This window comes from Carya illinoinensis, chromosome 10 (assembly GCF_018687715.1).
Source record: "Carya illinoinensis cultivar Pawnee chromosome 10, C.illinoinensisPawnee_v1, whole genome shotgun sequence".
Lineage (NCBI taxonomy): Eukaryota > Viridiplantae > Streptophyta > Magnoliopsida > Fagales > Juglandaceae > Carya > Carya illinoinensis.
In genome coordinates this window covers 2084647-2147022 of record NC_056761.1, presented here as the reverse complement: position 1 = coordinate 2147022, position 62376 = coordinate 2084647, and the positions used below count along the sequence as shown (strand labels likewise).

General features: G+C 34.2%; 7 protein-coding genes and 2 pseudogenes across 7 annotated transcripts; 6 read left to right on the top strand and 3 right to left on the bottom strand.

Annotated features, from left to right (window-relative positions):
• Positions 1-1780: 1780 nt before the first annotated feature.
• LOC122279505 (protein MKS1-like) lies at positions 1781-2149 on the bottom strand. The gene has a single exon (XM_043090189.1). The coding sequence runs from the start codon at positions 2147-2149 to the stop codon at positions 1781-1783; it is 369 nt and encodes a 122-aa protein (XP_042946123.1).
• Positions 2150-4120: 1971 nt separating this feature from the next.
• Positions 4121-6744, bottom strand: LOC122279504 (annotated as a pseudogene).
• On the top strand, positions 6504-12914 carry LOC122278068 (annotated as a pseudogene).
• Positions 12915-20014: 7100 nt separating this feature from the next.
• LOC122279503 lies at positions 20015-20323 on the bottom strand. Its single transcript, XM_043090187.1, has one exon. The coding sequence runs from the start codon at positions 20321-20323 to the stop codon at positions 20015-20017; it is 309 nt and encodes a 102-aa protein (XP_042946121.1).
• Positions 20324-24775: 4452 nt separating this feature from the next.
• LOC122279872 (LRR receptor-like serine/threonine-protein kinase ERECTA) lies at positions 24776-26450 on the top strand. The gene has a single exon (XM_043090759.1). It carries the CDS (start codon positions 24948-24950, stop codon positions 26310-26312), a length of 1365 nt encoding a protein of 454 aa, XP_042946693.1. The 5' UTR covers positions 24776-24947; the 3' UTR covers positions 26313-26450.
• Positions 26451-32436: 5986 nt separating this feature from the next.
• On the top strand, positions 32437-35278 carry LOC122279909 (MDIS1-interacting receptor like kinase 2-like). The gene is made up of 2 exons (XM_043090814.1): positions 32437-34724; positions 34825-35278. The coding sequence occupies exons 1-2, from the start codon at positions 33758-33760 to the stop codon at positions 35163-35165; spliced, it is 1308 nt and encodes a 435-aa protein (XP_042946748.1). The 5' UTR covers positions 32437-33757; the 3' UTR covers positions 35166-35278.
• A 1995-nt stretch (positions 35279-37273) lies between these two features.
• Positions 37274-39721, top strand: LOC122279502 (protein kinase PINOID-like). Its single transcript, XM_043090186.1, has 2 exons — positions 37274-37416; positions 38851-39721. The coding sequence occupies exons 1-2, from the start codon at positions 37274-37276 to the stop codon at positions 39719-39721; spliced, it is 1014 nt and encodes a 337-aa protein (XP_042946120.1).
• A 9317-nt stretch (positions 39722-49038) lies between these two features.
• LOC122279501 lies at positions 49039-52405 on the top strand. The gene is made up of 3 exons (XM_043090185.1): positions 49039-49404; positions 50093-50603; positions 50694-52405. Exons 1-3 carry the CDS (start codon positions 49039-49041, stop codon positions 52403-52405), a joined length of 2589 nt encoding a protein of 862 aa, XP_042946119.1.
• Positions 52406-52474: 69 nt separating this feature from the next.
• On the top strand, positions 52475-54013 carry LOC122279500 (ATP-dependent DNA helicase PIF1-like). The gene has a single exon (XM_043090184.1). The coding sequence runs from the start codon at positions 52475-52477 to the stop codon at positions 54011-54013; it is 1539 nt and encodes a 512-aa protein (XP_042946118.1).
• Positions 54014-62376: the final 8363 nt, after the last annotated feature.

The window sequence follows — 62376 nt, the reverse complement described above, 5'->3', positions numbered from 1 at the left end:
CTGCCACTGGTATAATAGTGGTATACAACCCTATAACGGAAATAATAGTAGTATACAACCCTGCCACAGGTATAATAGTGGTATATGGCCCCGATACTGGTATAATAGTGGTTTATAATCCTAATATGGAAGTTAAATATAGTCTTTGTCCCGATGTGATGCTCTGATATGATATGAAAATAATATCTCAGATTATGATATGTCAGAGAATTTTTAAATAATAATGTTTCTGAAAGTTTCGCTCTAATATTTTGATAACATATTTTGATTTTGCATTCTAAAAGCAAATGTTCTAATTCTCTAAAAGTAAATATTTTCTTTTACATTTTGAACTCTGTAAATGCTCATATTTATATACTAGTATATGTTCTCTACTTACGAAATTGTTGATAACTCACTTCTCATCTCCACAATATTTTTCAGATAATTTGAATATTTAAGCTAAATATCAAGATAATGTAGCATGAGTGAGATGTTTTAAGCATAATGGACTAAGCATAGAATGTTTTTGAGTATTGGCGAATTTTATTAAGTAATTTTGTCATGATTTGATGAGTTGAAAGGTTGACATTAATTATATTAAGACTTTATAGTGTTTTTAATTAATTTTTTTGGAATAGTTAGTTTAAAATATTGATATCTATGTGTAATTGAGAATAATTTTGAGTTTATATCTATTGAGCTATGATTCAAAGTGACAATAAGCAACTGGGACCGTGGCGTTATATCATCCACGACCAATACAAAAGAGGTAGAGGAAGATAGAGAAATGCTCAGCAGCAACACTTGGGGCTTGATTATTCCGGCCGCTAAGCCGTTGCACTATACCCATAAATTCCTCAGGTCTTACGAGAACAACCTTAGGAGATTGCAAATATATTATAACCGGAGAACGACTTCGATCGACTTTGGAGTGGTTTCTTGATCTTGGTGGAACTTTTGCTCACTGTAAGAGCTGCCGGCCTTGGACCTTCCAACTGACAATTCGTATCAAATGATTCATGGGAAATAATTAACAACCAGCACCAAGCACAACTCTTTTATTTTGTTTTGGCATCTAAGCTGCTCACAAATAATTATGTTCTATTGCTGGTCTAGTAGAGTTTGCCGGCTGTCTGCCCAGAAAGAATTAACATTCAAACATTGATATTAAGATAAAATCTGTCAAAGTCAACGGTATTAAGTTAGTAACTTAATTCGTATTGCTGACTTCGCATAAATTATCACAAAGAAAAAACGACGACTTCATACTGTGTGCACATGTTTCTTATATCAATTAACTTCTGCTTTTCTTTCTTCCATTATTATATCAAGTACTTTTAAAATGTTTTTATTCAGTAGGTAAGAATACGGCCATAAAAATGCATCTAGTGTGTAAGAGTTCGCCGGTCGGCCTCCTTCTTCATGCGTGCTTGACGATTGAGTTGGCTGAAAAGCGATTTTTACATCTACAGAGAGAGAGAGAGAGAGAGAGAGAGAGAGAGAGAGAGAGAGAGATCAGAGCTGTCTCTGACTTGGATTTGGATCACATTTGTACTTCCCATTTCAAAGGAGAGGGCATTGCCCCTGAGCTAAAAAATTACAGGAAATACTGCCGATCTCCAATATACACACAGATTCCCTATATAGACTGAGTCAGAATTTTTTAAGCAGTAACAATATTTGGACTAGTACATGATCTGTAATCTTCTTCTACATCACTTAGTGATCTATGTTGACATACAAAGCTATAGAATATGCAGTGAAGTTGGAAGGCCTTGGAGGCATTCCAAGAGCTGCATCAACACCATATCGCTACCCCACCATTATGTTTCTGTACCTTGCCATTGCTTGAGCTTCCCATGCCCGTGGTTTCATCGGCCGGCATCACACAAGAGGTAGAAGAGTAGGAATGCGAAGAAGCAGCAGCAACACTATGCGCTTGATTCCCCGTAAGGCGTTGCACAGTACACATAAACTCCTCAGGTCTAACGTGAATGACCTTGGGAGATTGCAGATATATTATAACTGGAGAACGGCTTTTCCCACTTGGAAATGGCTTTTTGATCTTTATGGAACTTTTGCTCACTGTCACAGGTGCAGGCCTCGGACCCTGCAACTGCTTTCTCATTTGGGAGCTCAAAAGAGGGTTCTCAGCAATCGAATTCATGGGCAATTAATACCAATAGCAAACACTAAGCACAGACGTTATTTCTTGTACACTGTGATGCGGAGCTTTTGTAGAAGTACAGAACTCTGGTTTGGCCTTCAAGCATAGAAGTCCCTTGTATTTATATTGTGAGTGACGTCTGTTTACTGTTTAGGAAGAAGAAAAAAGACAATCTAGGTAGTCTGCTTTGAATTAGTCTTACTGGTTTCCTTTTTTTTTTATTCCATGGATGGCTGTTCTCAGTAGATTTTGCCGGCGGCTAACGTAGCAGTTGAGACTTGAGAGTAATCAAAAGTTTAAAAACAAGACATAGTCAGTCGAACTAGAACATAAGAAAAAGATAAATTCAGTCATAGTCAAAGTCATTCCTCCAATCATATAGTTTTCTTCTCTTTTAGGTTCTTTTAGAATTAGAGATCTGGGATCGACTAACTTCATATGGGTTACCACTAATTACCATTCCAAAATAAAGCCGACCAACTTGGAACGTACATTAAACTCAACATGATAGGTTGGTTCTCAAAAGAGTAGTTAAGTTTACACAGTGTTTGACTTTCTATTCCTCTTGCTATCAAAATTTAATAATCGACGTCAACACAAGTTAGTATTTAGTTTGATTTTCGAGAACAATACCATGAAAATGCACCTCTTTCCGTTTCTTGACTGGGGCAGTTCAGATTATTCAGAAGGTTCTGTCACTTTTGGTTCTTTTAAATGGTCAAAGTCAAACACAAATCAGACATTTTTGGAAGAGTGTGGGCCCTTGTTCAGGTGTGCTTTTGATAATTTCGTTGAAAAGCCACTTTTCAACGTCAGTATTGGTATGGCCTATGGCCGTTTAATTTGGAAACCCGGTCCGAGCCGGCCCCTTCGTCTAAAAAAATAAAAAATTTGTAAGTTGGTATGGTTATTAAATGCACTCACATTGTTGATATTGAAAAAAAAAAAAAATCAAAAATTAAAAATTAATTTTCGTTTTACAAATCATGTCTTATCATGTGTCAATTATGTAATTTTTTTTCTAAACAAACATATTATAAATATATTTAATAGCTACATAATACAATAGGGTGGGAGGCTCCAAAGTCCAAACTAATAAATATAAGATAAGAAACAAAAATAAAAAAAAGCAAGCTATGTGGTCAATGACTTGATTTCATTAGTATAAGGTTGATTTAATTATGGTAGCAATATATAAATATTCTTTAATTAGGTTTATATGGTAGTTAGTTGTTAAGAAGTCTTAGAATTAAAGAATTTCAAGCCATTGGTTCACGCGATATGGCCAATTTCAAAGAGTTTTTATTTGTGATTTAAGAATATCAAGACCAATTTAAAACAAACTTATAAATAAAAACAGAATTGACAGAATGGGTAAGAAGTTCCTTCTGCATTGGAAAATGTATAGTAAAAAGGTTATAATTTTGTTAAATCAAGACATGAAAATTCCTTTGTGCCCAACCAAATTAATTTTAAGTTGACATTATTTCAAAATCTATATATTAAAAACTAAACTATATACAAATGCATTTAGAAATTTTCCAAACCAATAATTATAAATAAAATTTAAGTTTATTATTTTGGAATCAGTGTTATTTACTGTGTCATATATACATTATATTATGAATTTTGTTAAATATAAATAAAGTCATGTATTAATTTATATATCAATACTTTAAAATTTAAATTAATATTATTTTTAATAAAATTTATTTTTTCATTAATTATAATAAATTAATACATATATTAATACACATACGCTTGTAATTAAACTTTTACGGTTAGACAATTTCATTGGGTACAACTACGCAAAACCACAGTGCAGTTAGCTGTTTTCTTTTCTGTTTGTTTATTCCATTTGTTAGATTGAGAAAAAGGGAGACCCACCAAAAGAGTGGGGTTGCTTCCCCTCTCTTTATCTTTTGGTACGTGTACAACGCCATGGTAGGACAAGTCTTAGGCAGGCGCTGCTCAGACTCTGAGCAAGTAGATACTAAGCTTAGGAGCTCCATTGCTATCAGGGTTCATCATGTAGAAAGTTTCAGAATCCCAAGACCCTAAAATTCTCTTAAACTTAAACTTGGCCCTCATGTACATGAGCTCTCCATTGGACCCAGCTTCAGCTTCATTCCCAGGTGAAACAGTAGCACCATTGAAATTGGCTCCACAACCTTCAAGACCTGCAACTCCTTGGCTCCATATTCTCTTCTTGTTGAAAACCCGCACTTCTTCCCATGCAATCAGTCCTCCATGCTAGCTCTTCAAGTAGTCTCACAACCTTCTTTTCTTATTCATTTTCCCTATCACACTCCAACGCAATTCGAACCAACCCAGATGCCATTTCTTGAACCAGGACACTAATTGGCGTAGCAAGCTCAATAAAGAAGGCATGTTGAGAACTGGGGTCCCTTTGGAAGGAAATATGAACGCGACCACGCCGATGCCTAAAGAGGGTATCAACCACTTGAGAACCGAGACCCAGAGGTAGATTCAAGCAGTTCCTTCCAAAAGTGGAAACCGATTGAACCCTTGAAACCACCACAGCTTGAAGTTTTCTCCTTTGTGCTTGGGCAGCAGCTACATGTCCCGGCCCAGCAACCTATCATCTTCTTTTTTCTCTTCCTCAACGGCTTAGTCGACCAGTGGAAGTGCCTCTTGGGGGGTGGCTATGGCCTCGTGGAGAGACGAAGGGGTGAGTGGCTTTTTGTGGCTTCATGGAGAAGAAGATGAAATTTCGCTAGTGGTAGCTTGATTTTCTTCTTCCTACTTACTACAAAGCAAAAATGAAACATCAGAAACGCTACTAAGCGGTCTATCCGCTTTTCTTTAAAAAGCAATCATCTATTTAGAAGTTGCCACCTCAGCAATTATACTAAACTCACGCTACACTCATGTGCATGGGATAGCTTTCTTTTTGTTTGATTTCTCTTAGACAAACTTGATGATAAAACAGTCGGTAAACAAAAAAGAAACACTGAACAAAACCAACAATCAATTGACCTCCACCACCAATATACACTGCCACCAGTCCACCATCGGGTGATGTTGGAGCCGGGCTACACGTCCTTGGGGACTTGAGAGTTGCACTGCCACTGCCTTCGAATATAGAGGAGCTAGAAGCGGCTGTCGATTGCTTATTCTCAAGAAAACACTTCCAATTTCACCTCAGCCATCTCATCCTTCTACAAACATAATCATCTCTAAAACCCAAAATCCTAATGAACAAAAGTAGTAGTCCAAAAATAGCAGTTCAAAAATAGAAAGTGAAGGGTTGCGAGCTGTGAAGGGGTGGGTTGCGAAAGGCTATGTCCCATTTGGCTTTGGGGCTGTGAAGAGGTGGGTTACGAGGGGTTGTCTCTGGACGGGGCTTTGTCACTTAGCAAGGGATATTTTTCCATGTAAGTGCTGGTTCATATTAAGTGTGATGGAAAGCTTACGTGGCAATATATTATTCGCAGGTTGTTAAATGAAGATACTTGGACCGACCGGCTTGTAGGATTTCTCATGAAATATTGTGTTTCATTAATGACATGGAGATTCCCCATCGGTTGTACAAGCCGGTTGCAAGAAGCATTTTTCATAGTTAGAAACAAGAAAAAAACAAAATTTAAATTGTACTATTATGTTAATGACTCTTGGAATGGCCTTTAGAATTCAATTCATGACAATATTATTTTCAAAAAACACCTGAAAGTGATAACATTTATTAATACCAGTAAATGTTTTAATCGTTTCATTTATAATCTATTTTTTCTTTTATGAAATTCATTATTCTTTGATAACTATCTTTATTCTAACATTAACCAAGGTTTTGATTAATTGCTAATAAAAATTATCTTAAAAGGAACATAAGGAAAATAGAGTATATTGAAGACGAATAATATTACACACCACACTACTATCTCATTATATATGATATGATGTATTTATCATCATTTGATAATAAAAAATATGTAATAAATGATTATTTAATGATAGTAAATGTGCCATATCTTACTCAGTGGGATGCAAGTAGGATGATATTATAGTGTATAGAATTTTTTATTGAAGACTTTTTTCAATCATTAGTAGATAAAAAATTTTATATACCATACTACCATCCTACTTGCATCTCACTAAATATGATGTAGCACATTTGTCACCATTGAAAAATTATTTATTGTATATTTTTTTATTAAATAATGATAAATGAGTCATATCTTATTTAATATGATAAAAATAAGATAACAGTATAGTCTATAGCATTAGTCTTAATAGATAACTGTACCGTCCAATGCTTGACGACGTCGTTAAAACCACCGGTTCGAATAAAACTTGCATGCATGTATTTGCATGTAGTGCATCGCGGCCATAATGCGCCTACATTTATCCTTCGCTTTAATCCATGGTTTTCTCGCGTCTCTCTCTCTCTCTCTGACTCTCAGCGTTAGCTAAACAACCTGGACATGGCGTCTTCTCCATTTTCGAATAAAGATAATTCCGGGGTATCGGATATTTTGGTCAGCGTCTTCTTCTTCTTCAGAACGACTCTGCTCCCCACTCTCAATCTCAATAGGTCCATCTCCTGTACTTGTTCTCTTTTTCCTCCATTTCATTTCACTCCTTGAAGATGTTTTCTTATCCCAAACTCATCTATCTCTGTTGAACTATTCTTTTAATTAATTTATTGCCGTTTTTCTGTCGCATCATTTTGTTGTAATTATTTGGACTTATTTATTAGATTTTCTTTAGTTTTCGAATTTTGAGATCTAAGACACCTTCCTGACATTTCATTTCGTCATCGAAAGTAATTCTTCTGATCATTGTACAGATTGTAGTAATTTTTTTGAAAATTTCGGTGATCTACGAGTTTGATTCCTATGGAGGATAGCTTAGGGGGCAATTAGGCATTAGCGTTCCCAAACGTACGTTTTTAGGAACCAAAAAAAGCGTTGTTGGGTAATGGTTTATGAATTTGTTCAAGGTCTCTGATCTGGTCACACAGCTGGACCTTGAATGTCTTTATAGTTTAGGGGATTAAGGAAGATCAATTAGGATGTTGGGGATTCCAGAGAGGGATCTGATAAGGACTTGAGAGGTTGGTATATTTTCATGGGGAACACATGTGTAGGTCCAAATCTTGGTGCTAATGGATTCTTGCAATCTGTGTCGGCTGCGGTCTGGCGAACCCAGCCCCCAGAGGACGGGCTTCCCCCACCGAGCGCTGAAGCCAGCAGCAAAACTCCGGCAAGTCCGGATTCCTCTAGAAGTGCCGAGGCCCGGACAGGTCTCGATACTTCTGCTAAAGGCTCCGATGCTCCAATGCCAGTTCAGAGCACGCCACCTGAGATGGTTAAAATTGCCAACGAGCAAGCTGAAGCAAAAGAATCTGAAAAACCCGTAAAACCAGAGGCAGCAGAAAAACCCGTTAAGCAAAACGTACAGGACAAACCCGTAAAGCCAGAGGCAGCAGAGAAATCCGTTAAGCAAAACGTACAGGAAAAACCCGTTAAGCCAGAGGTAGCAGAAAAACCCGTTAAGCAAGACGTGCAGGAAAAACCCGCTAAGCAAGGCGTACAGGAAAAGCCCGTTAAGCAAGAGGTCAAAGAGGAGGGGAATAATGCTGCGGATGCCGGGAAACCAAAGAAACCCAGTCATACGAAGAGGGCGTCGAGTGTGGGACTTCAAATGGAATCCGTGTTGGGGAGGAAAACGGAGAATTTAAAGGAGAAATACACTTTGGGTCGGAAGCTCGGACAAGGGCAGTTTGGGACAACGTTTCTGTGCTTAGAGAAAGGAACAAATAAAGAGTTTGCCTGCAAGTCTATCGCAAAAAGGAAACTGACGACGGAGGAGGATGTGGAGGATGTTAGAAGGGAGATTCAGATAATGCACCACTTGGCTGGTCACCCCAATGTGATACAAATTGTGGGTGCTTACGAGGATGTTGTGGCTGTCCATGTTGTTATGGAACTTTGTGCAGGTGGGGAGCTTTTTGATAGAATTATACAGAAGGGGCATTATACAGAGAGAAAAGCAGCTGAGCTTGCAAGGATAATAGTTGGTGTTGTGGAAGCGTGCCATTCTTTGGGTGTTATGCATCGGGACTTGAAGCCAGAGAATTTTCTCCTTATCAACCAGGAAGAGGAGTCGCCACTTAAAACAATAGACTTTGGGCTTTCGGTGTTCTTTCGGCCAGGTATATTCATTCTTGAATGGTAATATGCTGTTTATGTTAGTAGTTTATATCATAGAGTTCAGGATTCAGAGCTAGAGCTTTCTACTACTGCCGGTTGTTTGAGCATACATTATCATGCATATAGGCAACACAGATCTACTCCCTAACATATAAAAAAATTATGTTTTTTTTTTCATGTTTGTATGAATTTGGATAATTATCCCTTGAATGACAGAAGTCCTCATATTGGTACACAAACATTTGATAACAAAAGTACACACTGCAAACCATCAAAATCTAATTAATGAACGGACCTAGCAATTCAAACCCTTATACATAATAAATGCTAAGGTGAAAATTGTTGGCTTGATTGGCAGATTAGCGTTTCTATTCCATGCCCATATAGTTAGCCATTGCATGTCTCTACAACTAACAGCTCCGATATTCTATTTTGGAAGCGATATATATTCTCGTAGCTAACATACAGTCTCACTATTAGTTGTGCTTAATTTGTACTTGTTGACATATTCATTACTTTCCTGCTAACTCCTTTAGATAGTCCCCTTCCATGTCTGATCTTGAGAATGTAATTCATCCACTCAGGTGAAACTTTCACTGATGTGGTTGGAAGCCCTTATTATGTGGCCCCGGAAGTGTTGCGGAAGCATTATGGTCAAGAATGTGATGTTTGGAGTGCCGGGGTGATCATTTACATCTTACTAAGTGGTGTCCCTCCATTCTGGGATGGTGAGAATCTCATGGTTCATAGCTTTCCATATTTTATATGCATTTAGCCGGCATAGATAAAATATTGTGTCTAATTTTCTTAGTATTCTATGCTATGTTAAATGCCAGAAACAGAGCAAGGAATTTTTGAGCAAGTCCTGAAGGGGGAACTTGACTTTATATCAGAACCATGGCCTACTATATCAGAAAGTGCAAAGGATCTGGTTCGAAGAATGCTTGTAAGAGATCCCAAGAAGCGGCTGACAGCCCATGAAGTTCTTTGTGAGTATGCATATATCAACGACTTGATCTTTAACATAATGGCAGGACTTTACCGTTGAACTGTTTATCATTTTGTTCAAGATGCATAATTGGTAGTTCTTCATATCTAAGAAAATGGTGAGTTATGCTGTATGGTACTATTTTGAATTTGCTATTTGAGTTCTTTGGATGGGTTATATTGTTTTGTTGCAAAGTACAAGCAAACGTGCATCTGTCTTTCACCAATCATGCTTGATCTTGATGCTTGAGGACAATCTACATCAAACTGGTGGAATGTTTGGGGTACAGGTCATTGTCCTTTGGGAGTCGAATAAATTTATAGATGGAAAAATGGGAAATGCAAAATAATTCTGTATTGCATTCATCAATACAGAATTGAAACCGTGAGAGTGACAAAATGTCTTTCGGTCTAAAGACTGATGGAAAATCTTTTAAATTAGTGAATATTGAGTAGATAAAAACTAGATCTGATCATGCTTACGAACTTCTTTCAATATGATTTTGTAAGACAGCCATAACAGTGGGCAGCCCAAACATCAACCATTCCTCTCTTCCAATATCCTTCTATTCCCCAGTTCCTACCCTAATATATTGCAGAAACAAAGTCTTTTAATACCTTCAGGCTATCTTTTGAAATTTAAGAGAAGGCATGGTGAAGCAAGTGGTAACAGTCTCACCACATTTCCCTGCGGTTCGTGTCTTTGTGTGACTAAGAGGTAGTGTGACATGAAGAATTAAACAAACCATTGTCATTTGAGCCATCATCTTTAGTCTTCCTCAGGCATGGTGAAACAAGTGATAGCGGTCTCGCTACATTCCCCCGTGGTACGTATGTTTTTGTGACTAAGAGGTAGCGTGGCATGATGAATGAAGCCATCAGCATTTGACCCATATCCCTTAGTCTTACAAATAGGAGAGTTATGAGCCACCTTCCTACCACCAGCTACCAAGTAGAAAGGAAATTATTTTAGAAAACAGGGATTCTTCACAGTAAATGGGACAGAGGAAAATCAAAAGGCCATCCTAACATAATCTAAATACATTATCAGAAGATTTATGAATATTGTACTTTTCAAGCAGTAAATAATATTTTAAAAGAAAATCTAAGTCAAAAGACTGTCGATCTCTGCATCAGATAAGTATTTAAACTATCTCATTATCTCAGACCAATTTTCTTTCTGTTTTCTGTAATCCTAGGGATTTAAAGCCCATTAGCTTATGCTTTGTTCTTCTTCAGGTCACCCTTGGGTTCAGGTTGATGGTGTTGCTCCGGATAAGCCTCTTGATTCTGCAGTTCTAACTCGCTTGAAGCAATTCTCTGCCATGAACAAGTTAAAGAAAATGGCTATCAGAGTGAGTGCTTTTCATTTTCGACACTAAAGGTCAGGGATAGCCCATGCCAGCACAGATTAGTTTCCATTCCGAATATATTTTGCATCACAAAACACAAGCGCATGATGGTACTCATGATTAAGACATCATTTGGTTTTCATGAAATTATGCGTTGCGGAAAGTGCAAGAAGATACTTTTGTTGAATATCTAGTAGTCTAGGGGTGGCAATTTGTGTTTGCGGGTCATGTTCGTGTCGTGTTAAGACATGGACATTCGACTATTTGGGTCAACCTCAGACGACCCATTTAATTAACGAGTCGTGTCGCGTTACCATTTTTGACCCGTTTAATAATTAATTAGAAATGAGTCAACACGCATGACTAATTTTTCAACCCGTTTCATGTAAATGGGCTGAAATAACTAGCATAACCCATTTGACTTGATTAACATAATTTAATATAAAAGTCAAAAATCTATATTATTAGTAGCCATAATATCTCTAAAAAAAATATTAAGACTACCTATTAACAAAAAATATCAATATTTTTTAGATTTTAATCTATAATAAAACTAATATTACAAACTTGACAAAAAACAACTATGAGCATAGATTGTGCATTACAATTTCAATCATAAAAACATAAGCATATTGAGAAACACCAATATTATAATCCAACAATAATATAATTGTAATTCTGAAATAAAATTTAACGGGTTATTATATATTGATTTCGGATTAAGCAGGTTGACTTGTTATTGACATATTTATTAATCATGTTTTACGGGTCAATTCGTTTTGACCCGAACCCATTTATATCAAATACAAACTTTCTAATTTCATGTCGTGTTGGGTTTATAGGTCGTATTACATATTGCTACTCCTAATATCTACATTTTCTTGGTATCATGAGACATCTTGGTTTTTGTATATAGTCGAGAACTAAAAAGGAAACGATTATATAAATATTTATGGCTCTTTTAAGTATCATTGCATCTGAAGATTTGTGCTGGCGGTCTTTCCAATCTCAGGATTGATATCTACTTAAGCTTTGACTTGTGACGTATGCTAATTTTTTAGGTCATTGCCGAAAGCTTGTCTGAAGAGGAAATTGCAGGTCTGAAAGAAATGTTCAAGATGATAGACACAGATAACAGCGGACAGCTCACCCTTGAGGAACTGAAAAACAGTTTGGATAGAGTGGGATGCGTTCTCAAGGATTCTGAAATTAGTGGATTGATGCAAGCAGTAAGTGCTATTTTAGCATGCACATTGAGAGTTTTACTTGTGCATGTGGCTTTTGGTCCCTAAAAAGCATTCCCTCCTTCTTTTGGTGCCTTATCTCCGGGGTTGGAAAGCATCACAGTACTCTGTTCAAGTTGAGTAGTTCTAGTTGACTTTGACCATGATTAGGGTCTGTTTGAGTGATTATCTGCAGTAATAAGAATAAGTGCCTGATTATTCGTACAAAAAGATACATAGAATGCCTCGTGTTTGCTTTGTGTTACAGAAGTTCTCAATGGTTCAAGTATCCTGTGCTCTATTTTGTTTGAACAATCTTTCCCTTTCTTATAAAATTTCAGGCAGATATTGACAACAGTGGTACCATAGACTATGGGGAGTTCATAGCAGCAATGCTCCATCTAAATAAGATCCAGAGGGAGGATCATTTGTATGCAGCCTTCTCATACTTCGACAAAGATGGGAGTGGATACATCACTCAAGATGAACTCCAACAAGCCTGTGAACGGTTTGGCTTAGAAGACACTCAGCTAGAAGATATAATTCGTGAAGTTGACCAGGATAACGTAAATGACTTCTACCAAATGCTTGTTCAAATTCTTTTGGGCACAAAGATAGTTCATCATATTTTGTTGAGATTTACTCTTTGTGTTCTTTACAGGATGGGCGCATTGATTATAACGAATTTGTGGCAATGATGCAAGGCAGTGTCTTGGAAAGAAGGGCTTACAAAATAACATAAGCATCAACCAGCATTAATACCTAATCTTGGAATGATAAAGCTACAACAGAATCGGCAGTCAATACTTGATCCATCATAGGGTAACAGAATTTGAAGTGCATACAGTTGTAAAGATTAGTCAGGCAGTCAAGTGGGAGAGATTGTCGTCTCTGTCTACTTTTAAGTGTGTTCTTGTCATATGTGCATATATATTTTGGTCCGTATCTGCCTCTATTTATTTTCACTTTTCTGTTGATAATATCATATTGGAATGGTTGAAAATATTAATTTTGTTTCATTCAATTAGATCATTGGATGGTCCGCTCATAACTTAATGGAACCTAAAAAATACTGCCATTCATAACTTAACTCAACATCTAAATAATGTAGTCTTTCTAAAAATATTTTTTTAAAAAATTAGCATTTAATTTGAATTAAATAATAAAAAAAAACTTTTAAAAGACCTTCGTAGAATCGCAGGCCATGTCAATACAGAAATTTCTTTATAAGAAAAACATAGTTATTAATTTTAAATTGAGATCTGTTTTTAATAGCTTTTTTAATTTTAGATGACGTTTTTTCTAATATCATTTCTATATATTTCTAATTTCTAAAACATGATATGCATACATGTCAAATATTTATTAATTGATGCAGAACACCTGGTGCGATTAACAATTGACTAGTGGAATAATGACGGAAGATTTAATTAATTTAATCAAAATTAAAAGTATAAAGAGTAAATAGTTCAAAATAATTATAAAATAAATAAATAAATTTGTCAAATTTTAAACAAACAAAAAGAGCGAGTTAAAAGAGGATGTTTGATGCAATTACGAAGTCAAATAAATACTTGAAATTTTAAAGATGATGATATAGCTCATGTGTGGCGTGGTTCATTCAAATAATCAAGAAATTTCTCTCATTTTGCGGGTCTCGAGTTTTATTTATTTATTCATTACGTCGAAGCATCGCTATTGTTTCCATCATCCTAACCAATGTTTGCTGGGCAGCTAATTATGGTATAGATGATTTAAATTGAATACTATTTTCAAGGCTAATTATAAAAGAAAAAATGGTTTGAAATCAAAAACGAAAACAACATCTTTTTTTTTTTTTAATTATTTCTTTTGGGGGAGGTTTTGAGGCCTTATTCAAACTGAAGAAAGATGATGCTTTACAGCATAAGTCCACGAGCCACAGGGCTGCCCCTAGCCCCAAGCAAACGAAACCCAATGGTGCTATCCCTCATCATTTGATGCCCAGTAGTCTTAAATGTTTTAGTTCAACCTTGCCTTCTCAAATAAGTTTATATTATCACTACCAATATTTATTTATTTACTATGCGGTTCTCGGCTGAGTGGTTTTTAGAATCAAACCTAAAGCTTTAAAGGCCATCATCACATACACTTCCAATGCCACTTTAATAATTCCTACCAGATAAGACTTAAGTGGCGAAGACTTTAACAAGAAACTAGATTGGGTGGAAAGGGCCCATCTTCAAAATGAGCGTTTTGATCTTCCCAAGTTTTTATATTTTTATTTATTTATTTTTGAGATAAATTTGTTCCACGAGACGGGTCTCGACAAGAGCAAAACTTTTATGTTTTATTTTTTTTAATTATTTTTTATATTCTTAAACATTTTTAAAAAAAATTTACAATATCATTAAAAACAATTCCTTAATTACTAAATAATTTTTTTTTTTGGAATCCAATCGAAAACCAGCCAACCGTCCGTGAGAGTAGCATTTTTCAAAAAATAAATAAATCTTTCTATTTTTAAACTAACAAACTGAGCGAGCTGTTATCATCTCACTTTTATTCTACAGTTTAATATGTGATATATTTACTACTATTAGATAATAAAAATCATTCAATAATAATAAATATGCTATATCTTACATAATGAGACGAAAGTGTAATAAGGGTATAGTGTATAACATTATAACATTTTATTTATTTATTCATTTTCTACATCCAAGCATCATTCCAAAGCATGCATAGCTAGCTGCTATTTCTGGGGATCCTATCCAATGTTTACTGGGCATGCAGCTAATTATAGTATAGCAAATTTAAACTCATGAATAATATATTCAAGGCTGTTGAGGGAAAAATGAGTGTATTGGCATATTCTTGTGAAAACCTGTGTAAAATAGTGTTGTAACAAGTGTTGTTGCGGAAAGGCTTGAAGATTGGTCAAAGAAGGCGACTTTGCTCGACCCTCGCTCGACGGAGCGCTCGAGCGAACTTGGGCAGATTGCACCGCTCGACCTTCGCTCGACATACAGCTCGAGCGAACTCAGGAAGATTCAACCGCTCGACCTTCGCTCGACATACAGCTCGAGCGAACTCAGGCAGAGTCAATCGCTCAACCCTCGCTCGACAGTGAGCTCGAACGAATCCAGGCAGAGTGTGTCGCTCGACCCTCGCTTGAGCGAACTCAGGCAGAGTCGACCGCTCGATACTCGCTCGACAGGTCGCTCGAGCGAACTTTGGCAGATTGTGGCGCTCGACCTTCGCTCGACACTTCGCTCGAGCCAATGTTCCAGATCACTTACAATGTAGGGTTTTGAACGCCTCATTTGATGGGAACTATAAATAGAACATGTTAACTTCTGTTCTATGGGTGGAGAATCAGAACAAAAACCCTAAGGGTCTCCAAGAACTTCTTAGAGCAAACTCTCCCTCATTTGTTTGATTCTCTCTTGGATAAACATTTCTCCACCACAATTCATTCAAAATCAACTCTTACTTGAGTCCATTAAAGTGGGCATTTTTGTTGGCCGGAAGAGTCCGGAACTGCCGTTGATGCAGAGATCGAGAGGTTCTCGTGGGAAGCTATAGGAAGGTCGGAGTTTCGACACTACATGCGTGTAGAGATCGAGTGGGTCACTCGTGGTGTTGCAAGCCAAGTTTAGCTACTACAAAGGTTTTGTGAGTGTCTCTAAATTGGTTGTAACAAACTAAAATTTCTATAGTGGATTTGAGGTGGTGCCTTACACCCGGAGTGGTTTTAGATTTTGAAGATATTCTTCAAATGAGTTTCCACTCCATGATCAAAATCATGTGTTGATTATTTATGTTATTTGATTCATTTATTAATTGCTTGTTTGTCTAATTTTCAAAAGGCCATAAAAATTAGATTACACCTATTCACCCCCCTCTAGGTGTAGTGTTGGGTAGAACCACTGCTTTTTCAATTGGTATCAGAGTGGGTTCACTCCGCTAGGATTTAGTTCCTGAGTGTGATCTGCTGTAGTGGTTTAAATGGATAGGTCTCAATCACTCACATCTCCACCATATTTTGATGGAAATAACTATGCTTATTGAAAAGTGAGAATGAGAGCATTCTTGAAATCTGTAGATGAACGAGTATGGGTTTCCATAACAAATGGTTGGACAGAACCAGAGGTTCTTGTTGATGGAGTTTGAACTCCCAAAAGTGTTGAAAATTACTCTAGAGATGAAATAAGTGAGTGCGGTTGGAATAGCAAAGGGCTTAATGCAATCTTTATGGCTGTATCCCAGGAAGAATTCAAACGGATATCAATGTGTCAAAATTGCAAGGAAGTTTGGGATATTCTTGAGATTACCCATGAAGGTACCAAGGCTGTAAAGAATTCTAAGCTTCAAATGTTGACTACTAGTTTTGAAGAGTTGAGAATGAAGGATGATGAAACATTTGATGCTTTCTATGCCAAACTAAATGATATCGTCAACTCTCGCTTTAATTTAGGGGATAAAATTCCTGAAAATAGAGTTGTGAGAAAAGTTCTCAGATCTCTTCCTGAGAGATTTCGTTCTAAGGTTACGGCTATTGAGGAAAGCAAAGATGTGGATACTATGAGAATTGAAGAATTGGTGGGCTCCCTCCAAACATATGAACATACTCTTCCAATGGACAAGAAGCATAAGTCCATAGCACTCAATACTGTTAGAGATGAGTCAGATGAGTCATTCGATGATTTGGCTATGAGTGACAAAGAAATAGCATTTTATGCTAAGAAATTCAAGAAAATGTTTGTGGCTAGAAATAAAAAGAATCAGAGCCTAGAGAAGAAAAAGTTTGAAAGATACAACAGAGGCTCAAGTTCAGGGAACAAGGATTGAAACTCTGAGAAGCACACTAGAACAAATAGAGATAAGGTTCAGTCCAGTGTGCAGTGTCATGAATGCCATGGTTTTGGACACATTCGCCTGGAATGTCCAAACTACAAAAAGGCAAAAGAAAGAGCAAAAATTGCATCCCTAAGTGAGAGTGAATCAGAGTCAAGTGATTCATCAGGGAACTCTTCCCCAAAAAGAAATCTGAATTACATGGCATTCACTATCTCGGTAGATAGTAAGAGTCAACACAGTGAAAATGTGTCGGATGATAAGAGCAAATCTGGAAATGAATCTGAATATGAAGATGAGCTGCAAGAAGTTTATGAGAAGTTATACAAGGAATGTGTTAAATTAAGGAAACTCAACAAAGTGCACATTGAAGAGATAGACTTCATTAAAAGAGAAAATGAAGAGTTTCAAGGCAAATTAACTGAGGCCATTGTTCTAGCTGATCAGTTTAAAATGAAGAAGGTGTTTCTGGAAGATGAGTTAAAAACTCATGAAAGTGAAATAACCTTGCTGAAAGAAAAGCTGAAATCCTTCTCCAGCGGGAAACAAAAGTTGGATGAAATCCTAAGTTTTGGAAAGTCCCCTAGTGACAAGAGTGGACTAGGATATGATGCAGTAAACTCTGAAACTGCAACCACCTCAAAGGTCTCCCACAAAAAAGAGAAAAAGACTGTGTTTGTTTGTGAATCAGCAGTCAATGGAAAGACTAACCCATCTGACAAGGGCAAGAAATCATCTCATGTCCAAATGGGTGTTCTGTCTCATGTGAAATCAAAAACTAGAAATGCAAGACCCATTTGTCATTACTGTGGTAAAACATGTCATGTTGTAACGGAGTATTTTAAGCTGAAAAGATACATCGCGTATGAACAAGCACCCTCTCAAAGCAAAAGTATGCACCCTCCAAACATGGGTAAAAGTCTCATGACTGCTCCTAAGTATACCTCTTCATTCAGGAGACAAAGAGATAGCAAAGAAAACTATGTGTGTCATAATTGTGGTAGGGCTGGCCACATCCGACCAAATTGCTATGAGCTTAGGAAGAATCACATGAAAAATGGAGACAGACAACCAAGAAGAGGACATCTGAATCTTTGGAGTCAAGTCATGGCCTTAACTAGGCAGAATGAGATGCTGAATGTCAAGTTAGACCAACTGTCAACTACCAAAAAGGGTGGTTCTCCAAAAGTTAGAAAGACGTGGGTCAGAACTGGAGAAAGAAACACATGTCATGTGGCACACATTGCTCTAAAGACTAGAGACACATATGTGTAGTACCTTGATAGCGGATGCTCACGCCACATGTTAGGTGATAGAAGTTTGTTTAAAACTGTTAATGAATACAAGTGTGGAACAGTAACTTTTAGAGATGGTGGAAAAGCTGATATAACTAGAAAATGTGAAATTGATATACCTGGACTACCCGTCTTGAGGGAAGTACTGTTTGTTGATGGATTAAAAGCAAATCTCCTTAGCATAAGTCAAATGTGTGACAATGGTGCTGAGGTTCACTTTTCAAGAGAAAAATGCATTGTTTCAGATAATGATGGAAACTGCATGATGTAGGGAACGAGGACATCTGACAATTGTTATGGCATCACTCATAATTTTCAATGTAGTTGCAACAGTGCTAAGAGTGAGGCAACAGACCTGTGGCACCAAAGACTTGGACATGTGAATCATAAAAATCTGTCCAAGATTGCCAAGAAAGATATAGTGATAGGGTTGCCTGAGTTAGGTAAAGTGGAGACTCCTGTGTGTGGGTCATGTCAATTGGGAAAACAAGTCAGAACAGCTCACAAGAAAACTACGGCTATCCTAACTGAACAACCTTTGGAGTTATTGCACATAGATCTTATGGGACCCTCTAGAACTGAAAGCCTGGGAGGAAAGAGATACATACTGGTAATGGTGGATGACTTCACCAGATATTCATGGGTAGAATTTCTGAGAGAGAAAGCTGAAGCTCCTAATGTGATTAAAATCTTGTGCAAGAAGCTTCAAAATGAGCAAGGAAAGGTAATAGTCAGAATTAGGAGCGATCATGGAAGAGAATTTGACAATTCAAATCTTGAGAGTTTCTATAATGAAGAGGGTATCAGTCAAGAATTTTCTCCCCCTATCACTCCACAGCAAAATGGAGTGGTCGAAAGAAAGAATAAGGTGATTCAAGAAATGGCTCGAGTCATGATACGCAGTAAGAATGTTCCTACCCATTTCTGGGGAGAAGCTGTGAACACAGCATGTCATATTGTGAATAAAGTTTATCCGAGACCAAACACTTCCAAAACACCATATGAACTGTGGAAAGGAAAGAAACCAAATGTGAAGTACTTCAAGGTGTTTGGAAGCCAATGCTACATTTTGAGAGACAGGAAAAACTTAGCTAAATTTGACCCCAAAAGTGATGAAGGGATTTTTCTTGGATACTCTAGAAACAGTCGTGCGTATAGATGCTACAATATGCACACCAAAACTGTAATAGAATCCATAAATGTGGTAGTGAATGATGCTCCTGAAGAGAAATTGAATAAAGATGAGCCATCTCACTTACCAAGTGGAACTGAAAGAGAAGATGGTGATGTAGTAAGGGAAAACTTGGAGTCCGCATCAAATGAAAAGATAAGAAGCCAAAAGGAGCTTTCTTCAAGAGTAAAGTTGAATCATCCCCAAGAAAATATTATAGGAAACATAGATGAAGGGATGAGACTAAGAAGGAAAGTGATAAATCAATTGGCTCACTCAAGTTACATCTCACAAATTGAGCCAAAAAGGGTCGAAGAAGCTTTAAGTGACGAGAATTGGTTAAATGCGATGCATGATGAAATAAATCAATTTGTGAGGAACAATGTGTGGTATTTGGTGCCAAGACCAGAAAGTCACAATGTGGTAGGCACAAAATGGTTTTCAAGAATAAGTCTGATGAGAATGGAATCATTGTGCGAAATAAAGTAGGGGTGGGCAGCGGGGCCCCGTTACCCGTTGCCCCGCCCCGTTCGCCCCGTCCCCGCATAGTGCGGGGCGGGGCATCCGCACCGTCAGGGCCGGGGCGGGGCCCCCCGGCCCGTAAGCTGTAACCCATGCGGGGGCGGGGGACGGGGACGGACCCCCCCCGGTCCGTTTTTCCCCCGCCCCGTATCATATATAATATATATATAAGTTTAAGCTGGGAAGCCCCGAGCAAAGGAGAGGCCGTTGATTTCCCCGTAGGACGGCGTCGCAGAACCGTGGCGTGGGCGTTGGTGGAAGGACGGCGTCGCAGAACCGTGGCGTGGGCGTTGGTTGCTGTTATGGCCTCTCGACGCAAGGGCGTGGCTGTGGGCTACGGTGGCTGTTATGGCTCGCGGGCTCGCGGGCTTCTTCTCGTTCTCGCTCCTCTATCATGAGCCTTCTCAGAGGAAGACGACGAAGCTTCGAGGTGTTTGAAGAATCAGTGCTTGTACGGGAATCGTTAACGAGTAGGCTCTGGTCGAAGATCGGGTAGATGGGTCTGATCTGGCCGTTGCAGAAAATCTCATCGGCTGAGATGGGAGACGAATCTGGCTCTCTGCAAACAAACGCGAACTCAAAATCGTCGTCTTCGTCCTCGTATCTCATCGGCTGAGATGGGCGGCCCACACCACTGCGGGGGGCCGGACGGACTGCCCCCCCACCCCGTACCCCGTCATGCGGGACGGGGTACCCCGCCCCCGCACACCAGAGGCGGGGGACGGGGGGGATTTTCCCCATCCGCCCCATGCGGGGGCTGGGGGCGGGGGGGTGCCTACCCCGCACCGTATGGTGCGGGTAGCACCCCTAAAATAAAGTAAGACTGGTTGCTCAAGTGTATGCCCAGATGGAGGGTATAGACTTCGATGAGACTTTCGCTCCGGTTGCCAGACTTGAGTCAATTCGAATTTTGTTGAGCATCGCTTGTCATATGTGCTTCAAGCTCTATCAAATGGATGTCAAGAGTGCTTTTCTGAATGGAGTTCTCCAAGAAGAAGTATATGTTGAACAACCAAAGGGTTTCAAGGATCCAAAATATCCTAGTCATGTTTACAGGCTGAAGAAAGCTCTTTATGGCCTAAAACAGGCTCCCAGAGCTTGGTATGAAAGACTAACTTCCTATTTGGAGAACCACAAATTTTTGAGAGGAAGTGTTGATAGGACATTATTCATCAGAAAAGCTGGAGAAGACATAATAATTGCTCAAATCTATGTGGATGACATTGTCGGTTGGCATTGTTGTGTCAGCATGCATGCATTCATCACGTCTTTACATTGCCTTAGCCTTGTCTAACATCTTTGACTCTGTCTACAGCCGAAACCATGTCTCGACCTGTTCGTCCTCGCCAAAACCCCCCTGCACCCACTCAAGCTCACTTCCATAGTGCCTGAGCCCAGGAGTTGTTTTCTCAGAACTTCTCGCATCGTACTCTCATAGTCGAGCGTGAAATGGCCTTAGGTGAGCTTACCGAGACTATCATTCCCCGCATTTTTGAGTCTCGTTAGTGGCAGGCATTGACCACTGGTCATCCCACTCCTTCTGTGGGGTTGGTTAGGGAGTTTTACTCCAATATTCATGACGTGTCTGTTGATGACTTGTTTGAAGTCAGTCTCAGGAACGTTATTTTTCGAGTAACTCCGTGCATGATAGCGACTCTGCTAAATGCCCCTCGTGTGTCCTGTCCCGAGTTTCCTTACTCACGGACATCTCCTCCCAGTCCACAAGTCATTGCTAGTTGTCTTTGTGGTCGACCTAGTAGTTGGGAAGGGACAACCCCTATTTCAACTGCTCGTTTTACCCCTGATCACCTCATTCTCAGTAGGATTGTTCTTACAAACTTAGATCCTACTGGTCATAATAGTGATGTGGGTCTTGACCGTGCCATTCTGCTGTATGCCTTGATCAATGGTGTCTCCATTGATCTAGGAAGTCTTTTGTGTCGGGTTATTGTTGAGGCGTATCGGTCCTCCAAAACACGGACTGGTTTGCCCTTACCGTGTTTAATCACCCGACTAGCTCTCTCCCAATCTGTTGCTTTCCATCCTCAGGAGCCTAGAATTGCACTTAAGGCTCCTATTGGTCGTAGGACGGTCCAGCTGAGTCGTGCTCATACAACTACACACCCTCTCCGTGTTGAGCACCCTCCCGCTCCCTCATCTCAGCCTTCGAGCTTCCGACCATTTAGTTCTCAGCCGTCTACCTCGGCCCCATCCAGTTCTCAGCCATCTTCCTCAGCCCTCGGTTCGTCGGAGCCCAGTCTTCAGCAGGTACTTGAGTATCTAGCTCGCCTTGACGCCCGGTTCGACAGGCTTGAGGTGAAAGTTGATAACCTGCAACAACTTGTGACTCAACGCTTCAACGACATCGAGAGACAGCTCAATGAGGATGATGAGGATGCCGATGGTGATGATTGAGACCCTTGGCCTCTTGTGACAAAAAGGGGGAGATATTGTTGAGGGGGAATAGTACAGTAGTATTAACTCAGGGGGAGTGTTACTTGTACTAACATTTTTTTGGGGGAACAACAGTTTTTGGTTATGTCTGTTAAATTATATCTCTTGTTAGCTGCTGTTGTTTGACTAATGTTTCTTGAACTCAATCTATGATTTGTTGCTTAATGAAATATTTCTTTTCTAAAACCTGTACTTGACATGACTGTTCATGAATTATGATTTGAGAATTGCAAATATGTTTTTGTGCATATGTGAATGGGTATGTTTAACCGTTTGCTAAGCGTGTGCAGAAATATTTCAACATGTTCAAGAATATGGATCTAGTTGGGTGTGCTAGGATTAAGTCATATGTATAGGATAGAGGTTTTGTCACAGAAATGCCAAATGGGGAGATTGTTGAGGGAAAAATGAGCGTATTGGCATATTCTTGTGAAAACCTGTGTAAAATAGTGTTGTAACAAGTATTGTTGCGGAAAGGCTTAAAGATTGGTCAAAGAAGGCGACTTCGCTCGACCCTCGCTCGACGGAGCGCTCGAGCGAACTTGGACAGATTGCACCGCTCGACCTTCGCTTGACATACAGCTCGAGCGAACTCAAGCAGATTCAACCGCTCGACCTTCGCTCGACATACAGCTCGAGCGAACTCAGGCAGAGTCAACCGCTCAACCCTCGCTCGACACTGAGCTCGAGTGAACCCAGGCAGAGTGTGTCGCTCGACCCTCGCTCGACACCGAGCTCGAGGGAACTCAGGCAGAGTCGACTACTCGATACTCGCTCGACAGGTCGCTCGAGCGAACTTTGGCAGATTGTGACGCTCGACCTTCGCTCGAGCCAATGTTCCAGATCACTTACAATGTAGGGTTTTGAACGCCTCATTTGATGGGAACTATAAATAGAACAGGTTAACTTCTGTTCTATGGGTGGAGAATCAGAGCAAAAACCCTAAGGGCCTCCAAGAACTTCTTAGAGCAAACTCTCCCTCATTTGTTTGATTCTCTCTTGGATAAACATTTCTTCACCACAACTCATTCAAAATCAACTCTTACTTGAGTCCATTGAATTGGACATTTTTGTTGGCCGGAAGAGTCCGGAGCTGCCGTTGATGCAGAGATTGAGAGGTTCTCGTGGGAAGCTATAGGAAGGTCAGAGTTCCGACACTACATGCGTGTAGAGATCGAGTGGGTCACTCGTGGTGTTGCAAGCCAAGTTTAGCTACTACAAAAATTTTGTGAGTGTCTCTAAATTGGTTGTAACAAACTAAAATTTCTATAGTGGATTTGAGGTGGTGCCTTACACCCGGAGTGGTTTTAGATTTTGAAGATGTTCTTCAAATGAGTTTTCACTCCGTGATCAAAATCATGTGTTGATTATTTATGTTATTTGATTCATTTATTAACTGCTTGTTTGTCTAATTTTCAAAAGGCCATAAAAATTAGATTACACCTATTCACCCCCCCTCTAGGTGTAGTGTTGGGTAGAACCACTGCTTTTTCAAAGGCTAATCTAGCGTAAATGTGCTTTCCATATTGATCACCTTCATGCCTTAATATGATATCTCCTTCTTCAAAATTGATTATGAACTAGATTTTGGATTACTCCCACGTGATTTAGCATTAATACCAAGTTCTGGGTTGGAATTAGAATATGAATTCATTGTAGATTATTGGTATTAGCCGCCTAAAGATTTATTAAATTTGGTTAGGTCATTTTTGTCCAATTCTAAACCGGTAGGTAGCAACTATATATGACCACATTTAGATAGGAAAGTCATCTCTAATTATCTCCTCATATCATTTAGTTATAAAAGAAAGAATGGCTTGAAAGCAAAAAGGAAAGCACCATCATTTTTTTAATTATTATTATTTTGAGAGTTTTGTTACGTACAAATGAATCTGCGTACCAATACTGATGCCTTTATATTCAAAATTCAAATTGTCATTATTTTTACTAAAATTTATTTTCTGACCAATCACATTGAATGGATACACGTATTGGTGCGCAGAATCGCTTACAACTAAATTTTTTCTTTTGATGGGTTTGAGTCCTTATTCAAACCTAAGAAATGCTTTACAGAAGAAGTCTTTAAACGTTTACCCTTGCCTTCTCAAACAAATTTATATAAGATAAGATAATACCACTACCATTTATTTATTATGTGGTTCTCAGCTTAGTGGTTTTTGTCATCATACCTAAATTAAGCTTTGTTAACGTTTCTTTAAAGGCCATCTGCATCATATGCACTTCGAATGCCACTAATTAATATCTACCAGAGAAGACTTCAGTAGCGAAGACTTTGACATGAAAGAGTGCGTGTAAAATGGAGTACCCATTTTCCAAAAGTGCGTTTTGATTTTCCCAAGTATTCTTTTTTGGTGTGATTTTGTTTCTCTTGTTTCTGCTCCTCATGTGATCCTAAACAATGTTTTTTTAGGCATACGGCTAATTATAGATAATTTGAATTAAAGAAGATCATATTCTCGGCTGCATAGTGCATGGTATGCAAGCTTTTGATTAATTTTGATGATTCATCTGTCTAATTGTATATTCATGTGTCGTTGGAAAGTTTGTTGCTGAAATTTGTTGCTCTTGTTTCGGTGTTAATTTATGCTTTTTAGATGGCTCATCTGTCTTGTATGTTCTGTCCCTCGAAATTGATTGAAAAAAGAAAGGTAGGTTGAAATCTGAACTGCTTAAAAACTAAACCAAAGCAAGATGCATTTTAGAAACATGCCAATGCAAAATACCCCAAACCCAATGGTCATGATCTTGGCATGAGCACATGAATTACTTGGAAACAAATATTTCTGTGCAGCCAATGGCCATTCCATGCATCACGCCGAGATTCAAGGCCAATTATAAGAAGCATTTTGAGAAACCAGACATACCAACAATCCCTGAACTCATGGCCGCCGCTACATTAATCCTGCATTTCATCTCCTTCCTTAGTCTCCATTATATTGTTGCCACCACATTATTTTTAAGTTTCATTCCAATGCTTATTCATTCTTCAACCCTAGACTCCGACATCGAAGTCCTTCGAACTGTGAAGCACTCCGTTGATTCTAGGTCTATCTCTTCGGACTCTTTCCTTGATACTTGGGATTTCAGGGTGGATCCCTGCGGAAGTACAGGCCGACACTTCCTTGGAGTCTTATGTAGTATTCCTCTCGACCATAGTCCCAGCAGGATCATAGCTATTGATCTCGATGATGTTGGATATGATGGGTTTTTGACACCATCGATCGGGAACCTAACCGAGCTCACCATTCTTAATCTGAGCAAGAACAAGTTTAGAAGAACCATACCGGAATCCATCTCCAATCTTACAAAACTCACCAAACTATCTCTCGCCGACAATTGCCTCGCCGGCACCATTCCTACAGAAATCACTTTGCTCAAGAATCTGGAATATCTAGACATGTCGGGAAACACTCTTTCTGGCTCAATTCCAACAAATATTTCTAGACTACGAAATCTCAGCTACTTACGTATGGCAAGAAACGCACTCACCGGCACAATCCCGGACCTTACCGGATTATGGCAACTAGAAACTCTAGATCTTTCTTACAACCAGCTTTATGGAAATCTGCCATATTTTCCTCTCAGATTGACAACTCTGTCTCTGAACGATAATATACTTACAGGCCACATTTCTCCGGTTAATATGCTCAGCAACCTTAGTCGGCTAGATCTAAGCCACAACCTCCTTTCAGGTATCATTGGCAAGGAAATTCTTTCATTTCCTAGGCTGGTTTACCTTAACGTTTCAAACAACCAGTTCAATGCAATAGAGGCGGCCAACTTTTCCATGGAAGAGAGACAACTTCACTTTCTTGATGCAGAAAATAACAATCTTCATGGTCTTCTGCCTGTCAATTTGACCACGATTCAGAACTTAACCGCGATTAATCTATCACGTAATGAGTTTGCTGGGCCCATACCAAGAGAATTTGGAAACAAAATAGAGCAATCATGGAGAATCCTGTACTTGGATAACAACTTTCTGTCAGGAGATCTTCCAACAGAGTTCATCACTCACTCGAAAAGGATCACGGGCAGCCTCGCAAATAACTGCCTAAAGTGTCCAGTGCACATAAAATTATGCCGTGGAGGGCAAAGGCCTGCTTCAGAATGCATTAGGTAGAGTAATGCACGGAAGCACACACGGGAAATCGTCAGATCGAAATCGTATGGGAGCATCATGAGGGAGAAGCAGGAAAGCTTGTTTCAGTTCCAACAATTAAAATAAAATCCTTGTGAATGTGGAAACCAAGCAGGAATCTTTTTTACATCCTTTCATAAATGAGGTTGAGTTATGTTAAGTACAGTAAGTTTTGTATACTCCATTGATATTATTGGTTAAATTAATTATTTTGTATTAAAAAAGAGTGATGCAAAATGACTACAAATAGAATTTTTCAATGAGGTTTTGGTATGTGGCTGATTAATTTCCGATGTTTAAATCTTACATTCCCTTCAACACAGCAAGCAAACGCTAATACATTGATGAGTTTTCTGGGAGCAAAGAACAGTCAGGCAATCCAAAATCAAGGAAATTACTATGCCTAATACCACTACTTATTACTAAAAACAGTACTGCTAATGATCAACAGGAATTATTTCTGACAACATCATGAAACGAAGCAAATCATACGAGGCAAATCCAATTAACACTAGTGTTGTCAATATGACAAATAGGAAGTGAGCGTGAGCGACAGATAGTGGTGCTTGCTCGTTGCATATATAATTCCTTACCTCTGCAGAGAGGACGACTCCCTTCATCTTCTTCACCAAGAAGATCATACGCATAATCAGGTCCAGGGCATGCATAGAAAATGTTCAGGGCGAGAAAAGAAAAAGGAGACGGGAAGGAGATGATCAGAGGGTCGATGTAGCATGAAAATGTTCAGCATTGTAAGTAAAAATGAACTAACTCAATGGATACTCCAAAATGACCATGACCAGGAAATTCAAGCAGGTATACGGGATCGATATTGAAGCAACACAATGGAAATAAATGTTGGGAATTTGGACCTCCCCAATTCACCTCCCTAAGATCTATCATTTGCAGGAATAACAAGAAAAATAGAGAAATAATAACAATACAATAAATTTACGTGGAAATTCCAAAACAAGAGAAAAACCACCATACCCAGAGAAAAAAATTCACTATGTGAAAAATTGTTACAATCACACAATTTTTTTTCTCACCATATCCACAAATCTACCTTACTAGTAAAACTTTAACTTTATATATCTTCCCCTTTTACAAAAGGTTAATAGATGAATTTAACTAAAGTCAAAAGTTATTAGATAAGCTTTCAACTGGTGCATTTAAACTAAGAGGCTAAGCCTCTTATTTATAACCTTAAAAATTTGCTCCTTCATTATTTCCCACCGGTGTGGGACTAAACAAAGGAGCAATTTAGTCAACAATTTCCACCTTGCGACTTTGACTGGTCCTATAGCCAAGCTCCACTTCGATGAAGATCTTCATAGTTTCCGCTATCATGCTTCACCATAAAAGCATACACACTCAGAATAAACCAATTCCAAGCATTTCACTTCGGCCCATGTCGAAAACAATCTTGCTAAAAATTATGATATAACTTCCACGTTTGACTTTCTTGGAAGTTCATCAGTCATCGATATGAATTTCTATCGCACCCTACATCAATACCAAACTAATGCCTGTGTGCAAACTTGTGGATCCGCTAACATTAACACATCCTCTATCACGACAATTTTGAAAATTAGCAGCATGTCATGAGGATGTACATGTCTCTTTTTAAATATCAAAATCTTCCATGGAGAGAGACATGATAACATTATCATTATTTCCAATATCTCCATTTACTGACTTGGAGCCACTTGCCGAACCTGCTCTAACTCTTAGACAATTTTTCTTGACGTGCCCAGATTGTCCACACTCCTAGCAGACTACTTTCTTTTTCATGGAGTTCTTCATCTTCCCATTTCTAACTGCTACCATCACTAAGTTCTCAAGTGGAATATTACTTCCACTATTTAGTCTTCCCTCTTCAGAAAAGATTTTACTGATAACCTCTGAAAAAATTATTTTCTCCTTCCCATGTATCAAAATAGGTTTCATGTGCTCATAGGAAGGTGGAAGAGACCAGATGAGTCTTAAGGCTTGATCCTCATCATCAATTTTAACTCCAATAGCATCTAGCTCAACAACAATGACATTGAGAACGCTTAAATGATTTGAAATAGTTGTACCTTCACTCATCCGCAATGTATGAAACTGCTCCTTCAGGTACACACGATTTGAGACTCCCTTCATCTGATACAACTTTTCAAGTTTTTCCAAAAGTTCTTTTGCCGTAGATATTCTATGCACATTTGCAAAAACATTTTTGGCCAGGCACATACGTATCGCACTTACTATTCTCAAATCCAGATTCTCCCAATCTTCATCGCTCATTTTAGATCTGCTCATTTCACCAGTCACACTAGTACTAGTGTTGACTTCAGGTATTGGTCTGCCCTTCAACGTCTTATGTAATCCTGATTGAATCAAGACATTCTTGACTTGTACTTGCCACAAGTCAAAATTGATTCTCCCATCAAATTTCTTCACCTCAAATTTGAAAAGATTTGAAATCCTACTTCTTGACATTACTTTGATGAATTTATTGTAGAAATGAATAGTACCTCACTAAATCAGTTCCCAGGAAAGATTGGAGGGTCACAATGGACACACTTGAAATTTTCAATCTCCTAGACAGAACCTCCTTAGACTGTATGTATCAACACTACCACACCAAAACTCCACTCCACAAAAAGAACCTAGTGGCTTTGATACCAATTGTTGGAAATTTGGACCTCCCAAATTCACCCCCCCTAAGATCTACCATTTGCAAGAATAACAAGAAAAATTGAGAAATAATAACAATACAAGAAATTTACGTGGAAACTCCAAAACAGGAGAAAAACCACAGACCCAAAGAAGAAAATTCACTATAGAAAAAATTATTACAATCACACAATTTTTCTCGTCACCACACCTACAAAGTTACCCCACTAGTAAAACTTTAACTTTACACCTCTTCACCTTTTACAAAAGGTTAATAGAGAAATTTAATTAAAGTCAAAAGTAACTAGATAAGTTTTCAACTGGTGCACTTAAACTAAGAGGTTAAGCCTCTTATTTATAACCTTAAAAATTTGCTCCTTCATTATTTCTCACCGGTGTGGGATTAAACAAAGGAGCAATTTAGTCAACAATAAATCCCTACATGATTAGAGAAGAAATTACCATAATCCTTTTGGTTTCTCTAATTGGCGTTGTAAATAAGAAATGTTCATTAATTAATGCATTAATGCCCAGTTATACTTGTCCTAGAATATATTTCATAGCCAGAAAAAAATCTATTTATAAATTTTATTTTTTAGATACTCAGTACACCACTGAATATGTTAAAAAATTATTGATATTTTAATTTTTTTAAAATTATAATGACTTCTACTATAAATGGTGTGTTATATATGAATACCAGCTAGTTATATATAGCAAAACTCTTCCATGTATTTGAGGGAAAAACAACTCCTTTCGTAAATAGCAAAAGTACTCTTTCATCAAAAGTCTTTATTAACTCTTTGACAGTGCAAGGTGAAACTGAGGCCGTGATCTCCCATTAATTACGAATTAACAGAAAAAGGAAATAATATATGAATTTCTTACCATTTAATTTTATCCTTAAGCTGTATTAACCGTATTATCAAAGAAAATTTTATATACTATATTACCCTCTAACTTTTATTTATTATTTATTATGATGACATTAGTAAACATCAACTTTTCACTTTTTTGAAAGAAAATTGAAAAAAATGGAAAGGTATCACGTTTAATTGTAGGGATCGACAAATCTCCTAATTAAATGCAAATTCGGAGTGTCATTTTTCCTACCAAAAAATGTAATTTTACTCTAATTTAGTATCTCAACCTAATCTTTTGGAGTGGGTTTTTAAGTGAAATGTTGTCTACCTTTCAACTCAAGTGTTCAATCGAAAAATGTTAAAAAAAAATTGTGTTCCTTTGAAAAGATAAAAAAAAGAAAAAATTGAAAAAAAAAGAGATCCGCCCAACAGCTTGTGCTTGCCGCGAAACCCAAAAATAAATGGCGAAGTTTTTGGATCGAGGACTCAGGAAGCTTTTCTTTGTGCCGGGCTGCCAACTTCAAATTGAACGGTGGTTGTGCTGTTCCCTGAAAAAAAAAAAAAAAAAACAAGGGCATTCTCAAATGGTGATGTTTTCTTTTTTTTCTCCCTCTCTCTCTCTCTCTCTCAATTTAATATGAAAAAAAACGAAATTAAAGCATTAAAATAAAAATATAAGAATGCTTAAAGGATACCTTTACTGAGTTTACGCATCCCAGCTCCCACGGCACGACTTCCGACCCCATCTTTTTCATTACATCTTTTATATATATAAGTTTTGCTATATATAAACACAGTCGTACACTAATCTGTATACTAATATTGATTTATTCATACTTAAAATTTAAATTAATATTATTTTTAATAAAATTTACTTTTTGACCAATCACATCACATTAATACACAGATTAATACATAATTATATTTATAATTATATTTTTCCTATATATACACCTTCTTTTTAAACTTTCCGAAAACCCCACATCACACTGTTGGAAGTTTTGCATTCATACCAGTGTTTTTGGTACCGTACCGTACCGGTCGGTACATTCCGTACTGGTCACCAGGCCGGTACAGGTAAGGTACATGTTTCGTACCGGCTGAAATATCGACCGTACCGGCCTGTATTTCGGCCTGCATACAGGCCTGTACCGGCCGGTATTTCGGTATTTCGGCCTTCATGTTTTTTTTTTTCATTTTTTTAAGTTATAATCTTATTTTTTTACCCCAATTCATATTAGACTATTTATAATTTATATATACATATGTATTCATGTATAATTTATTCATATATAGATTATTATTTTGAAATATAATTTATATATATATTTATATATATAATTTATTTATATATCGACTATCCCGAGACAGTACACGAAACAGTACCGGTATCGAAATATTTCGTTCCAGTGTCTTGACCGGTACGCCATCCAGTACGGTATTCAAAACATTGATTCATACCTCATTTTCAATCCACCTTTTTCCGAGCCAGACTGATGGTAAGAGAGGAAAAAGGAAATTTAAAAAAAATAAAAAAAGGTGTTAGTCCCTGCACCATTAACAGCTTTCCCTTGTCAGTTATTTTATATGTTACTTTTTTTTATTTAAATAAAAATTTTATGTGTAGTTATTTTTATATATTCTTTCATACAATATTTTAATTGATATGATTAATTATGTATTAAAAAATATATAAAAATGATTATATATATAATTATTTTTTTACTAATAGACGACCTCAAGTAGGATTAAGCAAGTCAATTTGCTATTACATTGTTAATTGCTTTCAGAGAATATTTTATAGCCGGTCTTATCAATTAGGAATCTAGGATCAGATAACATTAGCATATAAATATCAATATTTGTTTAAGTGCACCGAAAGATCACCCCCTAATATCATTTAACCAAAAGAAATTGGGCGAAGATTACGATGACCGACAAAATAAAGACAAAGCTTGACTGGTGTTAGGAAAGTAGAAGTGTAGAACTGGTACACACGGAAGAGGGAGTAATACATACGTAAATAAAGGTCCTTGCTTATAACGAGGGAGATCCTAACCTAACATGAGAATCCAAAAGACATTTCAAGTTTGATTCAGTTGCATAAAGTCCTATAGAAAATAGAATAAAAAGGAAAGAGTTAGGCAAAGTGCATGTGGTGGTTATAAATAATGCTATTAACTAATAAACCCCAAATGACGTAAGAATGGCAACATCAACCTTCAAGAAACTATGCACCCTACTCTCTTTGTTCCTGTTTGTTCATCATGTGGTTTTATCATCAAATGCTGATTCGGCTTCTGCTGAAGAAGTTATTGCTCTTCTCAAATGGAAAAATACCCTTTCAAACCAAACTCAATCTCGCCTACGTTTATGGACTTCTCTTCCCAATGCTTCTGCAAATTTAAACTACAGAATGGATCTTTGTACTTGGTTTGATATTTCTTGCAATCCTGCTGGAAGTGTTGTCAGAATGAACCTTACTAGCTCTGGCTTACAAGGTACACTTCATGGATTTTCTTTTTTTTTTTTTTCTTTTCCAAATCTCGAGTATCTTGATCTCTCTGTAAACACTTTATTTGGGAACATTCCGTGTCAAATTAGCTACCTGTCTAAACTCATTTATCTTGATTTTTCCGTTAACCTATTGTTGGGAAAAATCCCACCTGAAATTGGGCTTCTAACAAATCTAAACTGCCTCTATTTTGGTGAAAACCAGTTAAATGGATTTATTCCTGAAGAAATAGGTCACCTAAGTTCTCTAACCGAGCTTGATCTTTCCGAAAATCATTTAGAAGGTCACATCCTAGCTTCTTTAGGAAATTTGAGACATCTTACCATTCTATTTCTTTGGAAAAATAGACTTTCTGGCTCCATTCCTGAAGAAATAGGCCGCCTAAGTTCTCTAACCAGGCTTGATCTTTCCGAAAATTGTTTAGAAGGTCACATCCCAATTTCTTTACGAAATTTGAGACATCTGACCCTTTTGTGTATTTGGGAAAATAAACTTTCTGGCTCCATTCCTGAAGAAATAGGCCACCTAAATTCTCTAACAGTTCTTAGCCTTGCCGAAAACCATCTTCAAGGTCCTATTCCACATTCGTTTGCTAATTTGAGTAATTTACAAAAATTTTTTGTTCGTAATAATTGACTTTCTGGTCCCATTCCACAAGGAATCGGAGGTTCCAAGAACATGGTAAGTTTGTACCTTAACGGAAATCAATTTACTGGCTCCTTGCCAGAAAGTATTTGTCATGGTGGTTTACTTTAGAATTTTTCAATATTCAACAATGGTTTCAGAGGTCAAGTTCCGCAAAGCCTAAAAAATTGCACGAGCTTAAAGAGAGTCTTCTTGAATGGAAACCAACTCACTGGAGATATATCTCAAGTCTTTGGTGCCTATCCAAACCTGACCATCATAGATCTAAGCCACAATAACTTTTATGGAAAGATCTCAAGTAATTGGGGGCAATGTCTAAAACTAGAGACTCTGAAAATGAGTGGGAACAACAGCAGTGGTAGCATACCACTTGAGATTGGAAACTGGTTTCAACTAAATTTGCTTGATCTTTCTTTAAATCATATAGTTGGGCAAATTCCAAAGGAACTCAGAAAGTTGACTTCTCTAGAGAAGTTGTGGTTGAATGGAAATCATATCTTTGGTGCTATACCTGTCGAATTCGAGTCATTGACCAATCTCGAATTTCTAGACATATCCTCGAACCAATTGTGCAAGTCACTACCACGTAATTTTGGGAACAACTTCTCAAAATTATACCACTTGAATTTAAGCCATAACAATTTCAGTGAAGAACTTCCTATCTCACTTATAGCTTATTGCATATCTCCAAACTAGATTTAAGCTATAACTCTTTAACTGGAGAGATACCATCAGAAAGTAGCAAAATGCAAAGCTTGGAGGTGCTCAATCTCTCTCACAATCATCTTTCTGGGGTTATTCCGACTACCTTTGAAGAAATGCGTGGTTTGTCGTATGTAGATGTATCCTACAATGAGTTACGTGGCCTCATTCCCAACAGCAAAGCATTTTTAGATGCTCCCTTGGAAGCCTTGCAAGGTAATAAGGGATTGTGCAGTAACGTTAAAGGGTTGCCCCCTTGCAAACATTTATCAAAAAAAGGCCACAAAGCTGTGTTCATAATCATTTCTCCTGTTTTGGGATCACTTTTGGGTTTATTTGTTTTCTTCTTAGTTCTTCTAATTTTGCAAAGAAGAAAGAAAGATCGATATCCCCAATTAGAACAAAGCGACAAGCATGAAGGAGGATCTCTTTTTGTGTCAAGCACTTTCGATGGTAGAAAAATGTATGAAGAGATCATGAGAGCAACTGAAGCGTTCAATGACATATATTGCATTGGGGAAGGATCATCTGGAAGAACATACAAAGCAAAATTATCATCGCGTGATATGGTAGCTGTGAAGAAACTCCACCAATTACTTGACGATGAGAAAAGATCCCAAAATGCATTCTTAAATGAGATAAAGGCATTAACAGAAGTACGACATCGAAATATCATTAAACTTCATGGCTTCTGTTCGCATGCTCGACATTCATTTTTGGTTCATGAATATTTGGAAATGGGTAGTTTGACGAGAATCTTGAAGAATGAAGAAGAAGCTAAAGAATTGGAGTGGAGTAAGAGGTTGAATATTGTCAAAGGTGTGGCGTATGCCTTGTCTTACATGCATCATGATTGCTCACCACCAATAATTCATCGAGATATCAAAAGTAACATCTTGTTGGATTCTCAGTACGAGGCCCATGTTTCAGATTTTGGCACTGCTAAAATTCTAGAGCTAGATTCATCTAATTGGACTTCCCTTGCAGGCACATTCGGTTATATAGCACCAGGTAATTTATTTCGTTATCCTTTTGTTCTAAGATTAACATTGAAGTAGTGCGAAAGAGTTCAAGTTTGTTCTTTTTTTATTTTTATTTTTTTTCTTTGCAGAACTTGCTTATACAATGAAGATAACCGAAAAGTGTGATGTATATAGCTTTGGCATGTTGGCATTAGAAGTGATAATGGGAAAGTATCCGGGTGATTTCATCTCCTCAGTTGAGTCATCTGATCCATCAATTGAGATGGGTATTCAACTGAAAGATGTGTTGGACCAACGCCTTCCACTTCCAACACCCCAAGTTGAGGCTGAGCTCATAAGGGTTGCAGAGATTGCTACTGAATGCTTAAATCACCTTCCAGAATCTAGGCCGACTATGCTCATGATTTCTAAAATATTAGCAGCGGCCCAAGCCCCAATCTGTAGTCTCCAGCTAGAGCCATCTTTTTGAATGAAGTTGCACCAAGAAAGTCTTGTTTAAGAAGACTTGCTAATTATATTTAGTGTGTTGGTTCAATATTTTCTTTTTTTAATAGCATCTTTTTTGGGAGTGTTGATTTTCCTACCAAGAAATGTAATTTCAATCGATTTTACTATCTCAGCCCAATCTTTTTTAGTGTCATTTTTAAGTGAAAGTTGTGTGCTTCTCAAGTGTTCAATCGAAAAGATTAAAAAAAGGGGAAAAGAAAGAGATCCGCCCAACAACTTGTGCTTGCTGCCAAAGCTGAAATGACCAAATATTTGGACATAGAAGACTTTTTCTATGTGTCGAACTGTAACCTTGTAGCCAAATTGAATGGTGCTGGGCTTGTAAATGAAAGTGAGCCGAATTCAAATAAGAATACTCGATCTCAATTAACATGTTTATTGGTTTAAACTCAATTCAATATGCTTGTTTGAACTCAACTCGTTAATCATTAACGTTGTTCGAATTCGAGCTTGAGTTACTTGATTCAGCTTGAACTCAAGTAGCAACTCAAGTAGCTCCAGCTCAAATTTGGTTTTTCTTTTCCCTTTTAAATTCTAATTGATTAATATAAAAAACTTAAAATTTTACAAAAAATTCTAACTATTTAACCATTCAACCAAATAATTTTATGTTATGATGTACATTACATATACAAATTATAGTTAATCAATTATAGTTAATTTGGTAATTGTTTCAAGTGAATGTCTATTCACTCATTCATTTATTACTATATCAATAGGCTATAATCTATGTAACAATTAGAAAATTGATATATAACATTAATGTTATATTACATAATACATAATTATCCTAAACACACTTGGGAAACATAATAAATATATTAAATAAGGTAAACTATATATATATTAATAATATATAATTAAGTACATAAAATACAACTAATATGCAATAAATATAACATATACATATACAACACATATTACGAGCTTCGAAATGATGGTTCAAACGAGTCAAGTTGAGCTTATACAGACTTTGTTCACGAATCTAAACCGAGTAGAGCCGAGCTTATACGAGTTTTGCTAGTTTAATATTCAAATTTATACTCAATATTAGTGTTTACGAACATTTCATTTATTAAATGAACCAAATTCAGAAAAAAAAAAAATATCAATCGAGTTCAAACTATTCACAAGCTCTGCTCATTTGTAGCCCTAAAACACGGTGGTTGTGATGTTCCCTTAAAAAACATGGGCATTATGAGATGGCAGATACCTAGATGTTTTTTCTATTTTGTTTTGTTAACAAAGTAAAAGCATTAATTCTAAAAAATAAAAATATAAGGATGCTTAAACACCCAACGTACCACACCCCATCTTTTTCATTACATCTATTATTTCCTTTTAACAGTAATGCTACATACAATCGTGGAGTGTGTAAATACCGCACAATTACTTTAAAAAAGAGTGGGGTCCATGATTAAAAAGTTAGTTTTTTTTTTTCATGTAAGTCCCGTATTAATTTACTTTTTTTTAAAACACTGCATAACACTTACACAACTACAAATATCATTTTTCTATTTTTAAACTTTCTGAAAACCCACATCACACTAACTTTTGCATTCATCCCTTATTTTCAATCCTTTTTTCAAAATAGATAGATGTCAAGAGCTGAGAAAAAAGAAATTTAAAAAAAATAACAAAGGGTGTTAGTCCTTTTTTTTTTTTTTTGAATAATAGATCCCATTCCATTCATTAAAGAGGACATACAACTTTGACTTTAAACAACAAGTCCATTACAAACATTACAAGCTTCTCAATACACTACTATGATTGACATGGTCTAGTCCAGACGGCCAACCTCTAAAGACCTAAGTTTAAGAAACAGCACAACTCTATCCATGATAGAGTTACCAAATCCTCATACCCGACTAAGCGGGATATGGGACACCAACCCCACCATAAGCACCGCCAAGCGGAGGGGGGGACCACTCCATTCGGACTAAAGTCCGAAGGTACTATTTTTTGAATTTTTATTTTTTGAAAAGAAAAGACGACACAAAATAAACTACAATAGAAACACTATACACGGAAAACCAGTGTAACCACTAGGTGCTGTAGCTCGTGCAGAACATGCGGCACGCTGGGAGGGAACCGATCGCCGATCTTGGGAGTCCCCGACTTACAGGCCCCAGAAACGCCGCTCGTGGCGTCAGCAAAGGGCTTCTCGGTGGCGCTTGGGAGCCACGCGCAGGAACTTTGAGAACTTTCAGCCCGTGCATGCAGGCCATTTGCCGCTCCGTTTGGCACCGTATTTGGTGGTCTTGAAGATCGATGGCTAGGCAATGCCATGGAGGGGCACGTGTTGGTCGGTGGTCACCGGATTCTTCCAGATCTACGATTCTCCCTTATCTGGCCTAAAAAACAAAAAATACAAAAAAAAAAAAAAAAAACACAAAAAAACAAACTAGAGGAGGGGGGGAGGGAGGCGGGGAGATGGAGGGAGGGGGTAGGGAGCCGAAGCTCCCACCCCCTCTAGCCGAGAAATATATGGGTGTTTCGAGAGAAGAGAGAGGTTTAAATCCTAGAGAGAGAACGAGCATCGCCTTCAGGGTGTCAGTCCCTTATACACCATTAGTAGCTGCCCCTGTCAAATCTCACCTCTTCATTATACAAAGCATACTGTGTTTTCACTTTCCACACTATTTGCAAACTGATCATAGACAGGCTGTGGATGAGCCTTATGTGTTCTACGACTACTTTCTGTACAAGGACAGACCCAGGAAAGTTAGAAGCCCCCAAAATTTAGATAATTAATTAAATCTTAATCTTGTTATATAATGTAAATTTGATTAAAGATTTTATAATTTTACCTCCCTAAAACAAAGTTTCTGATTTCGTCCTTATTTTTGTTCTATTCAATTGACAATTAAATCCTTTTATTCTTCTAACTAATTATTTGGTTTTTTTTTTTTTTTTTGTAAACAAGCTTAATGTAATGAGAAGGACATTAGTAGTTGAGTTTTGTTAGATACGGTCTTAGAATGTGTAAATTTCATAATCTTCACTTAAAAAAAAGTGACTTTTTATTAAAAAATAAATTTTTTATATAAATTCTATATTTATTTTTTTTAATTTTTAAAAAAATTTATAAAACACTTATATTATTCAAAATTACAAATATTATTTTTCTAAATATTTAGACCCAATTAGCTTGATTGAGAGATTCTACAATCTAAAAATTGCATGCGTCGTTTTACGAATTTATGATTTTCTTCTCATAAATATATATATCTTTCTATAATGATAAGTGTCTATCACATTGCTACAGGAATGAACGGTAAATTCTAATTCCGTTTTTGTTTCTGTGTACATAGAAGATTTACACTGCTCCGTTTACATTCCGTACAAAACATAGAAGATTTACATTGCTTCGTTTACATTCCATACAAAACATAGAAGATTTACACAACTCCATTTACATTCAGTAAAAAACACAATGATGAGGGTGGTGCACGCGATTGCATCATGTTCACAACCATCATCTTCTCGGACACGAAATCAAAATGATATTAAATTTTCTCGGATAAGAACATCGTTTGGTTTCCAAGAAATTCATTGGTTTCAAAATGCCTGCAAATGTGAAATTGTGGTCAATTCGACTGATTCACCTCTGTCTAACTCGTTAAGTTACACTTGCTATTTTCTAGGTTTTATGCAGCCGAGGTTCTCGTGGCATTGGAATACCTCCACATGCTCGGAATAATCTATCGGGACCTAAAGCCTGAGAACATTTTAGTCAGATCCGATGGTCACATCATGCTCTTCGACTTTGACCTTTCTCTCTGCTCCGATGCGATCGCAGCCATCGAATCCCCATCTTCCTCCCCGGCTCCATTGACCCCACGAACACCGTCATACAACCGCGCCGTGCACACCACCTTCTCCTGCTTCCCCAACAGGCTGTTTCGGTCACGCAAGGTGGAAACCCTAACCTCCAACTGGCTTTTTGTGGTTGAGCCGGTAAACGTCCAGTCGTGCTCATTCGTTGGAACTCACGAATACGTGGCACCAGAGGTCGCGTTCAGTGGATCGCATGGGAACGCTGTTGATTGGTGGGCATTCAGGATCTTCATCTACGAGATGATATACAGCCGCACGCCTTTTGCAACTCCATCGAACGAGGCCACCCTGCGCAGCATCATAAAAGAGCCCCTCAGCTTCCCGACCTCCACGCCCTCCGGCACGCTTGAGCTCCACGCGCGGGACCTCATATCTAGGTTGCTGAACAAAGACCTGGTTCAACGCCTAGGATTGAAGTGCGGAGCCGCCGATGTGAAAAAACACCCTTTCTTCAAGAATCTAAACTTCGCTCTTATACGGTCTCTCCCACCACCAGAGATCCCGCAACTGAGAAGGATGAAAACAACGCCGTTGTGTCGCGCGAGGAGCAATGCAACACAATCCACGGCGAGGCCGTGCGTTGAGGTGGCTGTGGGATGGAGACTCACGGTGGTTCCATCATGGCTTCACTGTTGGGTGGAGGTTGTTGTGCATGGCATGAAGTCCTTGATGCAGTGAAGAACTGAGTTTGAACTCCCAGCAACTGTAGCTGACTTGCAGAGGGGAGGAATTGAAAATAAAATGGAGGGGAAGGAGGAACGCAGTAGACGGCAACCCAATGAAAAACAGAGGAAAGAAACAAAATAAAATGAAAAAGGAGAAGAAGAGAAGCAGCAGTGCATGGATTGATGAAGGAGATGAAAACAATGGAAATGAGGTGGAGGAACAATGGCGCGTAGGAGAAAGAAGGAGAAGAAAAGAAGAGATGAAGAAGCCCTAAGGGCTGGACCAAATGACGCCGTTTGGGAGGAATTTAGTAGGCTAGGTTGAAGGCTCACGGGTTGGGCTGGGTTGAAAGCTTACAGGTTGGGCTGGGTTGAAAGCAATACACTCAAACAGGCCCAGTCCGAAAATAGAAGAGTTCAATAAAAGAAAATTGCACAATAAAAAAAAAGAGCCAAATAAAAACACTACAACTCAATATTAATAAAATAAAATAATTAAAGTCTAACATTAAACTAATTTAAATTAAAGATCAATTTAAATGCAAAACAATAATTAATACCAAGAAAACACGTCAAAATAAATTTCACAACTTAAAATTCATAAAATAAATTTTTTTCATTTCTACAGTTTCTATACTATACATGAAACATTTCAACTTTAAATTATAATAAAATACTAATTATTTTTTTATTTTATTTTTTTTATAAATTAATTATTTACACATTTATTCATTTTCTAATCACATTAAATATTTAATATATAAGAGCATGTACCGTTTATAGAGACTGTTGCAATATAAGTTTCAGAAAATAGTGAATGATTCAACTTATCTATAGTGATAATATAAGCGGCAATCCGAAAGCTACAGTGTTAAGAACAGTAAATATTTTATTTCTCATTTTACCCTTAGTTTTATTTGGCAATTACAGTAGTTTGCATTTTACTTTTATTTCACCGACATTTTTTTTGGTCTTTCTGCCTTCCCACAGACAGTTTGGTTTTTATTATTGTATTTCTGATTTTGCCCTTAATTTTATTGTTTACTTCTTTCTCCTTAGTGTCATTTTGTTTTTGCCGGCTTGATGTTTTTGTCTTTTTACCCTTAATGTTTATCTGTTGATCCGAGAAAGTGAATCGAACTGTAGTTTAAATATCAGCATTTGTTTCATTTCATTCATTTCATCTGTTGAGTTCTCTCGTGCGTTCTGCTCTCTCGTTCAGGAATTGTAGGTACGTTTTTATTGTTTTTCTTAGTATTCTGAAAATTAACTGTATTGTGTGAATGAATTTGTTACATTATGTAATTACATGATATGCATATGTATTACAGCAAAAAAAAATTGAAAGATACAAACTATATTTGCATATTTACATTTGTTTTTACATAGAGTAGAGCCAACAAAAAAAATTAAACCCATCAAACAAATTCGATCTTCTGAAATTTCATCTTCTGATTTCTTCGTATGTGCTGAGAACACAAAAATAAAAAACCGCAGTTAAGAGTAAAAAATTAAAACTCGGTTCCAAAATTTTTGAAAAAAAAAAAAAACTCTCGGATTTAAAAAATTCCCTCTTAGATGTGAAAAATATTTATACTGATAATATATATCAATACCCCAAAATAATGCACAAATGAAAAATATTTCACCTTCCGGCATGGTCGTGGGCTGCCACGGGTGGCCATTTGCAGCGGATGTGAACTGTGATGCGAGGGAGATGCAACAAACAATAGATCCAACCGAGAAACCCAGAAATATCCATCAGGAAAACAAAAAGTTTGTCCAACAAACAACAGATCCAACCAACAAACCAAAAATATCGATCAGATAAAAAATTTAAAAATAAAAAAAATAAAAAACCTAAACAGAGTGCCTTAATACACACAATAGTGAAATAATACACAAGTGAGAAAGATCTCACCTTCCGCCGTGGTCGTGGGCTGCTACGCGCGGCCATAGGCAGCGGATCTTAGCCACGATGCAAGAAAGAAGCAACAAAGAACAAATCCAACCAAAAAATCCGAAAATATCCATCGGAAAAAAAAAAGACCCAAACACAGTGCCTTAATAGACACGAGATGCCGAAATATACAGAGAGAGGCCGTGAGGGATAAGTTGTTGTATAGATCTGAAAAATCCAAACATCAAACAACAAAATAAGACATAACAAGAACAAGATAAGAGAAGAGACAAAAACAAAAACAAAAAACGACAAAGAAAATCAAACAAAAATATATTTGTTCAGATCTGAAAGTAAAAACAAAAAAAATTAAAAATCGTAAAGAATAATCTTGATCTAGATGTATAAAAAAGCAACAAAAAATATGTGAAATAAATGGTTCACATCTGAAAGCTTAAAAAAAAAAAATTATTATACTGTAAAGAACAATCTAAATCTAAACAAACAAAAATGAACAAAAAATAAATCAAATAAACGCAAGATATGAGTAATGAGGACGAAAGTGCAAAAGATTAAAAGGAGAAGAAAATACAAATAGAGATCAAAAGAGAAGATGAAAGCTTTAGAGAGAGAGAGAGAGAGAGAGAGAGAGAGAGAGAGAGAGAGAGAGAGAGAGAGAGAGAGAGAGAGAGAGAGAGAGAGAGAGAGGACGGCAGCTCAAACGAAAATGGGGAAAAATGAGAGAATTTGTGTTAAAGATGCTTATATAGGGTTGTCTAGGGTTAGAGTAAAAATTACTTTTCTGCCCCTGTTGTGTTTTGTTTATTACCGGATTAGGATTTAGATTTATTTACTTATATATCTAGATATATGTACATTTATTTATATACAGACGTTTCAATTATATTATATATATAAATATTTATATATTTATATATTTATAGTTATATTATATAATATTGGAAGTTTATAAAAATTGAGTAAAATTTAGAGAAAATTTTTTTAAATTATCATTTTTAACTAAATTATAAATAATTTCATGGGAAAGTTAATGTGAATGGGTTTATAACATCAGTTTTTTATTATTTTTTCAAACTTGTCTATTTTGGTTTTTCTTAGATTTTTGTTTTTTTCTCCATTACTTACACAGTTTATATATTAGTATAAAATTAATTTTGAATATTATTTTTTTATTAATATTTTTTTCTAATCATGTAAACTTTTTATTATATTTATTTACTTCCAATTATCTACACTTTTTATCATAATTATATTTATTATCTTTTTAAATAATAATTTTAAAAATAATTATGGAAATATAAAAAATTTAATTATAAAAGTATTATCATACACAATAAAAATGGTTGAATTTTTTGTTTAAAATATTCAATAAAGTAACATTTCAAAACATACAAAAATATATTGAGTTGTTAAAATTCTAAATACAACTAAGATAATAATAAAAAAATAGAAAATTATTATTTTAATAGATTAGATAAACAAACTAAGATAATAAAAAAAAAAGAATAGAAAAATATTATTTTAATATATTAGATAAACAATAGCAAATCAAATGTTATAGGTTTTTAAAAACTAAGTAAAATTTGAAAAACAAATTTAGAAAATCTCATTTTTAACTAAATTATAAACAAGTTTATGGGAATTTTAATGTTAATGCCCTTATAAAATTACTTTTTCAGTATTTTCTCAAATTTGTCTATTTTGCTTTCTATTAGATTTTGGTTTTTATTTTTTTTCATTTACACCATTTATAGATTAGTATAAGATTAATTTTAAATATTATTTTCATATTAATATTTCCTTCTAATCATTTAACCTTTTTATTATATTTATTTACTTCGAATTATCTACAGTTTTTATTATACTCATATTTATTATAATTTTAAAAATATTTTAAATAATTATGGAAATATAAAAAATTTATGATATCTAATTTTTTGTTTAAAATATTCACTAAAGTAACAATTTAAAAAATAAGATAAAATATTGAGTTCTTAAATTTATAAATAGAGGTAAAAAATTAATAATAAAACAATAATAGAGTAAAATAAATAAAGAATAAGCAATTGAATCTTAGAGGTTTAAAAAAAATAAGTTAAATTTAAAAAAAAAATTAGAAAATGTCATATTTTTCTAAATTAAAGATAATTTTATGGGAAATTTAATTTTAATACTTTTTTAATATTACTTTTATGTTATTCTCTCAAATTTGTCTTTTTTTTTTTTTTTTTTTTTTTTCCAGATTCTGGTTTTTTTTCCTCATCATTTGCACCACCTATACATTAATATAAGATTGATTTCATATTTATTTTCTTCATTTTGTAGATTTTACTGTTAAGTAAAATTATTTTCCTTTATTTTTTTAACTTTTTAAAAGAATATTTATAAAACTAAATATGAACTAAATTTATAAAAGTAAATCTACTCGTAGGATGGGTGACTAAATCTGTTCATGCTTTCCATTTTCAATTGTTGTAGTATTTTTGTCTTCTTTATGTTTTACTTTTTATTTTTTTCAACACAGATATAATCAATTATTAGAGTAGCCATTTATTTCAATATTCAAAAAATCTTTGAAACATGAATAAACTCAATCTAAAAGTCTTACACATAATAAAACAATAATATTGAGTAATATAAAGGAAAAAACAATTGTAGATGTAGCTAAAAATACAAATATAATTTAATATACTTATAAAATTGAATAATAAATGAGAACATAACATTTCATTTTTATATATGTCAATAATCCATAAAAATAGTCAATATTGTCAATTTATATAAGTATTAACAATGATTAGCTTAAAAATGATCAATCATATTGAGTAATATAAAATAGAGTAAAAATTTTACATGTAACTTAAGAAAAATATATAAAAAATTCATACCAATAAATGACAACTTATCATTTTATTTTTGTACACAAAAAAAAAAAAAAAGGGAACAAATCAAATTAAAATATAAATATTTATTAAAAAAACACTTCAACAACCAAAAAAATTATTTAGAAAAAAATATTATATTGCTGTAAAAAAATTAAACTAAAACAAAGTTGATTCAAGTTAAGAATAAATTGTTCAAATTTTTAGACATATGTTATATTCTGTGAAAAAATAATTTCAATGAAGAAAAAATATATAAAAACATAACAATAAAAATAACGACTAAATTTTTTTATATCTAAAAATATAACATTTAAAAAAAATTATATGCTTTAATTTTTTAAAAATTAATATGCTTCTTTTAACTAATAACATCTTCTTTTTTTTTTTTTTTTATTTGTTGTATTTTTTGTTGTTAAAAATAGTGGCTATTTTTATAATATATATCCATATATATAAATATATAGAAATAAGAAATATGAATAAATAGAAATAATAAATAGAAATAAATAAAATAAAATAAAATGAAAAATATTTCAAAAAATCAAATTGATTCAATGTTTCTAATTGATGTATCTAAAGTTATTAAACTATTTTGCTTTGCTGATTTCATTTGTATAAATGAATTTTACATTATTTTACATCTTTAAAGAAATATATTCTTATTAAAAAAATTCTAATATATTATTTGTTGTCAAAAATAGGGCCTATCTTGTCAACAGGAGTATCAAAATTCAGATGACATTATAATCATTTGGTAAGAAATTTGTAAGTGTTCATTTGTTTTGTAAATATTAAACATTTATTTTTTGTTCTATTAGATATTTAATTGTACATATTTCTTCAAAATTAAAAAAAAAAAAAAAACTTATGTCTTATTTGTTGTCAAAATTAGGGCCTTTCTTGTTAATAAAGAAATCAAAATTCAAATCACATTATACTCTTTTGAAAAGAAATTTTGAAATAATAAACAAATTTTGAAATAATAATACATATTTAATCTTAAATATTTTTTATTTTACCTTTTGCTGAAATATTGCAAAAATCTGTTTATCATATTTTGACTTTTATTTTTTAATAAACAAATGCTATGAAACTTTTTAAAAAATAAAAAATTGACTACATATTACTATATGTTTCTTTTATGTAAAATCATTGTATATATTATATACAAATCTCAATTTATTCTCACATATTAATTACACAATTATAAATGTCTTAATTTTTCTTGTTCTTTTACAATATTTGCATTTTATATATCCATTCATACTTCAATAATTTGTTTCTTTAACAATAGTTTCATTTCTTTAAACATATTTCGTGAGACTTATTATATAAATGTTATTTTTTGCAAATATTTATTGATTAACATATGGTCAATAAAAATTTTAATATAGATTTTAATCTAAATAATGGTGTTTCCGTCAAGTTTTAATCTCAAAATCACTATAGAACATAGTGATTTTAAAAATAATACCATATTTAGACAATGATTTGTATGTAAATTTGATTTTATCAAACTATAAAATTTATACCTATAAATTCAAAAAAACATTTTATGACCAATTCTTTGACTGTAAATATTTGCAAAATAAAACATTATAATTTTTTATTATTTCTAATTTAAACTATTTAAATTTTATTTTTTTTAAATTTAACCATTTAAATAAATGTATGAATTAAAAAAATTTAAATTAAATACAAACTTAATATATAATATAAATTTTTATAACTTCTTTTATATAATTCGTTAATTCAAAAATTCAAAAGAAATTTTTAAAAAAACATTTGAATGTTATCAATTGTATCCCTCGTCAAAATTAATTGCAACAAATTAAAAATTTTTCATCTGCTTAAAAATTTTAAAAATAAATATTTGGTTTTGAAAATAACATACATTTTTTTTTAATAGGTATTACATTCTCAAGTAAAAGATCTGCAGTTAACAAATATCGTGCTAGCTAAAGAAACTGTAAGTATTATTTTTCTTTATATACTACAAATTCTTTGCTTTATTCAATTTATGCTTAAAACTATATCTTTATAAAACTATAAAAAATTTATTTGCAAAAATTTATTATTTTGACTGTAACAATAAATTGTTAATTTATTTGCTTAAAAAGTTAGATTATATTTCAGATAAAATTTATCACATTTATTTTGGTGGTTTCATTTCTATAAATGAAATTTACGTTACTTTAGATTTAAAAAAAATATTTTCTTATTAAATGAATTCTAATGTATTATTTGTTGTCAAAAATAGGGACTATCTTGTCAACAGGAAGATCAAAATTCAGATAACATTATAATCATTTGGTAAGAAATTTGTAAGTATTCATTTGTCTTATTAATATTAAACATTTATCTTTTGTTCAATTATATATTTATTGGTACATATTTCTTTATAATAAAAAAAAAATCTAATGCATTATTTGTTGTAAAAAATATGGCCTTTTTTATTAACAAAAAATTCAAAATTTAAATAACATTATAATCTTTTGACATAAAATTTCTAAATATTATATTAAACATTTATTTTTTTTATAAATATATATTTAATAGTACATATTTAGTCTTAAATATTTTTTATTTTAGCTTTTGCTAAAATGATGCAAAAATCTATTTATCATATTTGTGTGTTAATTTTTTAATAAACAAATGCTATGAAAATTTTTCAAAAATAACAAATTTACTACATATTAATGTATTGTTCTTTTATTTAAAATCTTTGTATATATTTACAATTGTCTTTTATATGTTGTTAGTTCATAAATTTACACATCATCTCTTTGATGTGAAATTTATTTCCTAACAAAAGTAAATTTATAAATTTCTTTTAAAATTATTTCACTTATTAACTGTTTGTATTTTTTTAAACATTTATTTGTCCTTGAACATCAATCCATCCATAACTTTATTAATAATTGATATCTTTAAAACATTTATTAACATAAAAAAATAAAAATAAAAATAAACTTCTATTTTTTATTTTTCTTCTTTCCAGTTCTTAAAAATTTTAAATTTTATAAATATGTTCTTTAAACTTTAATATTTAAATATAAAATCTTTGCATATAAATTTTAATGTTCTGGATGGATTTTTGTTTAAGGATGAATATTTTGTTCCTCTATGTAATAGAATTAAATACCAACAGTTATAAAATATTGTTTTGTCACAATACTATATATAAATCTCAAATTATTCTTAGATATTAATTATACAATTAAAATTATAAATGCCTTAAATTTTTTTTCCTTTCAAAATATTTGCATTTTATTTGTCCATTGATACTTTAATATTTTGTTTTTTTAACAACAATCTCATTTCTTCAAACATATTTCATGATAGTTATTATATAAATGTTATTTTTTGTAAATATTTCTTAAATAACATATGGTCAGTAAAAATTTTAATATAGATTTCAATCTAAATAATGGTGTTTGCATCAAATTTTAATCTTAAAATCACTATAGAACATAGTGATTTTAAAAATAATACCATATTTAGACATTGATTCTATGTAAATTTGAATTTATCAAGCTATAAAATTTATAGCTATAAATTCAAAAAAGACATTTATGACCAATTCTTTAACTGTAAATATTTATAAAATAAAACATCCTTATTTTATGTTCTTTCTGATTTAAACTATTTACATTTTATTTTAATTAAATTTAACCATTTAAAATAAATGTATAAATAAAACAAAATTAAAATAAATACAAACTTATTATATAATATAAATTTTTATCACTTCTTTTATATAATTCATTAATTAAAAATTCCAAAATAAATTGTTAAAAAAACATTTGAATGTTATTAATGTTTTAAATTTGATATTATAATAACAAATGACTATTCTTACTATTATATATCAACTAAAGATCAAATTCTTGCAATTTCGTTTATCAATTGTATTATTTTTGTATTTACAAATAATTATTATAATATCTCTAATCAAAATTAGTTGCAACAAATTAAAACATTTTTATCTCTTTAAAAATTTTAAAAATTATATTTCTTGTTAAAAATAACATACATTTTTCTTTTTTAAAAATAGGGATTATATTTTCAACCAAAAGATCTGAAGTCAACAAATATCCTGCTAGCTAAAAAAACTGTAAGTATTTTTTTTCCTTGTATATTACAAATTATTTCATTTATTCAATCCATGCTTAAAATTATATCTTTATTTAGCATGTAATATTTTATTCAATAAAGTATATACTATAAATAAATATATTTATTATATTTTCTTTTTTGTTCCAATTAATAAACTTTCTGAACTTTTTATTTATTGTCAATTTAAAATTTTGAACTTTTAATTTACTTTATTGACATATCAAATGATAAAATTTTATTATTTATTTCCAAAATCTTTATTTCAGGAAATAATTAAATAAAATTCTACTTCAAAAACAATCAACAAAAAAAATGTCATCTAAAGATCTTCTACAAAACAAAAAAGATCAATTGCAGCAAAGAACAACAAAAAGACATTGTCAGAAACAAGTTTCAAAAAGAGATATGGTTGATTTTCAAGATTCAACGCCATCTGATATTGATCAAATGATTATATCAATCGATGATACATCAAATGATCATCTCGAACCTATTGGCAATATTGAAAATTCTAATATTCAACAATACCATGGAAAGAGGCCCAGAATTTCTCGCCGTAATTTTAACATTCTTGGAATGACCTCCTCAGAAGAGCCTAGCATATGCTCAAATGTTCATCTCCTTGCTAAAAATTCAGAAGAATCTACACAATTAAATATTTCATACAGTTCTTCTGCTGGCTCAAGTTATTCTGTAAATTTGTCGAAAGGAAAGTCAACAAATGCACCAACAGAGACAAGTCAACTTTCTGAACAACTTATGGTCCAACAGGTTTAGTAACTTTTCTTTTTTGTCATCATATATTTTATTTATTTACTCTCTTTCAATAATTTTTTTTTTTTCTAAAATAGGTTCTTCTTGTTGATCAATCACAATCAAGTGCTCAAAAAAATATGCGAAGATGTACTTTTGGTAAAAACTAAAAATAAAATGAATTATTTAATAACATTATATTTTATTGTTATTTATATTTAAAATATTGATTGAAAAAAAATTATTTAATTATTTCTAATGAAATTTCTTATATTTGTTTTTCCTTTACCCCAACTCAATAGGCACATTACGTCGTCATAATGTTGTACATAGACAAATATTACAAAATATTCCAGTTGAAGCAAATTATTTACCAAATATGCCACATTGTCAGCATTGCAAAGCAAAAAGATTCTTTCATGAAACAAACAATTTCTGCTGTGCTGATGGATCAATCTCTTTGGTTACAAATAATGTTCCAGATCAACTCTATAATCTGTTTGTTTCAAATACTGCTGAATCTACACAATTTCGGACATATGTTCGAACGTACAACAACAAATTTGCTTTCACATCTTTTGGAGTTAAATTTGATAGAAATTTATGTCGAAGAAATAGAGGAATATATACATTTCGAGCTCAAGGTCAAATTTATCACTATCTCCCTGATTTGATTCCTTCAGTTGGTCAACCTTCTAATTTGCAGCTATATTTCTATGACATTGAACATGAATTCGAGAATCGCATTGTTGACTCAATCAGAATGGATCCTTATATTATTGCTCAACTTATGGATCTCCTTCGTGTAAATCCATATTCAACATTTTTTCGATCTATTGGTGATTTACCAAATTTAGAATATCAAAAAATCTGTATAAAATCAGATCCTGGTTTAGATCAACGGGTGTTTAATGCCCCAACATCATCAGAAGTTGCAGCTATTTGGGTTGAAAATGATGATTCAGAACATTTAACACCTCGTGATATTTTCGTATTTAATCATGTTGGCGGGAGTCATTTAGTTCAATATTATTTTGGATGCTATGATCCACTTCAGTATCCTCTGTTGTTTCCTCTCGGAGATATTGGATGGCACCAAGGCATACAAAGAATTAACAAAAGAATTGCATCTGTATCTGCCAATAACTGCACAACTCAATTAATTGATCCTCATCAATCAACATCAGCAGAAGAATTACTCAGAAGAGAAGAACAAGGTTAAATTTTCTATCCTATCTTTTTTATACAACTTATTATTAATATATTTGGTATGTATTTTTTTAAATAATTTTTTATTGCTTTTGTAGTTTTAAAGAAAAAGAGAAAAGATCCCATTATTTCTTGCCGTGAATATTACTGTTACAAGTTGCAAATTAGAGAAAATCTGAAATCTATTCTTCTAATCTCTGGCCGACTTCTTCAACAATTTGTTGTTGACATGTATATCAAGATAGAGACTTCAAGGTTAGATTATTTTCGTTGCAATCAACAACATATTCGATCTGAATTATATCAAGGCATTGTTGATAGCATTAATCTTGGACAAACAAATGCTTCAAGAATTGGGAAACGTATAATTTTGCCTTCATCTTTTATTGGAGGACCAAGAGATATGCAAAAAAGATATTTAGAAGCAATGGCTTTAGTTCAACGATATGGCAAACCAGATATTTTTTTGACAATGACATGTAATCCAAACTGGAAAGAGATCTCAACTCAATTGTTACCACATGAGGAAACCCAAAATCGACCTGACTTAATTGCTCGAATTTTTAGAGCAAAATTAGAGGATCTGAAGTATGAACTATTCAAACGAGAAATATTTGGAAAAATCTCAGCATATGTTTATGTTATTGAGCACCAAAAAAGAGGACTTCCACATGCTCATTTCTTAATTATATTGCGTCAAGATTGGAAATTATACGCACCAGAATCTTTTGATGAGATCGTATCTGCTGAATTACCTGACAAAGACAACAACTTACATCTCTATACAGCTGTTATTAAGCATATGATGCATGGCCCATATGGAGTTCTAAATCCAACAAATGTATGCATGAAAAAAAATGGTTGTTGCAAAAATAATTACCCAAAACAGTTTGTCTCAAACACTGTTGTTGGAAATGATTGCTTCCCAATATACAAACGCTGCAACAATGGAAGAACAGCCAAAATCAGAGGACATGATTTAGATAATCGTTGGGTTGTTCCATATAACCCTTATTTACTTGCAATGTTTGACTGCCATATTAATGTTGAGATATGTTCTACAATAAAAGCTGTCAAGTATCTCTACAAATACATTTATAAAGGCCATGATCGTGTTGCCTTCAATCTGGTTTCTGAACAAAGCACTCAACGGATTGATGAAATTGAAAGATTTCAATCAGCTCGATGGATTACTCCACCAGAGGCTATGTGGAGAATATTTGGCTTTATTATCAATGAGGTTCATCCAGCAGTCTATAGCTTACATTTACATCTTGAAAATCAGCACCAAGTTACTTTCCGTGCACATGAAAACTTAACAAATGTGATAAACTCTGACTTTTCAGCAAAGTCAATGCTGACTGAATTTTTCGCAACAAATCAAGTTGATCAGAATGCCAGAAAATTGTTGTATAAAGAATTTCCTGAATTTTATGTTTGGAGCCAACAATACAAAATGTGGATTATTCGGAAAAAACAGTTTGTGATAGGTCGAATTGTTACAGCAAATCCTTTTGAAGGAGAAAGGTATTATCTGCGGATGTTATTAAATCATATAAGAGGTCCTTTATCATTTCATCATCTCAAAACTGTCAATGGTATCTTGGCCCCCACATTTCGTGAAGCTGCAACTATGTATGGTTTATTACAGAGAGATGACAGTTTAGAAGAATGCTTATATGAAGCCTCTCTTTACCAAATGCCTTTCAGTTTAAGAAGACTATTTGCAACAATTTTGGTTTACTGTAATCCTACAAATCCAAGAGATCTCTGGGAACGCTTTGAACAAGATATGTCTGCTGATTTTTAATTAGTTGAAAGTTCTTCATCAACTGTTAGAACTGAGACTTTACGCTCCATCTCCACAATATTTGAATCAATGGGTAGAAACATTAATTCGTTCCATCTTATCAACCAAAACATTCATTTTGATCAAGATGAGTTTTTGTTTAGAGAAATTGATGATGAATTAGCTGTTCCAATTCCAGAAGAAGATCTTCACGCATCAACACTGCTTAATTGCGAACAACAAAATGCTTATAATTCTATCTTACAAAAAGTTTTGTCAGATGAACCTGCGATGTTCTTTATTGATGGTCCTGGTGGTACAGGAAAAATATTTTTATACAAAGCACTCCTTGCTACAACAAGAAAAAAGCAATTAATTGCTCTTGCAACTGCTTCATCTGGTGTAGCTGCATCAATCTTACCTGGAGGTCGAACTGCACATTCACGATTCAAAATTCCACTACATACCAACAAAAATCTCACATGTAGTGTCAGCAAACAAAGTGGACTTGCAAGATTACTACAAAAAGTAAAGTTGATCATATGGGATGAAGCTCCTATGTCAAGAAAAGAATCTATAGAAGCATTGGATAAAATGCTAAAGGATATTAATGATTCAGAATTATCTTTTGGTGGAAAAGTTATTGTATTTGGTGGAGACTTTCGTCAGATTCTACCTGTGGTCCCAAAAGGAACAAGACAACAACAGATTGATGCCAGCTTAGTTTCTTCCTACCTATGGCCAAAATTGACAAAAATTCGTTTAACTGAAAATATGCGTGCAAGATTAGATCCAGACTTCTCAAAATACATATTGGATTTAGGGAATGGGTTACCACCAATCACAATTAATGAATGCGTCAGAATTTCTGCAGTCATGTTAATTCCATATGAAAATGATGCTGCTTCTTTGGATCATTTGGTGGATACTGTTTTTCATAATATTTCTGATTATTCAACAAATATTTCAAGCATGATGAATCGAGCTATATTGACACCAAAAAACAGTTATGTTGATGAAATAAACACTTTGTTGATTCAGAGATTTCCTGGAGAGTTAAAACAATATTACAGTTTTGATGAAACAATCGACGCATCTGAACAGGCAGTCATGGAAGATTTCTTACATACTTTAACACCAAATGGACTTCCTCCACATGAATTATTGTTGAAACAAAACTGTCCAATCATGTTATTGAGAAACATCAATCCTTCAGAAGGGCTATGCAATGGAACACGACTAATCTGTCGCAATTTTGATCGTAACGTTATTCATGCAGAAATTGCAGTTGGTCATCACAGTGGCAAAAAGGTTTTTATTCCGAGAATTCCATTTTTACCAAATCCTGATGAAAACAGTGGTTTCCCATTCAAACGAACTCAATTCCCTGTTAAACTAAGCTTTGCAATGAGTATAAACAAGTCACAAGGACAGACATTAGATTTTGTTGTGATATATTTGCCACATCCAGTTTTCTCACATGGACAATTATATGTAGCTTTATCAAGAGCTAAGACTATTTCTGCAATCAAGATTCTGATACGACCAATCTCAACTGATGAACCAGAAAAAAATTGCACAAAAAATATTGTCTACACAGACTTATTAACATTGGCCTCCTCTGACTGATGTTATGCAGGTAACAATTTTTTTTTTATATTTAATTTTAACTGCTATAAATAGATTAAAATTTTCCTACAATTTTTTTTTTTTTTATATTTCCAATATTCTATTAATTTATTCTTATTAACTAATTAATACATATAAGTTTCTATTAGTTTTTATTTTACAGTTTAATTAATTCCATTTCTTTCCTTTTATGTTTATAGACTTCATTTCTTTTTGGCTTATCAGTTTTCAAAATGCGGATCACTTATACATCAATTAAAGATATTACTCCAAAGACAAGGGACTGGAAAATTAAGATGCTCGTGGTTGAAAAATCCCCCAAACGAGTTGGGCAACACTCATCAATAAAATACCAAAATTTAATGTTGGTAGATGAACAGGTACAATATTTTTTTCTCTACTTACAATTTAATCTACAAATATACTCATATATATATATATATATACTTTATATAACATATCTTATACATTCTATGTAATTATAATTACTTGTAAAATTTTTTTACTTTTTTTTAAAAACAAATTCCTTACTTATTATAAAAACTAACAACCAATACTTTCTTATATAATATAGGGAAATCGTCTGCAAGCAACAATGTTTGGAAATGATATTGATTCAAGAGAAGACTCTCTCCAGATGTTTCGATCCTACTATATTATAAACGCATATGTCAAACTACTGGATCCTAAATATAAAACTGAGTCGCATGAATACCAATGGATTATAAATGCAAAAACAATCATCGAAGAGATTCCAGAAAATGAACAACAAGTAGAGATGCCAAAGTACAACCTCATTCCCATTAACGAGTTGGATGCTTATAAAGATTCAATTGCAGAAATAGGTAAATTATTATCATTTTTTAATTTTTTTTTTCCTAAACAACTAATCATTTCAATATTTTTAATCAGATCTCTTAGCAGTTGCTCTTCACATCAAACCTCCAAAAGAAATAACATTAACAAATGGACCAGCTACTCTTCAAGAAATCTATGTTATAGATCAAAGGTAAATTCTTTTTCCCCTTTTTAATTTTTGAAATTTTTTTTATAATCTTTACTTTTTAAATTCTTTTTAATTTTCTCCTTTCATATCATGTAGCTTCAATCCTATCTCGTTGACTATGTGGGGACGTTTTGTTCAAGACCAATGCAAAAAAATTTCTGAAATAATCGAAACAAAACCAATTCTACTTGCAACAAAGCTCAAAGTTCGTTCTTACAATGGTAATTCTAATAATTCAAATTCTTAATTCTTATTTTAAATCTTACATTTTTTAACTAACAATTATTTATATTAACGAAACAGGACTATTTCTTTCATCTCGACCAGCAAGTGCATTTACAATCAATCCTATTATCCCTGAAGCAAAACTGCTGCAAAGATGGTAATTCATATTAATTACTATATTTTTTATTAACATATCTATTAAAAATGTTCCAATTATAATTTCTTTTTTTTCTTTTTTTAGGATTGCAATCAATGATTCAAGACTTGAAGTCATAATTGCAAAATCATTAAAATACCCATCTACATCTTTATCGTCAGTTGGTATTCGACAAATAACAAAAAATTGTGATGTTGCTGCATTACTAAAAAGTTTGCAACCAATGGAGGTAAATTATTTTTCTTAACATCATATTTATATTTATATTCCTTCTCATTAAACAAAATATTGTTCTTAATATAATATAGAAAGCAAAATTCTGGATCAAGGCAAAGATAAATATCATAAATTTGGACCAAATCTTCTTCTATATGTCATGCATCAATTGTAACAAAGGAACTGGGCATGACCATAATGAAAGCTTTCTCTGTTACCACTGCAAACATCAAAGTGTTGCTGAACCACGGTACACATTTTTTTTACTTCAATAATTAACAATTCATTTCAAAATTATTCACATATTAATTTTACCAATACTAACAAAAAATAATACTTTTATTATTTACAGTTGTCGAGCATATGTTGAAGTTGATGATGGGACAGGAAAATTAGCAGCTGTTATATTCGGTGAACTTGCAGAACAAGCATTGGGTCATTCAGTCATTGATTTCATGAATCATACTGGAGAGATAACTTTATTCTTTTTCACAAAATTTTCAAATAAAATTATATATAAATTATTTTTACATTTATTAATTATCTAAACTCACTAAATATTTACTACACAGGAACATTTACCATTTATACAAAAAATAGCATCAGAAGCTTCAGAAAATCAATGGATGATTCAACTTGCTGTGGACCCAGAAATATTCAACCAACAAAAACACAAAAACTTTAATGTTATCTCCATCAGTCCTATCCAATATGGACCTGAGCTTGAATGACACCTAGACAAAAAAAACAAATCCATAACTCATTTTGCTGTTTATATTTGTGTAATATTTTTGCTGACAAATTTTTGTAACTTAACTAAACAGTTAACAGTAGAACGAAGCAAACGTGCATCGCACGTTGGACCTCAACTAGTATTTAATATATAAGAGCATGTACTTAAAGATTTGGCTACCATCCCGCGTCCATCTCTTAGGACAGGGCAATGCATGGATTAAGTGCCCCACGTGTCGCGTAACGTGCGGTGGTGAATCAAGGCCATCACCAACTATTTGTGAGTTGTCTACAGTTGTTCATGCATGGATAGTACACGTGGCAACGAAACGACGGTTAAGCTGGTTGTTTGGATAAATGGCTTGATCCAACGGGGCTAGACCTAAAGGCTAAACCTCAATGACTGCGTGCTGCTTGTCTGTCTCTCGCCGGCACGTCCTTATCACGTTGCTTTCCCTCTTAAGGGCGGCACCACCCCCTTCCTCATTTTTAGTGTTTAGCGAGAGAGAGGTTGTGTGTGTGTGGACATTTTCTCTTTTCTTCGAGCATTGTAGTTATTTCTTCGAAAATATTATTCAGCTTTCTAACGAAAAATTTTATTCAATAATTCTATATTATGTATTTATTTTTTTATTTTTTTAATAAATGTGTAGTGTAAAACTGTTACATAGAAGATTTTTTTAATATCTATTTTAAAATGTTTTAAAATAAGTGTTTTTTCTCGAGAAATTTTGTAATTTCTATTTTAAAGTTAGAAAAAATAACGTTTTTTTTATTAATTCTAAATTTAAGTTTATATAATTCCTCTCCATTTAAAAACAAAATTATAAAAAAACTATCTGAAGTTCTGAACAACTATCTGGCCATATTTAATTATATTATATATTTGGCAGTGAATTACCAAGCGCCATTCTCATTCTTGGAAAATATAGGAGATCAAAAAGTTGATAGGGCTATTTTTGCCATTAAGGATAAATCTTTGTCTACCGCAGATGACCACGCATACGAGCGGACTTCCGGAGAGCCCGATGGCTCCTTATCATCGTGTACCACCAAAAATGTCATTTTGATTTCTACTTTGTAATATCCCATCCATATAACGATAGACTCACAATATTCTATCACTCTTTATTATTATTTTATTTATTTTTAACTTAAAGATTAAGAAAATTATAATTATTGGTGAAGTTATATATATTTTTTTAATTTTTTTAATAATTAATGATGCTAAAAAATATTTAAAATAAAATAATAAAAAATAAAAATTTCAGATACACTATAAAATAGTAAACGTTGTAAATCAATCAAAAATAGAGAGAGAGTTTCAAACATAGAGAGAGAATTCAGAGAGAAGTTCTATTATTGATTTGTATATCAAACTTATGAATTTCTTAAAGAATTCAACGATATATATAGGCGTACAAAGGGGACTATGCTAGCTTACTATGCTTAGCACTATGCACTATGCATTTGACGACTAGATAAATGTGGTCATACAATTCAAGATAGTTTATAACACTTCCCCTTTGGATGACCATATTTAAAGAATATGCCTCGTTAAAACCTTACCAAGGAAAAACCCTGTGGGAAAAAACCAATGGCGAAAGAAAAAGAGTACAGTATTCATATGTATTGCCGAGTGCTTTAGGATTGCCTCATTAAAACCTTGTAAAGGAAAACCCAGTGGGATAAAACCTTAGCGAAGGAAAAAGAGTACAATCAGCATAAGTCTTCAAGACATTACTTCCCCTGAAAAGTGCATGATAACAGGTCTTCAAACCTCCGCATTCCAATGTTCTGCATAATCTTCTTAAATGTTGCAGTTGGTAATGCTTTAGTGAATAAATCTACCAGATTTTTACTTGACCGTACCTTCTTGATATCAATTTCAACTTTCTTCTCATGAATTGCAATGATCTTCTTGTGTGTATCTGAAAGATAACTCGCATTTGTACATCCAACTAACTGTGGACTTGATCCATGTTGATAAAATAATCACAACTGGATCTTTCTGCTGATCACTACTCTTCTGGAGTTGTACTCTTCTAGAGTTCTTGTAAATAATACAGTTAGTGGAGAATTCATCAACATTAAACTGCTAACCTCATTTTTAATAAAAACGGTGGCCAGTCTTTTTAAGATCAGACAAGCACCGCAGATTTTCAACTCCTCTGTAGGTGTCAGGCGTGCTGTCAAGTGCTGCAGCTGTCAGGCGTGCTGTTAGGTGCTACAGCTGTCAGGCGCCTCAGCTATCAGGCGCCGTAGAGCTATGAAGCTATATTTCGTCTCTTTTCTCTTGCTTCACGAGAGATGTTGTATCATAATTTTCTCTATAAAAGAGATATTCAGCTCATCTTCATTCGCATCTCATCTTCTTCACTTTTCTGTAATCATACTTCATTTTTACTCTGCAATCTCTTTCTATATTTTTACTCTGCAATGGCTCAGCGATCTTCTCATGGCCAATATATGAGGTACTCTGCACCTCGTTCATCAGCTGTTCCTGCTTCTACCACAGGTGCTATCATGCAATGTAATGATCTGACTCATAGGTCAGATAATGAAGCTATCTATGAGCTTGTGAGTCTCGGTACCCGATACTCATCATCCATTGTCGCATTTTCTCAGCGACTGCAATCCAGAATTTGTGGAGTTGACAATCTCCACGAGAATATTGCTATACTTCAGCGACTTCTTCTGGAGTCTAACATGAAGATAGAATCAATAAAGCAAGAGAATAGGAATTCAAAATCCTTGCTTAAATCTTCTTTTCGATTGCCCACCGCTTTAGATAGGGATGCTATGCAGATTCTTGAAGAACAAGAGCATTTGAAGAATGAGGCAAAGTGCCTTAAATTTCTGTAATTCTTGCTTCAAGATAATAAAAATAATATTTCACAAATATTCATATTTGTGTTTCTATCTTTTTGTAAATGTTCTGTGTGCTCCCTTTTATTTCTTCTTTAATAATACACACTTCATATCAAATCCATAATATGAATCTGAAATACTAATTGTATTTAAGAGATGATATTTCAGAATTAATAATATCATCCATCTTTCCCTTGAAGCCGTAAGGGTTTCAGATTTATATTTCAAATATGTGCAGTTTTCATGAACTCTTCTGAAGCTTCAATGACATTTAAATCATATATATATAAACTGCAATAATAGCTTGTTTCCATTTGCGTTTGGATTGCTTTAGATCATATAAGGATCTCTGAAACTTGATAGAATACATATTTCCAGATGTATTCATATTAGAAGCTTCAGACATTTTCTATCCTTCAGGGATTTTCATATATATATATCATGATCCAATGATCCATATAAATATGCAGTTAATCATGCATAGCCAAATTCTCGGTAACTTTCAAGCTAAAAATCTCAATATGATTTCAACCACTTTAAAATCATATCAATATTGTTTCTTCGAGAAACTAACTCGTGATTTCTATATCACATTTTCAGATTAAAAACTTCAGGCTTTTTATATCATATATATAAATATCTACTGATATTTAACAAAAATCACCTCTTTAGGTGTTTGGACTTCAAGTCCATATTTACCACATTTTATTTAGTGATATCAATTCTGCAGGAATTGAGAAACTGACTCGTGATTTATATATCACATTTTTATTTCCTTTCTATAAATACCCACTGGCATTCAACAAGCATCACCTCTTTAGGTGTTTGGACTATAAGTCCCGATGCATCATATTTTACTAGTAAATCAATTCTGCAAGAATTGTTTCTTTCAAATTAGGCCAATATTTTACGTCGGTATTCATCGACGGTTCTTGATTCACTTTCATCATTACTTCTGGTAATGTCAATTGCCATCTAATATAGAAATACGTTGTCGACAACAATTTTATTTCTATCCATAATTTCTCCATTATTCATGAAATGTATCGAGATCTCGTTATTTTCAGGTACCTGTCCCTCCTCAAGGGAAGACATTTTCATGAAAAACCTCTTCAGGAGATTTATATAGGAGAATTTTATACAGAAAATTTGGATGGACTTTATTGCTTGTTCTGTGGGTATGGCCTCTTCAGGAGCACCAAATTATTTGTGCCTTTCTCTTTTGAGATGCTATATCTTTTATATCAATACGTCTCACATGCTTTTAAACATGTCTTTAGACTGCTGAATTTCTTAATTGTCCTACAAGGACTTCAATTCTCGCTCGGATTTTAGCAACTAGAAGATGAGACATTTTTATCTTATTGCATCCAAAATTTAATTATCATCTGAACTTCTGGTTCACATATGATAATCAAGATAACATCGAATTATTTCATCTTATTTGCTTCTGGCAAATTTTTCTTTCCACTTCTGGTGGTAAGACTTTATAGTAAAAGAATTTTCTGGTTCTTTTATGGACGTCCATATGAAAATCATTCGACTTATCGTAATTGATTTTGGATTATCAAGATAACCATGAAAAGATACAAATATTTTGAATCATATCACCTTTTGATGCATCATAATATTTGATTCAATAATTTGTATAATATCATCTCAAAGAGAAAGCTTACAACTTTTCCAATACGAGCTTCTGGCCCGAAAAGATATTCATTATCACGTCCAAACTCTTAGTTTCTTTGAATGAAACACATCATTCTTTTCACTTCAGGGAATAGAATGATATAAATTCATCATCATTCACTTCAAGGAATGATGTAGATCTAGTAAGACGTGACTAATGATTTTAATCAAAATCTCATTATTTTTCTCAGTCACTGAAAGACCAGATATAAATTTAAAATATATTGTGAATGTTTACATTTCATATTGCTACTTCAGGAGCATACTCAATATTGCTACTTCAGGAGCACATTCGAGACATTCATTCAAATATATATTCTTTAGAGACTTTTCTCTACACAATTTCAATTATGCAACTTTAGGTGCATTAATCTTAATGAACTTTTGATATAAGTATCAATCATTTAAATTATGAGATTCTCAAAAGCTATTATTGATTTAGGGCGATCTTTCAGGGATGCTCCATTTCTATTCTCAGATAAATCATATCATCAATAATTTATAACAAGTATAAAAGAATAAATAAAATTTGTATCTAAACTATGTAAATAAATATAAAATTTATCAAATAATAATAATAAATATAACTATAAATATTCACCTCATCAATTATAAATAATATTTTAAAAACTTATTTAAAATAAAAGATCACTAACTTGAAGATCATGAGAACCTCGTGCAGCTCTCCATGAGGACGTTATCATGTGATATCATGTGAGGGTGTGTTACCAACTCCACTTAATGCTTAAAAGCTTTGAAGAAAAGTCCAAGTATCCAGCTAGCTGCCTAGACAAATGAGAGAAGATTCCCTCACGCCATCCCTCAAAAGTCTTTATTTTTGTCTATACTTTTATTTTCTTTAATATTTATGCTGTCCTCATCTTGGTTTTAATATTAAAGCCAATAAATGTATGCCCCCACGTGTTAAAAGCTTGTGTAACGTGTTGAACTTCCCTTACCATGAAATGGAATACTATGACACCAGCCACGCGATGGGCCCCATCCCATGGGTGTACAGCTCGGAGGTCTTCCCGTCAAGGCTAAGAGCGCTGGGTGCGAGATAATACTTCTGTGCAAACTCCTTCGAAGGAATCACTATTTTAATGGCCACGAGCTTAAATCCTATTTGCTTCTGCTCCTCTTTGCACTCCATCAGGCTTGATAACAATGAAAGTGCGCTCTAGTCTTGCAGCACGTGCCTTCTGCTCCTGGAGCATGTAAGCTGAAAATAAAAAAATCGAAACAAGTGTGTATAGGAGGCACTTGTTGGATGGTTTTGGTCCGGATTTCGGTGGTCCGACATCGCACAAGCTCAGATCCAGGATGCTCGGAAGGGGATGAGATTCGCAGCCATATAGAACGAGTTCGGAGAGATAAAGCTTAAGACATTCAGAGAGAAAGAGAAACGGGCAGCCTGCACCACGCTTCCTTTTTCTTCATAAGCTTAAAGAGGTTCCCGTTGTACTTCTT

Excerpts from the sequence above, each read along its gene's own strand:
- LOC122279501 (XM_043090185.1), top strand. The coding sequence starts at position 49,039 with ATGGTTGATTTTCAAGATTCAACGCCATCTGATATTGATCAAATGATT. Across the intron at positions 49,405-50,092 it reads AACAACTTATGGTCCAACAG|CTATATTTCTATGACATTGA; the intron begins GTTTAGTAACTT and ends TCTAATTTGCAG. Across the intron at positions 50,604-50,693 it reads ACTCAGAAGAGAAGAACAAG|TTTTAAAGAAAAAGAGAAAA; the intron begins GTTAAATTTTCT and ends TTGCTTTTGTAG.
- LOC122279909 (XM_043090814.1), top strand. The coding sequence starts at position 33,758 with ATGCAAAGCTTGGAGGTGCTCAATCTCTCTCACAATCATCTTTCTGGG. Across the intron at positions 34,725-34,824 it reads ATTCGGTTATATAGCACCAG|AACTTGCTTATACAATGAAG; the intron begins GTAATTTATTTC and ends TTTTCTTTGCAG.
- LOC122279505 (XM_043090189.1), bottom strand. The coding sequence starts at position 2,149 with ATGAATTCGATTGCTGAGAACCCTCTTTTGAGCTCCCAAATGAGAAAG.
- LOC122279502 (XM_043090186.1), top strand. The coding sequence starts at position 37,274 with ATGCGGCACGCTGGGAGGGAACCGATCGCCGATCTTGGGAGTCCCCGA. Across the intron at positions 37,417-38,850 it reads ACTTTGAGAACTTTCAGCCC|GTTTTATGCAGCCGAGGTTC; the intron begins GTGCATGCAGGC and ends GCTATTTTCTAG.
- LOC122279503 (XM_043090187.1), bottom strand. The coding sequence starts at position 20,323 with ATGAGATACGAGGACGAAGACGACGATTTTGAGTTCGCGTTTGTTTGC.
- LOC122279872 (XM_043090759.1), top strand. The coding sequence starts at position 24,948 with ATGAATTACTTGGAAACAAATATTTCTGTGCAGCCAATGGCCATTCCA.
- LOC122279500 (XM_043090184.1), top strand. The coding sequence starts at position 52,475 with ATGGGTAGAAACATTAATTCGTTCCATCTTATCAACCAAAACATTCAT.